This window comes from Cyprinus carpio, chromosome B13 (genome assembly GCF_018340385.1).
Source record: "Cyprinus carpio isolate SPL01 chromosome B13, ASM1834038v1, whole genome shotgun sequence".
In the NCBI taxonomy this organism is placed as follows: Eukaryota; Metazoa; Chordata; class Actinopteri; order Cypriniformes; family Cyprinidae; genus Cyprinus; species Cyprinus carpio.
Window position 1 is genome coordinate 10,288,209 of NC_056609.1, and position 72,089 is coordinate 10,360,297.

The 72,089-nt window shown below is 37.2% G+C and overlaps 4 protein-coding genes and 1 long non-coding RNA gene across 8 annotated transcripts in view; 4 read left to right on the plus strand and 1 right to left on the minus strand.

Annotated features, from left to right (window-relative positions):
* LOC109104285 (protein AHNAK2) overlaps positions 1–4,658 on the plus strand; it is a 20,455-nt gene extending 15,797 nt beyond the window's left edge. For both annotated transcript variants that reach the window (XM_042736437.1, XM_042736438.1), the window contains exon 7: positions 1–4,658. This exon is cut by the window's left edge and continues 6,804 nt beyond it. In XM_042736437.1, coding sequence (XP_042592371.1) covers positions 1–3,948 — 3,948 coding nt within the window. In that variant the 3' untranslated portion in view covers positions 3,949–4,658.
* Positions 4,659–6,203: 1,545 nt separating this feature from the next.
* si:ch73-49p17.1 (protein LBH) lies at positions 6,204–13,598 on the plus strand. Its single transcript, XM_019117194.2, has 4 exons — positions 6,204–6,636; positions 10,619–10,703; positions 11,180–11,351; positions 11,525–13,598. The coding sequence occupies exons 2-4, from the start codon at positions 10,620–10,622 to the stop codon at positions 11,575–11,577; spliced, it is 309 nt and encodes a 102-aa protein (XP_018972739.1). The 5' UTR covers positions 6,204–6,636; position 10,619; the 3' UTR covers positions 11,578–13,598.
* A 14,645-nt stretch (positions 13,599–28,243) lies between these two features.
* si:dkey-45k15.1 (exocyst complex component 3-like protein 4) lies at positions 28,244–34,723 on the minus strand. Its single transcript, XM_019117193.2, has 14 exons — positions 34,425–34,723; positions 33,840–33,892; positions 33,256–33,426; positions 32,533–33,145; positions 32,356–32,437; positions 32,123–32,248; positions 31,825–31,925; positions 31,630–31,743; positions 30,549–30,672; positions 30,082–30,204; positions 29,846–29,998; positions 29,622–29,743; positions 29,374–29,515; positions 28,244–29,215 (listed from the first exon to the last, which is right to left on the minus strand). The coding sequence occupies exons 2-14, from the start codon at positions 33,862–33,864 to the stop codon at positions 29,213–29,215; spliced, it is 1,899 nt and encodes a 632-aa protein (XP_018972738.1). The 5' UTR covers positions 33,865–33,892; positions 34,425–34,723; the 3' UTR covers positions 28,244–29,212.
* Positions 34,724–36,410: 1,687 nt separating this feature from the next.
* exoc3l4 (exocyst complex component 3-like 4) lies at positions 36,411–59,186 on the plus strand. Of its 3 annotated transcripts, none has more exons than XM_042736439.1 (14): positions 36,411–36,594; positions 37,826–38,110; positions 42,551–42,631; positions 43,210–43,422; positions 45,664–46,282; positions 48,518–48,635; positions 48,748–48,873; positions 49,901–50,001; positions 52,683–52,781; positions 55,635–55,758; positions 56,051–56,173; positions 56,284–56,436; positions 56,523–56,641; positions 56,736–59,186. In XM_042736439.1, the coding sequence occupies exons 1-14, from the start codon at positions 36,570–36,572 to the stop codon at positions 56,950–56,952; spliced, it is 2,403 nt and encodes an 800-aa protein (XP_042592373.1). In that variant the 5' UTR covers positions 36,411–36,569; the 3' UTR covers positions 56,953–59,186. The 3 variants fall into 3 exon arrangements, with proteins under 3 accessions (XP_042592373.1, XP_042592375.1, XP_042592374.1); XM_042736441.1 differs by having other exon boundaries at positions 36,412–36,779; positions 56,736–59,185; XM_042736440.1 differs by having other exon boundaries at positions 36,414–36,767; positions 56,736–59,184.
* Positions 59,187–64,759: 5,573 nt separating this feature from the next.
* LOC109104487 lies at positions 64,760–67,598 on the plus strand. The gene is made up of 3 exons (XR_006156210.1): positions 64,760–65,844; positions 65,935–66,012; positions 67,385–67,598. It is a non-coding gene; the product is annotated as an uncharacterized LOC109104487 (long non-coding RNA).
* Positions 67,599–72,089: the final 4,491 nt, after the last annotated feature.

Sequence of the window (72,089 nt, forward strand, 5' to 3'; positions counted from 1 at the left end):
CCAGAAATGAACTTGCCAAAATTTGGAGTCAAAACTTCAAAAGGTACAGTAAGTTTACCATCAGCAGATAAGGACATCAAGGTGTCAGGTCAAATACCAAAAATTGACTTAGATGTAAAAGAAATAGAGACCGATATACATGCCACAATAAGAGAAACTGATGTTCATCTGGCGGAAGGAAAAATAATACTACCCCAACCTAATGTTGACATTCAAGACATATCCATTGAAGGCAAAGCAGATATGCGTGAAGTTGACTTGAAAGGGCTTGATGTGAAACTGAAGAAGCCAAGCTTTTCATTTCCAAAATTTGGTTTTTCAAAGCCAGATATTAAGGGGCAAGATGTTGATGCCAGTCAACCAAAGGTAGATATGTCTATGCAAGAGGGCAACATACCTATTAAAGACCTAGATGCAGAAATCACCATTACAGATGAAGTGAAACAAGGAGATACAACAAAATTTAAGTTGCCCTCAATCAACCTTCCAAAGTTTGGACTCAAACATCCAAAAGCTACAGCTGATATTCCAGCAGTTGAAGTAGATATCAAAGAACCTGAAATCAGTCTCCCAGAAAAAGTAGAGTTACAATCCACTGACACAGAAACAAACATAGACATTAAAGGGCCATCGGTTGATGTGGACATTAAGGTTAAAGAAATTGATGCTGATGGGATGGGAAGTAAGTTCAAGCTGCCAAAATTTGGAATTGGCATGCCAAAAGTAAAGGGGATAGAGATGGAGGGAAAAGAAATAAATGTAGAGACTGACCTGCTATGTGAAGAAAAGGTAAATGTACAACAGCCAAGTGTTGAAATTCAAAATGTGTCCATTGAGGGGATAACAGATAAAGTTGAAGTTGATTCCAAAGGGCTGAAAGTGAAACTTCCCAAATTGGGATTTTCAAAACCAGATCTTAAGGCTCCTGAAATTGATGTGAGTCTATCCAAAGCTGACATGGGCACATCAGTGGGAAATGTTGATGTTTCAGTGCAATCTGCAGACATTAAATTACCAGAACAAGAACCTGATTTAAAGGGGGAAACTTTTGGCTCTCCAACAAGATTTAAACTTCCAACAATCAATTTCCCAAAATTTGGAACCAAAGCATCAAAGGACACAGCATATATACCTATGGCACATGTGGACATCAAAGTTCCTGAAGTAAGCGTTCCTGATAAGAAGTTTGACATGTCAGGAGAAGTGTTAAGTGTTGAAATGAAAGGGCCAACAGTTGAAGGTCCATCCATTGAGATAAACATTAAGGGAGATAATAAAGAGCAACAAGATGGCAAATTTAAGCCTCCAAAATTTGGGATTGCTCTTCCAACAATTAAAGGTCCAGATGGTGACCAAGGGCTTAAGAAAGCTCTGACCGAAACAGAAGTGAAAATGTCAGGGGATATACTATCTATAGACAAGAAAGAGCTAAAATTACCCAAAGGATCAGTGGAAGTGGATGTAGAGACTAAAGGTGCTGAACTTGATGTAGAAGAAAGTAAAATCAAACTACCACAGTTTGGAATTTCTCTACAAGCATTGAAAAGTCCAGAAATTGACATAAATGTTTCAAAAGCAGAGGTTTCTCAAACTGATGTTAAAGAATCTGTTACAGTAAAAGGTGTTGTGGTTGAGGAGCCAGCAGATTTAACTGATATGAGTTCTATGGGACTTAGTGTAAAAATGAAAAAACCAAGCTTTGGATTTCCAAAAATTGGATTTTCAAAATCAGATGGCAAGGCCCAAGATATTCAAGCCAGTGAAATGGCAGCAGATACATCCTTGCCAGAGGGCACTAGAGAAATGGGAGAAAGTGAGACAGAGGGCAATACTGAAATAACAAGTCCACAATTTGGCTCTCCAACAAAATTCAAACTCCCAACAATAAAGTTACCCAAATTTGGAGTTTCCACTCCAAAGGTCCCTAGTGCTGCAGCAAAGGCTGATTCTGAAACTAAGGAAATTAAAGTTAGTTCTGTGGATTATGAGATAGAGACATCAAAGGTGGATCTATCAGGTGACATCAAAGGCAAAACTGCAGAGATTGAAACCCCATCTATTGATATTAATATAAAAGAAAAAGAACTTAATCAAGAGGGACAGGAAATTCAATTTAAACTTCCAAAATTTGGGATATCATTACCCAAAGTAAAAGGTCCTGAGGTGATGTTGACTGCAAAAGAGGTAAAGACAGGAACGCCTGAAATTGGGATCCCTGAACCAGAAATCCCAAAAGTAGACATGGCTTTAGAGGGAAGTTCCAGCCTTGAAAAAAAAGAGGTAGAGACAGAGTTGAAAGATGATACAATTGTTTCAGGTTCTCCAAGTAAATTCAAATTGCCTACTTTTAAAATGCCAAAATTTGGAACTTCGGCTCAAAAAACATCTGATGCAAAAGTAAAAGTTGCAGAAGTAGATGTACCAGACACTGACCTAAATACTGAAGACAAGCCTGTACAAGTGTCTAAAGAAACAAAACGAGAGGGTGAAATGAAAGAAACCACTGAACAGCCTACAGAGGCTGCTACTAAAAAACTGGATGGGGACAAAGGCTCCCCAAGTAAATTCAAGCTTCCTACTATAAAAATGCCAAAGATCAGCATTTCAAGAACAAAATCTCAGGAAGGAGAAGATGACACAACCACAAAATTGAGTGCTCCAGATGCTAAAATAGAACCCAAAGATGATACTCAAGGGGCTGGAAAATCACCCAAATTTACAATGCCTACACTTGAGGATGTTCTCAGGGGCTTTGAAGTTGAATTTAATGTTCCAACAATAGAGGAAACGGAAGCACAAAAGGATAAACCATCTGTTTATCAAGATCAGGAGGCTGGGGCAAAGGTTGAGGAAGCAGCAAAACATAAGGACAAAGGACCTCAGGAGAAATCAAAGTTTAAATTTAAATTTCCAAAATTAGGATTCAGCCAGTCTTCAGATGAAAGTGATAAGTTGGTTGACGCTAAGATTGAAGAAAGTGAAAAGCATCTGGAGGCTTCAGCAGATCAGAAAGCAACTGTTAGCAAAGAACAAGCTAAAACTGAGAAAGGGAGCTGGTTCAAGTTCTCATTTTCTTCTCCAACCAAAACGTCAAAAACAGATGAGAAAGAAATAATCCAACCACCTGAAGAGGCTGAGAAGCTTGATGATGTTGAGAAAGAATCAATCAAGGCACACGAGGAACCTGAGAAGATTTCACTCAGTGAGGCTATGGAGGAAAACCTCAGCCTGACACTGTCACTGAAGTCATCCGAAGCTTTTGCAGATATCAGTTCTACAGTAACCACTGAGCAGATTGGTCTGTCACAGACCTCACCTACAAAAGTTAAAGTGAAATATGCTGAACCCACTGCCACCATTGGGCTCAATGATTTACAAAATGATGTCGTGACTTCCACAGCCAGATGTGAACTGATATCAATGGAGCCTCACCAGCCAGAGAAAGTCAACATCCCTTTCTCATCGGATATGTCCTCAGCCTCAGTGGACACTCTGAAACAAATGTCAGGGGAAATTCACATCATCACATCGAACATACAAGCTATACCAGAAACACAGCAAGCCTCAATCTTTACTAATTTAGACGTGCATGGAATTCACACCTCGCCTTTCCAAGTAACACTAGGCTCAGACTCAGTGTTGACAGTGGAGGAAACCAGAGTGCAAAGTGGGACGTGCACATTGGTGGAAAGGCATGTTATGAAAGAAACTTTACATGATGAAAAAGAGAAAATACTTGTGACACAGAGAACACGTGTATTTGAAGGAGACTCTGCAGAACCCATTACTGATGAGACGGCTTCCTCAATTCGTAGACTAAAAGATACGGTACACATTGAGAAAATGAGGTTTTTTGACAGTGCAGCAACAACTGAAGAAGTCACAATAGTGAGCTCTGAAACATCTCTAAGACATATGGATTCCTCTACTGATGAGAATGGGAAATGAACATGAGAGCTTGCTGATTTAATTTTATGCTTTTGAATGTATGTGTCAGTGTTCTCTTAGATAATCATATAAACCAGCTGAATTGTAATGCTATTAAGCAAAAGAGCGCTGACAATTATGAACATATCACAAAGTATTGTTTGGCTAACAGAGATTTTAAGCTTAAAAGACTTTTAAAAATCTATACCCACTGGAAAAAAAAATATGTATGTACATGGAATAATAGTTGTGTGGGTTGTCAGTGTGCTTCATTGTAAAACAGATATCTTGGGAATATTGTTTATAGTACAAACTTGGTAATCAAGCAAACATCATTAAACGGATATATTCACAAATAAAATTATAAAACTGATGCGGCTATTAAAGACTGTTGACTGTATCACATATTGAGGCAATTGTTTCTTTAAGGTTATTTATTTTGTGAAAACTATATAATCGCATATAAAATCTGTTTCTGCAGCCTTGAGAGAGAGAGAAAAAAAGAAAATATTATGTAAATATGTTTTAATCACCCAAAAGCATTTGCACCTATGGTATGATTGAATCAATGGACTTGCAAAACACACAATGCATATTTTAAAATACAAATAATTTTCTTAATAAGCAATGACTTTTCTTTTAACATATATAGTCAAAGTAATCAAATGAATGTTGTAAGAGAAACACTTTAACTGGTTGCTGCACAATAAATAAAAAGCGGAATAACGCTCCATGTCTCTGATTTATTGTGTGAATGTGTACACAAATAATAAAGCATTTGAGCAGACTGAGAGACAGACCCCACAGTCTTTACAAATTCTGGTAGGAAATGTGATTTCCTGGTATCACTAATAAGGCTACTGTAATAGGCTACTATACATAATAATACTAAAACAGATCAGTATAAGTGTAGAGCCAAGAAATAGTTACATGTTACAAGAGGGTACACTTTTTTGCTTAATGTGGCATGTGCTCTGTAACTTTATTTCTGTTTATGGTAAGCCTGTGCCTGTTTGGTAACCCATTGTGTGCACTTGCCTAGAAATACATAATTTTCACCACAAGCTCATTTACTGAGTCTGTGAACATCTCTATAGTAGTTGTTTTTATAAGTGCTGGGGAAGGGGGACTATTTACAGTTGTGACATTGTTGACATTGTCCCCCCTCCCCCCGTGAGGTGTTTATGGTTTGGCTGCCTTGACCACAGCTTCAACTAGGGGAAACCAGTACTTTAGGGTAAAAAAGGAAACACTGTGTCCATTGCCACTTGAGTGATATACAGTGTGTTCTCCTGGAGAGGCAGTGCCCTTTAATCTGTGTGCATTCTTGTGGTTGCTCAGATACTAGATTTACACCAGGATGTAGTCTGTGCTACAGTAGTTATGTAATAGTCAGCCTCTTAGTAGTACTTAAAAAACGTACTAAGTGTTCTGTTTATTACAATCATTTGTAAGGCATTCACATTTCTGAGTCAGGGGACAAAAGTGCAAAATCACATTTACCTGTATTATGTCTTACAAACCAACATTATTATACTCTTTTTCTTCTTCGTATTCTTTGGTATTTAAGATCAAAATTACCAAATGTGACTTACAACACACTGTTAAAAACAAGTTTAATAATTGTGGGAATATTTTCATAATACACAGATTTTCATTAAAAAAAAGTGTAGACAGCACTAAATAGAGCATAAAAAACTGAATCTTGAATTTTATTTTATAATAATGCAGGAGTAAATTAATTGTAAATTAATAGGAAATTTGATGATATATATTTTTGACAAATAGTAACAGCATGTGGTGGGGATTAAAAAGACTAAGCAGACATTCTAATAATAAAATGCACTGCAGAAAGTTCAGCCAATCAAAAATGTTATTGATAACAATTTGAGTACAATAATCTGTTAAATAACTGAGTAAAACAAAGTCAGGATGGCCTGAGGGTGAGTGCATTTTCAGCTATTTAAAGTGATTTTAACCAAATCTGAACAAAGGCACCATTTACTTGGAATATGAGCAAAAACTCGTTCAAGGTCAAAGAAAGGGTAAAAAAAAAAAAAAAAAACACTGAAAGAAATATTGATGCAAACAAACAAAAGGCCTTTATTGACATCAGTGGGGGGAAAAAAAATTATGATGGTCAATAATTACTTTCAGCAGCAGGGGGCATTAGCGATCTATAACCAACAACGTGAGAGATTTCAGTGTTCACCTTTCTTTAACCAGCTAAGCTCTAATATAGCCTACATTAAAGCACACGATAGCTTTACTATAACAACATCAACCAGTAACGAAGTATAGGCTACGCATCGTTCTGAGGAAGTTTTAAGCCTTTTCTTTGTACTCTGTCGCTTCTGATAATCAGCTTCAGTGGTTCAGGTCTCTGAACTCACCCAAACATTTGCGTAATAATCATCATCCGGAATCAGAGATCCCAAAAATTACATGAACAAGCAAGCTGAGATGACGACGTGGGCGCATGCTTCTCATAACCAATCGTTGGGCGACTGATGTTGCATGTGTGCAGCTCTCAACATGTAAATGAATGACGTTGGCAAGATGAGCACCAGCACTATGACAGCATTCAACAGTAACTTTCCGCTGCAGGTCAGATGCGCGCTCGAACTGGACAGACTGATGTAAACGGGAGGATATACTCAACATAATAACATTTCTCGGGCTTCAAGAACAGAAGGGGGCAGAATAAAGGTATGTCATATATACAAATTGTGGTCCATTACAGTTTAAGTGTGAAGTGTGAAAAAAAAAGCTTATAGTATTATTAAAACTATATTATATGATGTAAATTGCTTCAACACTTAAGGTTCAACAGCATATTTACAACAAAACTGCATTATAGTTAGTGTCTACCATTTTAATTGCTTATATGGCTGTTGTATTGATGAATATATCTGCAAATAATTCAATTTGACACCTTTTTAAAGATTTTGTATATGAATTTGCCTTGATGGAGTTACATATTAGTCACACTTATAATAGGCTATGTGAACCCTTAAAATAATTTTATTATAAGGGAGCTTTGTGTGTCCCTTAGATACATTTAAAATGAATTAACCTACTGTAACAGTGAAAACATGTCTTAACTTTTAAATATGTGTTGTAATAGTCATGTTCACCAACCACATTAGTAAAATCCTCTAACTTTATTTTTTGCCCTGTTGTTTTTCTTCAAGAAAATGTATTTTGGTCTGTCCCAGCCCTGTATTTCTCACTTCTCTTTGTTGTATTATCAAATATACACAATGAATACTAAAATAAAAGCTAATGTTTTCTAATTCTATATTTGATAGATTATAGGTTTGATTAAAATGTGCCCCCAAGTTATGCATCAACACTGTTGCATCCTAACTAACCTCTAATAATTATCACAATGATGTCCAATTTCATCAAAATAAATAAATAAATAACTCTGACATAATGACAGTCATCCAAGGATTTGAAATCTTCAAGGACGAGGATTGTCACTAGGGGACAATTTTAAACATTCAGTCCTGTTACTATGGTTTTGTATAGTAAACAGCTCATTAATAAACTTAATGTCATGACCTTGACCACTTATTTATAGTTATGGATAAATTGACTTTAAAAAAGGCAATTCTCTATTTGTTTGTTTAGAAATATAGCTATATGGAAATATTTAAGAAATAAAAAGAATAACACAAAAAATAAAAAGGCATCCATGTTATGGACTGACCATAAAATCTAAATATGGCATCATATTTCCCATAACATTCTCCACACCTCTTGGCTGTTGTATGTTAGGTTTAGTCTAATTTATCTTGATGCATGAGGTCTAGAGTGTATTTGTGTGTACACACGCGCGTGCACAAGGATAGTAAAACCTGATTTTTTTTTACACGAGGGAAAAAAATTATTAAAAATAGTAAATGTTTAAATGAAAGTTTAACAATGCAAACAGATTTTCTGTAAGGAGTAGGTTTAGAGTTAGGGGATCGAAAACATCGTTTGGTCAGTATAAAAGTAATAGAAGTCTATGGAAAGTCCCCACAATTCACAGAAAACAAATGTGTGTTTGTGCTTGTATCAATGCCCATAAGCAAGGGCGGAATTTACAAGAAATACTTTGAAATAATTTTAATACAGTGCCAAAGGCCTCTGGTTGCCAGATGATTTTTTGCAAAGCACAGACGTCACCATACATGCCAAATCATGTCTAGGCCTTTTGTGAGTTCACTGAGAGTGAGTTTTATTTTTATTATTCATGATAGATTACGGTCATGAAGGAAAAGAGAGGCTTTCAGGATTTTAAAAATTTCTAACTGGTGAACTCATCAAGGAACCTTGTAATATGCTTGATGGCATGTGTGTCTGTTTTGTGCTGACTCAATATTTGCCCTAAGCAAAGCCATAATTAAAGGACAGCGTTAAGTAAGAGGATCTATCAGTGTTGTTCTAATGACACCATAATATAGACATAAAACACACTGAATTCAACAGCCTCGCCATTCTTTGCAAAATACCACTCAAACAATTAGACTCAGCATGCTCCTAATACTGCTTCCCTGGTAACATCTTTTCTAACACTCCACATAAATCTGTTTAATATTCTCTTTCACACTTTCTCCTTACTTTCCTTCTCATCTAAAAACTTAAATATATGGTTATATAGCCTAAAACAAACTTTAGGAAGAACATCTTCATGTTTCACTCAGAGCTTGCCCATCACTGCAAAAGGTTCCCCTTTTTCTCTACAGTTAATGACTTTTCTAATTTATGTCAGGCTTTTTTATAGTGTTATTTTAGCATTGTTTAGTGTTTAATTTGTATTACTATTGTAATATTTTTATTAATATTTATGTAGTCATCTTAATTTTAGTTTGTTTTTAAAAATGTGCTTTTGTAATTTTTTACAATTTCGTTTTGTGAAAAAAATATTTCTATTTAGCTTTAATTTCAGTTGTAATTTCAATTTCATTTTATTACTTCACTTTACTTAACTTAAACTTCAGTTAGTCGCAACATTTCAGGTTTAAGCTCTAAATCTTGAAGTTTTTCATCTAATATTTATGTTTTATTTATTTCAGATTTATTTCAAGTAATTAGTAAAATCTTTAGTTAATGATAACAACACTGGGCACTACAATTTGATCAATTTGGGTCTCATTATCAAAATAACGTGAATAGTTTTAATAGGCTTTTGTACTATCTAGCCTTTAACCGTTGAATAATTGAACAGGATTTGTGAGTGTGCGTGAGCGTGGGAGTACTAGTGTGTCGGCTTATGTGTTCACAGTTTTATTATCCTTCAGCATTCAACTGTTCAACAGACTGCAAACAGGGTCGAGTCCTTCAGACCACCATCAGCTGAATGAGTATGATGGAGGCCTGTTTCATTATTTTACCAAGCTTCATATTTGCATACCCACCTGCACACGCCAGTGTTGTCCCTGTCACACTGCAGCCTGGAGCAAAGTTTAGGTGGCGTGTTTGGTTGTGCGCATGCTGTTAAAACCATGACAGTTTGAATGGGAGTCAGGAAGGGATTTTGTTAGGGATCACGGACTGAACAAACATGCAAATGCAGCAACTGACTTGTTGGAGCATGAATTTAGATCAAAGTGTCTTTTTTGTTAAAGGAATAGATTAGGCACAATGAAAATTATGTCATTATTTACTCACCTGCTTCCATCCTGTGTTTTTCTTTTTCGATGAAACACAAAATTAATGATCATGATAATCAAAAAATCTGAAGACCTCCTTTTGTGTTTCATGGTAGAAAAATAGACTGGATTGAAATGACATCATAATGTTAGTATTGAGGTGACCTATTCCTTCAGTGTTGCTCAAGTTCATTGGTGTGCTAGTGTTATAATCTGAATACCATTCAGTGTTTAGTGAGGTCCATAAGATTTTATGTTTATTCTGCAAGGTTGCATTAAACTGATCAAAAGTATCATATTTCTGAAGGATCTTATGACACTGAATGCTAAAAATCCAGCTTTGCATCACAGGAATAAATTATGTTTTAAGATATATTCAAATAGAAGGAAGCTGTTTTTAAATAGTAATAATATTTTACAATATTAATGTCTTTATTGTATTTTTTATCAAATAAATGCAGTGTTGGTGAGCATAAGAGACTTCAAACACATTATTTTAATGACGCCAACATTTAAACTGTAGTTTAGGCTCTATATAATTTCTGTCTATATAATTTTTGGTTGCCACAAATACTTCAGTCTTCTCATTTGATTCATCTGTAGGTCTTTATTTGTATAATACAGAAGTGAAAATTATATATATATAAAAAAGTGTAGTTTAGATTAATTTTAGGCTGATTTATGTTTTGGGTAATACTTTATTTCTATAGTCCACTTTAGACATTCTACTAACAGTAAGTAACTTTGCAACTACATGTCAACTAGCAGTTAGTAGAGTATTAGTAGACCCTCTGCTAACACTTTCTTTGTCAACTTATTGTCAACTTATACTAACCCTAAACCTACCCATAACACTAACCCTAAACCTACCCTAACACTAACCCTAAACCTACCCTAACAGCTACTGTGAGAGTTAGTAGACATGTAGTTGCAAATTAATGAGAATTAGTTGACATGTAGTTGACATGTAGTTACAAAGTTAGTTGTTAGTAGAATGTCTAAAGTGGGCTATCGAAATAAAGTGTAACCATGTTTTGTTTTCCCATTAGAATGACAGATATAATGAACAACCCAGAACACACTCGAGCAGACTTCACTGTGAGTGACACCGGAGAACAAGGCGTTTCCTTTCAGGTTGGTATCTAATCTTTTCATTGGTCATTTCACCTTCAGCTTCAGAACACACACAATAAAAAATAAAAAAATAAAAAAATACAAATAAGTCAATATGATTTTCTGCTAGTCTTCCAAAGTCATACAATAGCTTTGTGTGACAAATACACTGAAATTTAAGGTGTCATTGGCTGTAAAATGTTGGCCTGTCTATCATTCAAAGCTATTGTATTGACAATTTTTGGTGTTATTTCATCACTTTGTGGCTTGACACCCCTGGTCCACTTTCAGTTTCATAATATGAAAACAGCCTAGTTATTCTTCATCCCCTTTTGTGTTCCATGGAAAAAAGAAAGTCATACAGGTTTAGACCAAAATGTGGGTGAGTGTGATGATATATTTAAAGCATTGGGCTGTACTGTTCCTTTAAGTCAATAAACTTACTGTAAAAGGAACATTCAACATGACAGATAAAATCTACCATCATTTATTTTCAGATTTTCCCAGACACACAGGAGCGCCACCCCAAGGTGTTCAAGCGCCTGCCCTCCATCGTAGTGGAGCCCACAGAGGGAGAGGTGGAGAGCGGAGAGTTACGTTGGCCCCCAGATGACCTGAGAAGCACAGACCCTTCCAGCCAAACCCAGATATCACACAGCCAGAGTACAGGTGTGTAAGAGAATAATTCAGGAAAAATGCCTGTTTTTCTCTCATTGACCCACACTACGATGTGCAATAATCTCAAGAGGACCGTCTGAATATATGCTGCCTGAATTCTGCTTATATGTGTTTCTGTTTAGACAAGTTCATTTATAAATTACTTGCATGCATTTCCCCCTCAGATGAAGTCAAGTGCAGCAGCCTGGAAACATCAGGGGCAGCTGAGCGTGACTGAAATTCAATAAATACGTTGTCACAAGTCTGCCATTATCACAAGTCTTGGTTCTCACAAAATTTTCACACTTAGAAAGACACAGATACTGACAAGCAACACAAAGCTACATCTGAGCACCCTTTATAACACATTCATGGCTTTAAAAAAACTTTTGAAAGTCTTTTGTACTTTTTAAGATCAGACTCATTACACATTTTATCTGTGGAAAGTGGCTTTAACAATCTTACATTGCCTTCAGACTTGAAGGCCTAGTTTGTCTTTCCTGATGCAGAAATATACAGTATCCTCTACATCTATAGATGTCTGAGAATATACTGAAAATGTGTAGAATTTGGATGTCACAATAAAAATGGATTGTATGAGCACAATTCAGCTGAGAATATGAATGTACAGAATATTATTCAGTATAAATGTATAAAAAACACAAATCCAGTTCCTGGATCTCAAGTAAGCAATGTGCAGTCAGTTAGCCAGTAGTGCTCTATTATTTAGCTTTATTGACCAGCTGATTATATTAGTTCAAGTAATACACGGATACGTATCCAATAAATGGATGTAAAATATTAAACTAATTTAATGTGTGAGATGTAAAAACCACAAAGTGATACAGATTTAAACAAGCACAACAATGTGGGAAACTGATTGCCAGGTCCACATAAATATTTGGCCTCAGAAAGTTAAATCACAGCTTTCTGTGGTCAAATATTTATGTATATTTACTGTTTATGTGTACTGGCCAATCAGAATCAAGTATTCTAAAGAACCATGTAATGAGCACAACATACTCAATGGTTTTGGATGCTTTGATGATCCATTTAAAATCTAGAGAGAGATGTATTGATTTGTTATCATGCCCTCCACTTTGATGTAACCCAGAAGCCCATGAATGCATATTCTAAAAAGATTGCAGTGACCACTGTGAATCTCTCATTCATGTGAAAATTATTCATTACACGCTCGGCGGCTGAAAACTCTCTCTCCTCACCATCTGGCTGAGGCTTGTGAGGAATGACTGCTACTGAACTTCAAACACGTCTGCCTGTCAATCAGCCCGAGGACAAGGACTTCCTTAAATCTCCAAGCCCTGTCTGACTTTCTGCAGACTTGAAACACAATACACAATATTTTCAAAGCACAGCTGCTGGAGCTAGAGTCCCGCACTGGACTACAGACAGAGATTGCCTATAATACAGCTTAATTTATGGCTATAATTAGTTGTGTCTGCTAAGACAAGCATTGAGTGCTATTGCTATTTTCTTTCTTAGGGCTAAGAATTTAAACAGACACCTATCCTTGAGTATTATAGAACTTATTCTTAACCGTTTGTACAACAGGCATGAATGATACACCAAATCATGCTGGGAAATACTGGGAAGGCCAACTCCGATATTGTGTCTGCGAGTATTGCACATATAGGCATAAGACACTTACAATTTCATGTACATTTTTGCATAATATCTACTTTAACAGTAATGATAGATTAGATGTTGTAGTAATATTGATGTGACTCTTGAACCACTTCACAACATACATTGCCCTACTGTATTTCTTAATTTCTAAATTCCCATAGTGAAAATGCCCTGATGTGTATCTGTGTTGTTTATAGTCTATATTTTGAAATGGCCAGAAATGTCTACTGTAATATTTTCATAATCCTGCAACTAAAGGCATGTGTTTGCCATAAAAACACTTCCCAACACTATCATACGAGGTGTCTCCATCAGGATTTTTGATCTTTTTGTATTGGCATGCATTGACAGTTGTGACTTTTAGTACTTTTTAAAGAATAACTGGAAATTACCTAATTAACCAGCAGAAACATCTTCTGGAAAACCCTGATCAGAATTTTGTATTTTATTTTAGATTTCTATATAAGATTTGTACTCAATTGCCTTCATTTCATCATCAAACTTGTTGTAAAAATGAATGGATATTTTAAGATTACACTTGCTCTTAATATGTACACATTTTTTGTTTGTTCATTTGTTTGGTAAGTTTAAATAAAGATTAATATTAGATAACTGCTGAGTTTGTGTTCTTCGTCCATTAAATCTCCTTTGTTTTATCTATTCCTATTTACACAATTTAGCTCAGAAAAATGTTTTCTTAGACACTATTATTGCATTGTTTTGTGTAGTTTATAATCCTGCACATTAAGTTATTTTCTCTGCTCTATAACTGCATTGTTCCCAAAATGTCTAGGAATAATGGGGATTTTGTTTGGGACGAGCATTTTCATTTGATCCTGTCAACCACAACACAAGGACACAACACAACACAACACCTTCCACCACTCCAACTTCACCTCCATCATTATTTTAATTATTTTGTAGTCTGGTGGGAACTAAGAACTTAAATCAGGTTATAGTTGTAAATTAAAGATTATTGGAGTATGTTTTGCAAGAAAAATACTATTTTGGACTTTCTACTTTAAATTTTCATGTTTAATTCAATGTGTTGGTATTTCTTTGTAATCATTTGTGAAATTTACTAGCAATTTCTGAGTAAAAAGACAACACACAGACAAGGCACTTTAGAAGGCACTGGTATTTTAAGTGAAATCACAATCATTCCAGAAATAAGATGACTATGAATGAGTGATTTCAGCATGAGACTGACCACAGAGTCCTTGTGTATAAGAGCACTGAGTCCTAAAGATAAAGGGGGCATGAAGAGATTAAGCTCCCATGGAGCTCGATGACCTCTCTGTGATTAACATGACCCTGATGACTTGAGTTCAGTTGGATGCATGTGATGGCCATTGTCTCCTCACTGATCCAGAAATCCCATGACAACATGGAATGCGCTCTACTTTCACTGATCACATCTGGCACTTGAGTAATAAAGGAGCAGTTACACAAAAATGAAAATTTGTCGAAAATCTACTTACCCTCGGGCCATCCAAGATGTAGATGAGTTTGTTTGTTCATCAGAACAGATTTGGAGAAATTTTACATTACATCACTTGCTCACCAGCAGATCCTCTGCAGTGAAGTGCCGACAGAATGAGAGTCCAAAAGCTGATAAACACATCACAGTAATCCACAGGTAATCCACACGAACCGCATCCATCAATTAACATCATATGAGGTGAAAAACTGTGTGATTGTAATAAACAAATCAATTATCAAGGTGTTTATCAACTTTAAACCATCAATTCTGGCCAAAATACAAGTCCATAATCCATAATAATGCTTCCTCCAGTGCAAAAGTCCACCCCTTGTTGTCATCGCACATCACAATCCACCAACATACAGTATTTGTTTAGCTGCTTTGGACTGTTTTTCCTCGTAGACGGTGCTTGATCTGTGTATATTTTTTTCTCTACTGATTCAGGCAAGATGCCTTTTTCACTGAAAGCAATAGAGAAAGCAATATTATGTATTGAGGACTCTGTTTTAGTATTTTAGACAGACACAATGGTTTGTAGTTAAAAACATTTAAATGATGAGTCTGTTAATTGATGGAGTGGAGTGGTGTGGATTACTTGTGGATTATTGTGATCTTTTTGACTCTCATTCTGACGGCACCCATTCACTGCAGAGTATCCATTGGTGAGCAACTGAATTTCTCCAAATCTATGAACAAACAAGCTTAATAAATTCTAAGCAAATTTAAAGTTTTGATTGAACCATTCCTTTAATGTCACTGTCACATCACCATGCTAAGTATCTTAATGTGAAGGTCAACCTGTTTATTTTATGAATTCAAGCCCTGAATAAAAGGACTCTACTGAAACACGAGTACACAATTTCCAGATTTGCATTGCCTGCCCTCAGTTAATGTCATTGTTTTCCTTTTTATCTCTTTTCCACTTCAGTCAAAACCCCTCCGTGCTTGGGCTGGGTAACTATGGAGATGGTTCAACGTAGGGGTTTGGTTACATCAGACACGGATAGTGGCACTTGACCTAGTTCAGCTGGAGCCTGATTAGCAACACAGCTATCAGCTGCATGCTCCTCATCATTGTTATCATCAGAGCTGCAATCCCAATCTTACATTTTTGTTTGTTCATGCCATTTGGTGTCTATTTTACTCTTTCATATTATAGGTAAATGCCTCAAATCTCTGCTCAGAGGTGTGCCACACTGAACGGTGCTCTAGTAAAGTTTATCTCTGTAGTTAAAGGAAGAGATTCGCTTCTATCTTCCCAGGTAAGATGGTAAAAAGGAAACACTTCCATCTACACACATGCACAAACATGCGTGCAAACATAAACATACTGAATATCCTCCTACATCCTGCAGTCAGAAGAAATAAAGGAGCTAGTCACCCAAAAATACAATTTTTGTCATTTTCTCATCCTCGGGTAACAGGTAGTGCCACACTACACTGTAAACTGTTTGGAATTTTTACAGAAGAAACTGTAAAAATTCTGCAGTTAAAGCCTGTTATTTAGTTGATTCTAACTTATCTTATCATATACTGTGAGAAAATAAAACTGTAAGAACATTGGTGTGTTTTGTGTTACATTTTGTTATTTAGTGAATGTTTATTGCATTAATTTAGTGTCATCTGTGTTACTGAAGGTGTTTTGTCATTGTGTATGATTTTTTTTTCTTTACCACCTGTATTTTTTTATGGTAGATTAGCATTAACATTATAGCACTTAAAATATACTGTTAAGTTGCAATATATTATATGCAGTTAACTGTGATTTAAAATATACCGGCACCAATATGGCATCCCATAATCGAAACATTGTCACCCCATGTTTTATAGTGAATTTAAAAGGAACAGTCAAAAATTTTAATTGTTATTTACTAATAATCATTCTTTCATGCGAGATTAAGAAAAGCAGTCTTCAGCTCATGGAGTCAGTGAATTTGAGAATCAGATCAGTCTGATTCATGATTGAATCATATATACTGGTATAGTGTATATCATCTGATTCAGTGAAAAGACTTGACTCATTTGGTGTCAGATCAGACATTGCTCATGAAATTCACAAGAAGAGCTGACCAGACAATATTTTCATTTCTGAACTATGAAAAATTTGTGATGGTGAAAGCGCACAACAAAGGAGATAACATAGTACATTTTAATAATCCACGGGAGAAACAGACACAACCAAACATCACAATAATAGCGGACAAAGGAATATGGGAGAACACAGACTAAATAGAGAACGTAATCAGAGGGAAACAGAAACAGGTGTGGGGCTAATTAATTAACTAAACAAGAAAAGGAACATGACCAAATAAGGAAACTAAGCGATAACAGAAGTCCATAACTGTGACAATATTCTCCCTCTCACTTTTGTTTGTCCATCTCTGTCTTTCTATATACTAAAGTTGTCTTTTTTCTTCTCCATTAACCTCTTGGCAGACATGCTAAATGTCATCTCAATCAAATACCTACTAATGCCATCCATTAATTGTTGACACATGCTTTTAAAGATGGTTGTGTGTGTGTGTGTGTGCATATTTCCTTTCTGTACTTGGGTGAACTGGTTTTCAATCAAGTATGCACATGTGTAGTGTATTTTAAAAACTCTGAATCTACTTTAGTTGACTCATATACAAATAGCACAGAAAAGGTTTATTCAAGATTTGAAAAGGAAAGACTTTTCCTGTTGTTCACCTTTTAAAAGAAGAAATATTTATGAAGCAGTATATTCATTCAGTTGAGAGATGAATGAACATAAAACAAGAGAAACTGATTCTAAAGTAAGAATGCACTTACACAATCCTGTTACGGGAAGCTCTTCATTTGCAGGCATGTATCTGCATGCAAGTGTGTCTGTTTGAGCATCTCAGGGAATCGTGATGATGCATTATGAGAATATTGGCTGAAGTCATTTGGACAGGAAGTGAAGCTAGATATGGTTAAACAACACACTGTCAGGATTATGCTCTGTTTTGGTTTAGTTTGAGTGTTCCTTGTTCCTGTGTTGACCTAGTTTTCTGATTCCAATACACAAGCATTATACAGCGTCCATGTGACCTAAAAGTATAACATCTAGTATCTTAATATTAATGTGCAGTTTCTTAATAATATAATCATTTTAAAAGCTTGTTGATTTATGTAGCTAAGGAAAATCACTTAAATGAACACATATATTTCAAATAATTTCTTTATTTTTAAATGATCACTCCATTTGAGCATGTTTGTGTTGGTGTGTATAGCATTTTAAAATTTGTATTAGTGGCAGGGATTTTTTAAAACATTCTTTCTGCAGGTTACATCATAATGCCATTAGGGGTGAATCCAACATTCAAATTATTTGTTCAAAACCTCTGATTCATGCAGGAACAAAGTGACTGGTTTATGAGTCACTTCCAAAAACAATCACTATTCTCTAAACTACTCAAAAAACCAGTGGCGGCTAGTGAGTTTTAAAATAGAGGAGGCAAACTAAGTGTATTGGTCTGGGATCCCTGCCAATTATTATTATTATTATTACTTGCTTAACTACTTTAAAATGGCTTTTTGGTTGCTTTTAGTCAGAAAACGTGAAGAAAACAACACACATACAGCAAGATAATATAATTTTATTTAACTGGCCTATCACTTGAAGCAAACATCCATCCCTTCTTAAAAGTCTGTGTTAAAAGAGAGCTGCCTGATGCGCCATCAGTTTGGGTTTGTTTCCCTTTATTTTAAATTTGTATATACTGTTTGAATGATAGCTTGGTAAATCTGTTGGCAATCAAATATTCAATATCGCTACTCATCATAAGTACTTGGTACATTATCAGTGAATCTTAAAATTTCAAAAATATCACGACCAAAATAACATCACGCAAATAACATCTCCATAAATAATCTAATATAACATAAGTAGAGCCCGACCGATATATCGGCCGGCCGATATTATCGGCCGATATGAGCTAATTGCATTTAAATCGGCATCGGCGTTTAAATCGGCATCGGCGTTTAAAACGGCCGATGAAACATAAAAAAAACAGAGTCTCATGCTTCACTCATGTTATGAGTGTTGCATAGTTTGCCCACCAGAGGGAGCTCTGCAGCTCCCCAGTTGACAACAGCGCCAGAAATCCACTACAGAAGAAAGCTATCAGCCGAGCCACTGAGATGTACTCTTTTGACGGTGAGTCTGTTGTTCGTCATGTGAAATGATTGTAGATTTAGTTCATATACTATATATAAAAACAGTGTGATAGTTCTAGCTAACGGTCCTATCATTATCACTTCTAAATATTCTGTAACATCACTTACAGCCGCTAATGCATTGCTATATTAGATTAGCCACAAAGCTAATACCATGTTTATCAGTGGAAGAGCGCGAACGTTAATAAGAGGTCAAACTATAACGTTAGCGTTTAACTTATTCTAAATATATCTGCAGTGTTTCCCACATAATGACCGCGTAACTGTGGCAGGGGGGCGCGTGTAGTCAATGACTAGAAGTTATGTACAGCGTGCCTCGAAAAAACAACAACTGTTACGTTATTCTAACGCAAACATAGCTTCCTTTTTAGCAGGCCCCTTAAATGCTTGCTATTAACTTGTTTGAAGGTGGTTCTTCTCAGAATTGACAGCGGTGTGTTTCATGACACTAACGTTAACCATTCAACTTCGAATTGATTCCGTAATCTTCCGGTAACAGTAGGCTAACTTTACGTTCGCCAGCGCATGACGATGTTTTGATTCAGACTGCACAAAGAGAAGAGGAGAAGATATACGGGTCCGTTGTGATTGTGTCTGTGAGAGCAAATATAGTGTAGTTACAGTAACTACAGTAGGTGCGTCAGAAATGATTAAACCAGAGGGGACATGTAAATAAATGTGAGATGAACAAGCGCTTTTTTTTTCTTCTTTTTTACAGATTGTTTCAAAGCAGCTTTACAGACATAACAGGAAAATGTTGTAATAATATAGTTAAATATAAGTAGGTAATAGGTAATACCTATTGCTTGACAAATAAAAAAAATATATATATATATATATATTTCTCTATATTTCTCATTTTTGCCTATGTAGGAGATCCCGGTTTATTATTATTATAATTCTAATGATGACATGAGTAATGATACATGGTGATATTATTAATACACATGCTTATTCTTTCTCTGTCTCTCTTTCTGCCCTACAGATGGCTGAAAAAGGTGAACACTGTAGCAGCAAAGTGTGGGACTACTTCTGCAAAGATTCCTCTAATGCAGTGTTCTTTTGATCATTAAAAAATATATACTTTTGATGTGCAATTGTTTAGTCATTGAGACTGTAATCTAAGGCTTTTTTTTAACATAATCCCTTCTGGAAAATGGTTTATACAGCCAACATACATAGAACAGGCAGATATTTTACTATTGAATGTTGTGTAAGTGTAGTTTATAGGAAATGGGTCTAATATCCAGTTTATTTTCAAAATCAAAATATCGGCTTATAAATCGGCTCTTTTCGAGTTAATATCGGCATCGGCCCCCAAAAATCCATATCGGTCGGGCTCTAATCAGAAGGGACGCTAGCCTCCCTTATGAGGTTTCATTTCTCAAAACTCCTCAGCGCTGAAAGTGAACACTCCATGCTGATTGGCTAATTTTTTTACCAACTGAGGCACGAGAGCTCAACTCTCCCCCGGCCTCCCCCTACCCTAGCGTTTGTAAATACATCAGCAGATTCGGCACATTCACGATAGTAAAGCGCCACTTTCACGTTATTACAAATGTGAAATTACAAACAAAAAATACACATTCTGAGACATGAACTGAAATGAATTGTGAATTTTATTAACATTAAATCGTCCTCCTCCCATTTTCTACTCAAAATTATGGGAAAGCGGTGCCTCCCCTCTCTCCCCCGACGAGCCGCCAATGCATGTAACCATGGTTCCCCGAGAGAATGAGATGCTGTGTCGAAATGCTATGGGAATGCCTTCAGCGTGACCATGCTCTGAATCACATGTGTAATCAGTCCAATGGATGGGCGAGACATCAAGGCTGGGGTGACGTAGAGACCAGGGAGCTTAAAAGCACATGCGGTGGGTACAGCAGCGGCTTCTGGTAGAATGAAGGAAGCACTTGCAGGGATGCTGGAGGTATGACAATGAGACACAGCGTCTCGTTTCCTCAGGAAATCATGGTTACATGCGTAGCCTAGAGACGTTCCCCTTCAGGAACTCAAGCTGTGTCCAAACGCTAGGCCAACTTCTGAAGGAGTGAGCCTTGACCTCCAAAGGGGAGGGGAGATCAGAGGACTCAAGGCTATGTAGTAGCATCCCAATCCACCAATTAGCATAAGCTCCACCTTGCCGGAGGCCTCAGCTTCAATGCACCGCAGAGGAAACATGTAACTAGTGGGCCCACACAAGGATCTGGTGTGCCAGCCTGTAAAGCGGGCGCAAACGCAGACCTCCCTGGTGGTTGATGTAAGAGATCACTGCTGTGTTGTCGGTGTGCACCTACAAATGATGGCCTCTTAGGTCCAGGAGAAAGTGTTTCTCAGTGCCTGAAACATGGCCAGCATCAATCAGGATTGACTCATTCCAAGCAGGAGAAAAACATGCCTGCATCATGGTTGAATCCCACACCATGACCAAATGTGTGGTCCTCTGTAATGGAGAAAGCACACTTTTCTTGGCGTTTCAGTCTTAACCCCAGCTCTTTCATGAGGGCGAGAACCACATCTCAATGCAGAACCGCCATCTACTCCGTTTGAGCTTATATCAACCAATCCTCAATATAATTTAGTATGTGGATGCCCTGGAGTCACAGCGGAGCCACAGCAGCATCCACACACTTGGTGAAAGTGCAGGGTGAGAGTGCAAGGCCAAATGGAAGAACCCCTATATTGGTAAGCTTCGCCCCCAAAAGCAAACCTCAGGAACCTCAGGAAAGCAAACTGAGCCAAGACCATCAGGACTTTTTTGGCCAAAGTCTCCTATTGAAAATTATGGTCTTCAGACCCATCATCTCCTTGGAAGACTTATCCTAGCACAACCAGAGTCTCTCGAGACTGGCCTCTGGTGTACTTAGAGTGGCTAGCTCGGTACCCTGAAGTGGAGAACCAGCAGAGGACGGCCAATCTAGCTGCTCTGGAGACCTCCTTGGAGGTATCGAGCCTCCCGGAATCACACTCGCTGTAGACCACTGTGCCCTGAAGCACCTGGGATGGCAGAGTGGGGGGGGGAGCGGAGAGACTGATCTCCTGAGGGAACTGAGGAGGGACAGGCACCAATGATGAGGTGTACACTGCTCTTCCCCAGAGGGGCCCGCCCTCAGAAATCCTGGGCCATAGGCGTCAGGATGTTTTAATCGAAGACTATCCAGCAAGAATGATGGTCCGCAGATCCCCCTTTTGTTTAGAAGCCTTCGGCCTGGGAGTGCCATGCTGACTCCCGAATGAGGAGCTGAACCATGCCTGGGGCTGCAGGGCGGGAGCTGACTTTATCACCCTCCATGGAGGAAGATAGGTATGCTCTCACTTGAGAATTTTTTTGACTATGCGTGTTCTGCTACAAAACAGATTACACATAAATCGTGTGGATCCCCACCCTTATTTAAGCGAGGGCAGGGAGAACAAGCAATCTAAAAGCAGTCTGCTCATATGCAAACAATATCAATCTCCTCGGAGAAAGATAGCTGCAGCAGCTCTCATTCAAAGGGGGAAGAGACCACAGCATCCAAACCCCAAGAGAGAGCACTAGATCTAGACTAGGGAGTGCAGGCAAAGTAAGGGCGAGCCCATCTCCAACCTGTCAGCTAGAAACACTGGTTCATTTAGACATGATAAAACTACTATGTTGCACAGCTTCTTTAATTTGTTTAGAGCAAAAACATACAATGTAACATAGGCGGAGCGTGTGTAAGGCTGGCCACGGGGTCTTGGGGCAAAAATGCCACTAAATTGCACATAAATGCCCCTGCACATACAAATTAATTCTATTACATCTCTTGCTAACAAAGTGTAAATGAATAGAAAGTGTCGACTCTGGCATTAAATTAAGATTTGCTCAGTTTTACAGTGTTGCGCATTATAACCAATCACACACGATTCTATTGGGCTTAGGAATGCAATGGCCATCAGTTTTGTTGAATGCGCGCATGTTCGATGACTGAATGCCGCGAATTCTCTCATCATAAGCAACAAAGTCAAGTCAAGTCAAGTCTGCTTTATTGTCAATTCTTCCACATGTACAGTACATACTTTCAGAGAATTGAAATTGTGTTACTCTCAGACCCATGGTGCATACAGATAACACTAACAGTAGAGCCTAAAAATCCAGATAGAAACAGATTAAATATAAAATATAAAATACAACTATACAAATAAGGGCATGTAAAAATAAAATAAAATAAAATAATAATAATAATAAAAAGCGCAGATGTAAGTACAATGTTAGTAAGGGATTCACTTCTCAGTGTGTGTACAGTTTTAGTGATTATAACAATACTTTTTTTTCACGATAGATCAAGTGGTAATGTCATTTCTGTAGGCTACATAATTTATTCACTGTTTGAATAACCATGGGAAGGAACTGTTAGGCCTATATAATTATCAATTTCTAATGTTTTAATTAAATTGTAATCACATTTAATGCAAATTCAGTCCCATTAAAAGATATTTTATTAGCCTACATGACATGTCTGGTTCTTGTCTTAATAGACAGGTTTATGATGTTTGTAGTAATAGGTTTGGTTGCTTTTAGCCTTACCCTAGAGTTGGTTCACCCTCCACCTATCCAATGTAACTTGCAATATTCTGTAAATTACTCTAAATTACCTTATTGTTTATTTACTATATAAATCATAATAGTAATATATAATAATTAGAGATGCATGGTATTTAATGCGCATCTCGTCAGTAAAGCCGGTTCTGTAATCAGCGGTAAATCTCTACATGTGCATACTTTCAGGTGGAGCAGCATTTACTACACAGTGCCGCTGTTCACTGACAAGCTGCACAAAACATGCGCAAAATATGATCATGGTTTTGCGCAGCTTGTCAGTGAACAACAGCTCTGTGTAGTAAATGCTGCTCTGTGTAGTAAATGCTGCTCCATGTGAAAGCACGCATGTGTAGAGATTTACTGCTGATGACAGAACCAGCTTAACTGACGAGATCCGCATTAATATTGTGCCGATATTTATCGTGCATCCCTAATAATAAAAAAAAATTATTTCATAAAGACCAGGATGGCACTGGCCCACACTGATGACTGATGACAGTCTACACTATTAAAGCTACCAGAATATAGTGTGAAAATGGTTCGACAATCTATTTCTCATTAGTAAAATTGGAAAATCAGATTCATTTTAGTGAATTGGTTTTATTCAGACATTTCTTGTAATTATTATTTATTTTAATTACTATGTCTCAGTTAGCATATATAAAAGAGTGAGATCTTTTCTGCTGATACACTAATACAGCATACATATATCCCATAGCAAATCTAGACAGGTGGAGGTGGGGGAGGTGGAGGGTTTAGATGAACTCTGATAGCATGATTTAAAACCAGCTTACCATAAATACAGGACTACACTATATAAATATTGAACAGGCAATCTCATTGATTGAAGAATCAACAGATTCAGCAGTTTGTGCCATGTACGTAGTAAATGATGTGATTGCTGGCAGACTGCATGTAAATGACCTATCAGTCTGCACATCTTGAGTTGTAACACTCATGCTCATGTGATATTGCTATATACGTATATTTGACCATCAAAAACTTTAGAATCAGAAAAGAGCACATTTTCTTTTCTGTCTATTGATTTAACCAAACTCTGTTTTGGGTTCTGTATCTTTTGGAAAAATTAGGGTTGATATGTGGATCAGTGACATGACACTGACACTGAATAGACAGTTTCCTAAACGTCATCCTTTTGATGATCTCGTGACCTTGGTGCACACTGATTAGTTTCACACCTCTCTGTTTTCTCTCACTATGTGACTGGTAGTGTATGCCTACGCGTTTGCTTATTTGTGTAGTCTGTTCCACCTACTCAGGCAGGTTTAGCTCAGGTGACAGATGGATCATGAAGAGCTTGTCACTTGTCTGTCAGTGCTTGTTTGTGAAGACAGCATTCATGAGAACTCTATTATAAGCCTTTCCATGAACTGAGGGTGAGGCTTAGGTCAGCTTACACAATGACATAAAGATCAGGAGGGTCAGTCCATTTGGTGCCACATAAAATGTAAAACCTATCCTTGTTAATTTATTTTCATTTAGGGAGCATAGAGGCATATTCAGCCGCCAAACAATATTTATACTTTTACATCAAAGGGATCCAGTCAGACAGCATATAAAAACTCAACTCAGAAGATACTGCCTCTGGGTATCTGAATGTAAACTAAGTCATGAAGTGTGAATCTGCCCGCTTTGGATCAATCTAGGTCAATTCATCTTCTCATGATAATATTGATTTTTTTAAACTACACCATCAAGATAAAACTGAATCAAATGAGACGCATTGGGTCTGGAGGGCTAAACTTCTGCCTTTGTTACCAATTCTGTTTGTTTTTACCCATAATGCAGTTCAGCTTTCAATGGTGACTCTCAATCATAATCTTTCTCTCTGACAGCAAAGGGAGCAACACTAGCTCGTTTTTTATTTCATCCCCAGACGCAAGCGCATTTGAGGAAGAGAGCACATCTCTGATGGAGGGAGAAAGAAGAGAGAAAGGTTGTTTCAGGGTCAGCAAATGCAGGATTACATGCAAGAAAACAATTTCATTCATCCCTGTTCATGTCAGTCGTGGTTGTTTGCAAAGTTGTGCTCATTTCACTTCAGTCCTTTGTTTTGCGTCTGGCTGTAGACCTATTATGTATGCAAAGCTGTACATTTGCATCAACAAAATTAGCTTCTCACAAGCAAAAAGTTCCCCTGTGTGTCTGTGTGCTTGCAACAGATGTTTGTCGGTTAAGTTAGTCATGTCATTCTCATCTGCATGGCAGAGGAAGAAGCAAAATACAGTGTCCAGAGCTACAATGCAGCCAATGTTTAATGCATGACAGGTCTTTACAAGACCAATAATTAACACACTTAACCAGTAGACACAGGCTATAAATACAACACTTCACAGGGAACAATTAATACAGACATACTCAATTAGTGTCTATGTAGTATTGTGCAAAAGATAAACAGGTTAAAACAGGAAGTTATTTGCTTTAATGCAGGAGTGTAATCAGGCAAGGCTTTTCAATAAGAATAAAAAACAAAAAAACAAACAAAAAAAAAAACTACTATTTATAACTCCTCCTAGACTGTTGCTATGATTTTCATGAAAATCAAACCAGATCATCTTTAGACCATACCGACAAAAAAATCGAAACCGTTCTAACAAAAAATTCGCCAATTTTGCCAAAAATCTTGTCGGCCATCTTGAACTTTGTCGTAAAATGCTGTAATTTACAAACACATTGACGTATTCTTATGAAATGTGGTATGTGTATTTGCCACTGGTCTGAAGGTGCTCAAAAAGTTTTTAGGACAGCGCCCCTTGTGGTCAATAACTATTTAAAAAATAAAAAAAATGTTAATAACTTTTGATTGTTTTTTCCTATTGTCATGAGACTGGTCTTGATAGATTCGTTGGATCATGCCGAGAACACCCTCAGCTGGCAGCATGGGTTTTCAGTGTGAATGCTATGAATGAACACACAAAATTAGAGACAGCTTTGCGATCGACTGTACAAATAGATTTGACAATGAATTGCTGCAATTCACAGAAACAAATGGACCCCAGGCAGCGAAACACGGATTTGCAGTTATCGTTTTATGTTAATATGTTGATTTTTGCTGTAAAATCATTTACATTTATGCATTTAGCAGACACTTTTATCCAAAGCGACTTACAGTGCATTCAGGCTATACATTTTTTTTTTTCTATCAGTATGTGTGTTCCCTGGGAATTGAACCCACAACCTTTTGAAACGTTTAATTGAATAACTGAAGTGGCCGAGTGGGCGTGTTCTGGCAGGAAAGTGACATCAATGCATACCCTCTATACCAGTTAATCGGCTGAACTTCTTGTCCACCATTTTGATTTATGCTGAAAACTTACTTTTTCTAACTCCTCCTAGACCAGGACTTCACCAAATTCAAATCAGTTCATCTTCAGACCATACTGGCAAAAAGTTATGGATTTTGTGTCAATAGACAAAACATTGACAAATTTGATGGCATGATGCCAATCTGCTCCTGAGGCTGTATCTCTGCTTTGACTTATTGACACCAAACTTAAGCGTGTCATTGTCACCTCATACTAAACACTACATCAGTTTGGTAATACCTACTGGTTAAAAGAGATAAACAATAAAATCATATTACTAGATATAATTTTTAAAATGTATTTAATGGCTCCTAATTTGCCATTTTGCCATGTTGTGCATGGCCTCTGAATTGCTGCTTGCAGTTATATTTTTGTATCACAGGATACAAAGAGCACCGTAGTTACAGGAGTTTCTGAAACTAAGAACTAACAAACAGATGAATACAGTGTTACAGCTGAATACAGGTTTCTTTTGAAGTGTAATGTTGCTGTTTCTAGAAACGAGAGTAGAAAACTAGGGCAGCCTTCTCTTATTTATAGTGAAGCAATAATCAGAATTTGAACCAGTGCTCAGCCCTCGTTAGCCATTAAACCAGGATTTAAAAAATGAAAGATTTCAAAGCAAAATGAATTTTTATGTGTTTGCAGAGTGTTCTGGATGGTTGTTAGGGTGAATATTATGCATGGTGCAAGTTCTGCAGCTAAGTTTAGGGATGATTGAAAAAACACAGATGCTGTGCAATAGTAATAGTAATCAAAGCTCTTTGTCTGATAAGAAACAGAACCTCCATATGGAGCATAAATATGTTAGAAATGTGTATAAAAAGTGACTGAGAGAAGGAAAGATCTCTGTCCAAATATATTTCTGGCTTTAAGTTTGCATGTATCTTTTTCAGCTTGTGTTTTTTCCATCAGCAATGTCAGTGTTAAAGCCTGCAATTGATGTTAGCCTCATTAGCCCTCCGGTGAAAAAGTGATATAAAGTGGGTCTGGTAACCCCCATGAGGCTTTCAATAAACCTGATAGCATTTGTCACGACTGATGTGTTGATTACATGGATGTGTGTGCTGTATCTCAGCGTGACTCCTGCTCCACATGATAAGGTAAGGCAGGGGGAGAGACAGAGAGAGCGCTGGAACGCGTCTGACATCAGGAATGCTATGATGAGCTAAATATAATACTTACTGAGCACCAGAGACAGCGGCACTGACATGCATTTTCATACACACACAAACACACGCTTGAGTCTCACACATCTTCACAATCACATGACACCCAGGAAGTCATCGGCTGCCTCCTGTCTCTGTATACAAATCAGCTAGAAGATATTTGAATAAGCTGCATCCTCTTGAGAGACAGGAGAGGAGGAAATATTCAGACCTGTGATCACGTTAAGTAGGGCAAGTTGAAGGAAAAATGGGATTATGGATTTGTAGAAAGCAAAAGCGATAGAGATGCTTATGTGGAGGTGAGAGAACGTGAGCAAAGTTTCATTTTTAACTGAAGAGGACTTGTGGGTGAGCCAGAGACCTATGGCATTCAATCTCCGAACTACAAATATCTTTAAAATCCCCTCCTACCCATTTCATGACATCTAATTCTAGAGACTGTGGATAAGATTGTAATCCTCAGGATATCTGGACTCAAGCTAGCCTGTCCTGAAATAACACACCCTCTCACACAAATACACTCTATTTGCATGTGGAAAGGTATTAAAATATGTTTAATTATCATTCACAAATATTTAAGTTCATCCCGTAAGAGATTACAGATAGTAGGTTACAAGACAAAATCAAACATCAATATGTAAACAAATCTGGCACATCCGAATCTCTAGAAATATCCCCAAAACTCGATAGTACAAACGGCACATGAAAGGAAATATCTGGTCAATAACACACTGTAGTTAAAGGTCAAAATGATTTTTATCTCTAAGTTTTTTTTTTTTGTTTGTTTTTTTTTTTCACTGATAAAATCAGAAAGCGTATTAGGTTTAGGCTAAAAAAAAAAAAAAAAAAAGGTTTAAAATTTGCATCAAGCAAGAAGAGGGAAGGACAAGATATACAGTACAGTAAATAACCAATCAGTTTTCTGCAAGAGCTGAGTCCATCTGGAGATAATGTTGCACAGCACACACTCAGTTTTATCTGACATTATGTTTATACATCACATTTACATGATTGATATCACAGTAGATAAACAGACTGAATCCATCAAGTCTCTTTTTGCATGATTAGGCAATTTGGAGGAGATGCAAATATTGCGTCTATAGTTTAATGTCTCCCTCTATTGGCAAGTAAAAGTACAAACAACCAATGGTTAAACTGATAATCACGATTATATTGCTCAAAAATTTTTGTTAAAGATTGTTAAAGGTAAATAGCACAAGTTGCCTCATGAAGGAACACAGACAAGCTGTATCCTCTTTCATTTGAGCAGAATATCACAATGGAGATCACTAAACTACATGTTTGTCTGCCTTTTCAGATCATTTTTACCAGTACATAGACAACACATGTCCTGTAAGTAATCATGCACCAATCACACTAATAATGCCCGTAAATTCTAACAAGAAAATATGTACAGTCCACATTTTAAAAAAAATTATGCAATCATTTTTCCCCCATGATAGTTCCTGATGGTTCCTGAAGCATCAGAATGACCAAAAGAAAACTCACTGTAAAGACAAAGGTGTGATACTCAATGAGGATACATGTCAGCCTATATACTTAAAAATACATACATTCATACATACATTAATTTAATGTATTTAAATTAAACAATATATTTTGACTCACTATGTTAGAATTTAGTGCAATGTATTGTGAAAAGTACCTCTATGTCAGTGAAGAAGGAGTGCTCATGATTTGTGTTCCCAGCTTCCCGTTTAAGCACAGTAAAGTGATTAATAACATTGTGCTTCTCCAAGCTAAGACCATTGTCTCTGAAGGACAGAACAGCTGACAACTGCTTCTTGCTAGAAATGAAAAGTGAAATCCATTATAGCTATACTACATGTGTTAATAAAGTGAACAACACAATGTTTTGTTTTAAGTAATATATTCAAAGCCATTATAACTTACCTGATGTCTGGGTAATTACTAACCAATGGATGTAAAAGATCTTTTATATTTTTCTCAGTTTCCATTCCAATAATGTCACTAAGGTAATTTCCCAATGGATAAAGCCACTTTAAGGATGATCCCTAAGTACACAAAAATATTTTCAGTGCATCTACCTTGTAAAAAATAAAAATAAAAATAACAGTTGTATATTTCACACTATTTGATACTGGACTGTATCTTACCATTTCCACAAATAGTTTCCTGAGTTCATTCCACTGTTCTTTCAATTTTATGGCAGCATCTTCATTTTTGGGTTTTTTGCATGAATATTTTTTCTTCATCAGCTGGGAGACATATTCTTTGGCTACATAATAGTGCACATCATTCACGAAAATCTGTAAACATAGACACTGTGTTTAAAGTGGCTCCCTGCAGCTGTTATTAAAAAGCATCTCTGGGCAGATGAGAGGAGACTCACTTGGACTGATGGAGCTCTCATGGATTTACAGAGCCCAGAATAATTCTCAACTATAGAAATCACTTCTTTAAAATCTTCATCTGTTTTCAGCCATTTTTTTGTCATCATGCCATCCATGTAAGGCTTTAGGGATGAAATGACACTGTAGTTAGTTATAATTTAAAAATGATAATGCTCTTGACTAGTTATGCAGAATTTCAGATTAGGAGGATCTTTAAGGAAAAGTTTATCTAAAAAATAAAATTATCTAAAAATGTAGTCCCTCTCAGGTCATCCAAGATGTAAATGAGTTTCTTCATGGGAACAGATTTGGAGTTAAGGGTGCATTAGGGTGCTATCAGAATTGAAAGTCAGAAAGTCCAAACAGCTGATAAAAACATCACAATAATCCAAAAGTAAACCACATTATTCTAATCTATAAATTAACATCTATAATTCTGACGGCACCCATTCACTGCTAGGCCCACCTTGACCTCAGATTTGAAATGATCCATCAGGGTCTGTCTGAGTCTCTGAGTCAGTCCATCCACTTCTTTTTCCAGCTTCTCCACCTGAGCTGAACAGCTCTCTTTATAGCACTGCAAATTCTCTCTGTAACATCAACAATGACATAACATGACATGACATGACACGACACACACAGGGACTTCGAAGACTGATATTAAACATGTTATAACAGCACATTTCAAAGACAGCTGAAGTGATCGTGAAATTAAATCAAAAGATGTACTTTAAAAAGCCCTTGAGTTCTTCAACTAATGTAGCTGCATTTCATAGGAATTTTAACTACAATACATTTTCATTCAAATGTAAATGACATGCATTTAAGAGTCTGAAAATATTCATTCAGTTCACACTTAAGTACGTATATTCTGGCCCCACTTTATATTTGGTGGCCTTAACTACTATGTACTTACATCAAAAAAATAAGTACAGGGTATTTTTTGTGTTTATATTGTATTGCAAAGCACTTTTGCTGCTATTGAGGTGGGATACAGGTAAAGTTAGGAACAGGTTTGGAGGTATGGGTAGGTTTAAGGGACCCACCCTTAAAGGTGTAAGGGATTGGTCAACAGTGTAATAATAAATGTAATTAAAGAAATTCTTTACGGTACAGTACTTTATTTTACAGTCCTGTTCCTCATGTACACACTATGTACTTATTATAGTAATTACAATAACTAGGTAATAACTAGGTACTAACCCTGAACCTACCCCTAAACCTACCCCTACCCCATGTAGTTACTAGGTATTACCATAACTTTATTAGGTAGGTACACTGTAAGTACACACACTGTAAAATAAAGTGCAACCTTCATTACAGAAGTAATTACGTTTTTAATTAAGTAATTAAGTACAATGTAAAAACATTTATGTACACAATAATGCATGGTATCAAATGATTAAATTAAATTTAAGTACGTAGTTAAGGCCACCTAATATAAAGTGGGACCTATATTTTTTTTTTAAGTATATTATTTCCAAACTAAGTATGCCAAAGTGTACTCCTTTTTCACAAGGGTAGCATTCTTCTCGTAGTGAACTTACTTGAGTGAACTGAAACTGTTGATGTAGGTGATGTGATATTCTACCCAAAGACAGCAGTCCAACAGGTCAGAGGTCAACAGAGAGACAGTGTGCTGTGAAAACTCTTTTTCAAATCTAAAACAGAAGGAAACTGTCAGAGAAGGAAAGGTGCAGAAGTGATCTCATGTTAATCTATAATAATACTGTGATGCAAACCTTGTATAAAACGGATTTAGCTCCTCTAAACAGGAGCTTACAACTGACTTCCCCAGATTCTCATCGATCTTCTCAAGATTCCCAGCATAACTCGCTATCAGCTAACAAGACAAATCAATAGGAGCAATTATAAAGACTATTTCAAGTGTTTTCAGAATTCTGAGATGGGTAGACATCATACATGAGCTCTGCAAGGAATTTATAATGCTTGAAAATTAAATAAATAATGCTAAAATTACATTTTAATTATTATAGAATATAAAAGAATTAATACAACTGATCAAATTTAAGTCCTGACCTGACAAATGTCCTTGTCTATTTTTGACGAACGGAATCCATCTTCTGTTATTTCAGGAGATTTCTTCTTTTTCCACACTTCTGTTTCAAGTATGATGAAATTCTCCAGTTTAAGTTTAAAGTCCTCCTGATATCAAATATGGAATCACAGTAAAAAACAAACTTATGTAAACAAGTTGTATGTTTTGTATTAATATATAATTCGGTAAACTCTCTTTCCTTGCAGTAGCTCACCTTTTGGCAATGACAGTAAGAGGTTTTTATTTTGTTCAGATCCTCTTCCATTATAAGAGCTCTCTGATGGCCTTGCAGATCACTGCGTAACACAAAAGAGATACAAATGAATTGAAACATGCAGTAAGCAATGATGGATCGTTCAGATATTTCTGTGTTTTGTTCTTAAAACCTCACCTGGGGTAGGAATGAATAATGAAATCTAGTAGAGCGTAGTAATCTTTCAGCTCTGTCACCTTTTCCAGAAGACTCTTTAGATGCTCTCCTATAGCCTCACGGTGGCAGGACACATAGGTTTCAAATACATTAAAGTCTGCTGGATATGAGCTCAGAAGCTCAGTCTTCACTTTTCCCAAATGCTCCACCACAGCATTACCCAGAAGCCCCAGATGCACTGGCAGCCAGGAAGCATTCTGCTCGCGGCTGTCCAGAGGAACTTTCTTCAGTGTATCTCGAACACCGTTTAGTACCGCATCCCTCCATGCATCCCTCCATCCCTGCATCGCTCCTCTCTCTCCCTGTCTCTTCTCTTCCTCTAGGATAATGGTGGCCACATACACCAGCAGCTCTTTATTGCACGAGGGAAGAGCACTGGAGTTGCGTACAATGACAGACATTTTGTCCATTAGTGCACCATACAACAGATTGAGGTCTTTCTCTTTATTAACCAAATCTGAGTGAGATTCTCCTTCCACCAGAGCGCTCGGTTTTAACTTGAGCTCCAGGGAAAGCAGGTTCAGATATGCCTCCTTCAGCATGTCTGTTTGTATATAATCTTTGATCTGCGAATCTATTGAGAAAACAAAGCAGGAATGAGAGGGTGTTGTGTGATTATATGAGAGCAGTAGCCTATGCATTAAATGTGCTGTATTTACTAACACAACCTAACTAGAGATTTACCTGAGCATGGCTTTAGAGGAATCTCTGTGGTCTTAAATTCAAATGTCTCTGGGGTAACTTTCTCATCTTTATCCTCTGATTTAAATGTTTTTAATGACCGTATAGATTGTTTCTTTTTAATGTGCCCATCACTTTTTCTAAAAAGAGAAAATCTGCGAAAGACACTCTTCACTGTGAAAACAGAAAATATTATAACAAATTATACATTTTAAACCTCAAAATCATATATTTTTTCCTTCTCAAAATACCTATAGATGAAAAAACAACAGTAACACTTATTCTATGACTGTCCCAAAAGTCTTTTATACAGACTATAACGATGCATCCACATTTCACTCCAGCACATCTATCCAACTTTGAGTATTGTGTTTTGTACAGCTTTGTATTGTATCGTATATTGCATAGTTTACGTTATTTCACATTTTGTATTGTACTGTATAGTGTATATTAGTATTAGTATTGTACACTAGCACAGCTCTTATACACATATTACAATAATGACTTAGCAGGTTGGAAATATATTTTACTCTATTCTGTTTATGCAAATCTAGTTATTTAAATTTCATTGACAATGATATATTTACCATTAGAAGTGGGAGATTTTTCCATTGTTACCTCTAATCCAAACTGAATGATTCTGTACATTACATGAGATAGGAAAACAGAACATATTATGAAATTAAAACATCAGCCAAAATCATATTTTAATATAGTGCTTTATTTAATGACACTTATCACTGACTTTTCCTCACTGATTCTTATCAGGCAAATTTTATATTGGTTAGTCAATTATTTACTAAAAAAAAACAGCAAGACGTAACAAAAACAGTAACCTTTAGCATAGCGATGACACTAAAAACAAACATCGGCTCTTGCTAGTTTCTAACTCACCAGCAAAACACTAAACCTTAAAATAAATCACAGCAATAGTAGGACAGTACAGTAACAAGGTAGAGTTATGATAATAATATACGGGAAATATTAAAAACATAAGTGAAAATAATATAAAGGGTTGTCATTCTTTTTACATTCACTCTCAGACTCACTGTCAAATTAAATGACTTTAGTGTCACCTCTAAAACATGAGCCGCTTTTCTATATTTTCTGCACCCGGAATTAAAAGATTTAAAGAACACATCATGTTTAAGTGAATAATGTGTAGCTCTTACCTGAAACCTTTTCAGGGAATGTTCCGTCTTCTCAAAGCACTGAATATAAGGTAGTAACATTACTTTCACTTTCATCTATACTTGTATAGACACGTATGTGGCTTTTATGAAAACCAGTGGGAGGCTTTTATCAATGGAAGAATATTTTATTTGATTAGTGGACAATAAAAGAAGTCTCCAACAACAAGAACAACTGCATTTGCTCTACTTCAGAGGCCCCTGAACAAACAAAAACATGCAGCCAAAAGAAATCGATTACACTGTCACAAACTGCCCTTCCCAGAATCCACACACACACACACACACACACACACACACACACACACACACACACACACACACACACACACACACACAGAGACACAGAGTTCTCGCCAGGCCCGTCTAGAGCCAAGTGATATCAATTCTAAGTAATCTCTTTGTCTCCATGTCTTCTCCTACTGATTCTCCCTGTGTACAGTATGTGTGTGTGTGTGTGTGTGTGTGATGTGTGTGTGTGTGCACGTGTTTTTGTGACATATCAGGACACAACTTTTTATAATGACATGGGTATGACACAGGTATTACAAGGAGAGGGTGACTTATGAGGACATAACCCATGTCCCCATTTTTCAAGACACTTATAAACCATACAGAATGAGTTTTTTTTTTTTGAGAAAGTAAAAATGCACAAAGTTTCCTGTAAGGGGTAGGATTAGGTGTAGGGTTGGTGTAGGGCGATAGAATTTACAGTTTGTACAGTATAAAAACCATTACGCCTATGGAATGTCCCCACAATTCACAAAAACAAGCGTGTGTGTGTGTGTGTGTGTGTGTGTGTGTGTGTGTGTGTGTGTGTGTGTGCATGTGCTCTACTCTGCACCTGCAATGGATGTTGTGGATTTGTTACATCCACAATTTGTCATCCAAGTCATTACTCATCTGCCTTGTGTTAATCTTGCCATTGGTTCAATAAACCTACCATTGCTGCAGTATTCTTGTTCCCTCTCATTCCTGTCATGCCTGACAAAATCTAACATTAATGTTTATACATCCATTTAGTTACAAATTGACAGAAAGTACCATTAACATAGTCCCCATGCTCTGTTAATTATTTTTATTTGTTTTAACAACATAGATGTCACTTCATTAGTTTGCATAATAAAATAGTATTTCAATAATAATAAAACAAATTCTTTAGATTTTTATACAGGCCTTCTAACCATTTGTAAAACACAATACAGGAAAACCCTTAACGACACTCAAAAAACGCTTAACGTGAAAAACGCTTAACGTGGCTTAATGTACTAAGACAGTGATATTAACAGACCAAACTCACTAAACGTCATACTAATAAAGTATACTATCTACAAAAAATCAAATGAGCCCTGAATATGATCTCAACGCGTTTAATAACACAATAAGCCTTTTCCTACCATAGAAAACCGTGTTATTAAACGAGTTGAGATCATATGGCTCTGATTTTTTTTTATACAATTTTATTTCAAATACATGTAGAAACAGCGCATCCTTGTGGTGCAGATGATACAGAAGAGCATGCGCAGCATACGGTGATATGGAGAGACACAGAGGAGTCTTTTGACAAAGGAATTGTTGAATAAAGTCATTATTTTTGTTTTCTTCGTTTACAGAAAGTGTTCCCGTCACGTCATATAACCCAGATTGCACGTCTGATGGCAGATGGAGTATTTTGACGATGACTTTCATACCTTTTATGGACCTTGACACTGTTATTTATTTAGCAGTCTATGGGACAGTCACAGGCCTCCCGGTTTTCATCCAAAATATCTTAAATTGTGTTCCGAAGTCGAACGAAGCTTTTAAAGGTTTGGAACATGGGGGTAAGTGATTAATGACAATTAAAACATTTTTAATAATGCTACAAATAATAGTTTTTCAAGCGTTGTAGAATGGTGCTGTTTTGTGAATATGCTACTGTGCTCATGAAGGAAACAGATAATGCTTTGCATAACCACTTTTTTTTCAGTGGTAGGCACAATTGAATTTTAGGGAATCTGAAAGTGAAGTGTAATCATATTTCAAAAACACTTACTCTTACAACTACGGTGATTCCTCTGTTTAGAATTGAACTGTATTTAATCTGAAACCAAAATCTGACGCTAGTTCCTGTTGCAGCGCGCCCCAATGCACCTATCCATGACGTTTCAAGGTGAATACCAGACGCTCTGTCGTGAGAAGCATACTGGGAATTGATTAGTTTATTCTTGTGGTTGAACCTGTCGGTGTAGCGCGTTTGCCAGCTGTTTGTCTTGCAAAAGATTTTATGTGACAAGTGAAGGATAACTACCAGCGCCAGACTTTGACAAGGAGCTCGGATCTCAGGTGGTTGAGGAGGTGGGATTTGATCTACCGTGCGATATTTACAAACATGTATAAAATTATTTTAATGTAGCCTATTTTAATGTAAACGTGTTATAACTGACTAACCTTTAAACGTGTTAAAAGTGAGTGACTGACCTTCAAAATACGTCTACTCCGCAACCTTTAATCCCGGATTGACTGTGCTAATAACACAGTAGTGGTTTTTAAGCTTAAAATTAACGTTACATTAATGTTATGTGTCATTTTAACCGAATTTCTTTGAGGTCATGTTTAGTCAGTGCCTTACAAACATTTATCAAGGTGTAATTTCCTCAAAATAACATAACTAGTTAGCCACACTGATGTTGCTTTCGGTGTTATAAAGGTGTTATATATCTTCCAATTTGTCCTCTTTTGGCGTAAGAAACCTGAGGTACAACATTTATTTTATGAATTTTTTTTTTAAAATGTTGCATAATCATTTAAAGTGGGACAGCATGTCAGAGTCTTTTATTTAGCATTATATTATGATTATACGTTTATAATTAACTTACACAGCGATACATGTGTTTAAAAAGCACCGTGCAATACTAATGTGTAGTGCACTGTAATGACTTGTAGGCAGAATGAGAGCGTTATCATTGTTATCCTCACTCTTGTTTGTGATTTAAGAACTTGAGTTTCTTGCACAGTCTGAAGAAGATTTTCACATTATAATTTACATGGTATCATGGTATTTATGGCATGTGAGGCGTGTGTAGCCTAATTGTTTAGAGATCTGCAGTAGAACTAAGTAGTGCATTACTCATTAAGTTTTTTTTTTTTTTTTTTTTTTTGGCTGTTTAGTGTATTAATATGAGTTCACGTCTTTGTTATGACAATGTATGCATTCTACACCCCTGTGAAAAAATGCCACGTTGTCAGTAAACAAAAAAACTCCAGAGATCATGATGTACCTGCTGATAGATTCAACAGTTGCATTCTTACACTCGAGTCAACACAGTAAAACCTTCTGTTGTCGTTTTGTTACAATAATAAAATTTTAAATAAATTAAAAGTTCTTGATGCTTTTTCTTCAGGCTTGATCCGTCTGATGCATGGTCAAATGGCAGAAACTACAAAAGAAGAAGTAGATGGTGGAAATGAGGTTAATGACCCATCAGAATGGGATGAGGATGCAACCAAGGGTTTGAAAAATGGTGGAGAACAGATGGAAAGTCCAGTCAAAGAAAAGAGTCTTGGAGTCTTGAAGTCATTCAAAAGGAGTTTGAAAGGGTTCAGCCCTAAGACACAGAAGGACAAAAGGTCAGAGAACACAGACGACCAAAGCTCAAATTCTCCATTACGACCAACACACTCTCCAAGTAAGTGTATAACCACTAGCCATGAAAAAGTACTGTTGTTTTTTTGATGACAATGGCATCCCACTGTCAGTAGGTTTAGAGGTAAAGCAGACGTTATGTTATTACCCTAATCGTAAATAATCAAGTGAACTGTTAGTCAAGAAACAGATTATTATATATATATATATATATATATATATATATATATATATATATATATATATATATATATATATATATTATATATATATTATTTTAAGCTTTTCACATTTTAGAGAACAATCCCCCAAACCCCTTTGTTCCAAATTGAAGAAAAAGAAAAAAATAAACCCATATATAGTACAATTAAATATACACTTACATAAACATACACCGTTCATATTGTGTACTTATAAAAAAAACAAAAACAAACATACATCTCTACATATGTGACATGCTGGCAAAATGAATCACAATGTACAAATGTTCAAAAATGAGTTATTTTTATTTCCACATTCTCCATTAAAGGACTTTCAAAATGATGTATGATTTCTTGGAATCTGACCAGAAGTGCCTGAGCTACACCCGTTTGAAGTCGATAGAGTCAGCAAAGTCAGTTCTGAGAAAGCTTGAGTTAATGTTTTCTGAAGGTTGCAAAGCAAAATCACCTAGCAAAATTGCATTGTTTCCTCCATTTCCTTTCTTAATATTAATTACTATATGAATAATCACAATATAGCCTTTTTATTTTATCTTTGATGCAAAAAACCACCACCAACAACTACAGTACAATATGAAAGAAACAAATAGTGCATTACTTTTTTCATTTTATATCTAAACAAAAGCATTGATTATTAAAACTACAAAAGCAGTTTAATCAAGAGCAGTGATCTTTTATTGTTAGAACATTAATGAGATAGACTGTCACATGTATGATCTATTTTGGTTTTGCTTTCTGACTTCGTTATCCTGCCTAGTTAGTTTCCATGGTTTTTGATTAATTAGCTCCACACCTGTTTCTGTTCTCCCTAATTGCATTTCACGTGTTTATAAGCCCTGTCTGTTCCTCAGTTCCCTGTCTGCTATTATTTGTATTTTGACATTTTGGTTATGCTGTGTGTTTGTATTTCTCCAGTGGACTTGTTATTAAATACCCTTTCTCCTACTACATTTTTGTATTGTTAAAACATTGCTACTACATTGTACCACATGTGCGCATTCTGATTAATTTTGCCAGCACGGGTCACATATATACAGTACATACAAAATCATTAAAAAATATATATACTAGGGCTGGGCGATATATCTATAAAAAAATATATATCTCGATATTGTCAAATTGTTTACAATATTCTATATATGTCTCAATATGTTTGCATTTGCATTTAAATAATAAAAAAACTCTAGACCAAGTGATCACTTACTGCTTTTTATTAAATGAACACATGCATATGTAACTCAAGTAGTGCAAAACAAGTACAGAAAGTGCATTCTGTCAACTTTTTTAGTGCATGCAATTCACAATTTACACTGTACAACTGGGGGAGAATACTTTCTCCGTTCACTGAAGCCTTTTTTTCAACCATCCACGAGCCCATGGCGATGAATCATGCCAGAGCCTGCCAGAATAGGCGGGCCATCTGGCTATATAAGCGAGCATTTCGCCATAGGATCCTAAGATTAATTCTCCTTCAGCGACGACGATCATCTATTCGCTGATCTACGAGTCTTGAAGCCTCTCGCCTTTGACACACTCTTACTACAGATAGGAGCTGATTCGCGGCCTGCGCCACTCTGCTGTTTCCCACTCTGTTCATCGAGCCGTCTCAGCATTCCGTGCAGATCCCAGCTTGTCCCCTGCCACCATCTGGTGAGCCTAAAAAAGCTAATTTCTCTAAAGAGCAAATTCACGGCATTGTTGCAAATGCCGCGCCGTCATTGCAGCTCATGCAGGAAATTACCTCACTGCACGATGATGACGGCCATTCAGAGTGTGTTTCCTCTCTGGGGAAGTTGGGAGTGAATGAACAGCACTCTCTTCCACCCTCAATACCCATGGCTGAAGTGCCCTTGAGCAAGGCACTGAACCCCCAGTTGCTCCCCGGGCGCTGGATATAGCTGCCCACTGCTCCGGGTGTGTGTTCACGGTGTGGTCACTTCTCACTGCTGTGTGTGTGCACTTGGATGGGTTAAATGCAGAGCACCAATTTCGAGTATGGGTCACCATACTTGACAAATGTCATGACTTTCACTTTCCACGCAGAAGCCACTCTGACCGAGATGTTCTCACTGCTAGAACATGAGTCTTGCCTCTCTGCGTGCTAGGATCGCTTTCTTTTCCGAGAGTGACTCATCCCATTATGCCTCCCGTTTTCTTTCTCCCAGGGACCTGTGAGGACAAAACAGAGGGGCTGAGGGACTTGGCGCCCAGCTTGCCATCTTTGAATGTGCACATCTCAACTTGTGTTCATTGAGGGCAACACATGTGCCAGGTGTATCGAACCAGGGAGCAGACATGCTGTCTCGGAGCAACCTCCCTTCAGAGGAGTAGATGCTCCATCCACAAACCGTTCAAAAAATCTGGGAGATCTCTGGCAAAGCAGAGGTCGACCTCCTCACCTCAAAAGACAACTCTCACTGCCCAGTCTTTTTTTTTTAAATACGAGGATGCGTTGGACCACGACTGTCCCAACTTCCTCCTTTACGTTTTCCCCCGATCACTCTGATCACAGCGCATCAATTCTGTCCGGACTTCAAGCGCTGTGATTGTTCTGCTAGAACCCTTCCCTCCATGTGTATTTGAGTTTTGTGTGTGTTTTTTGCATTAAATATATTTTAATGTTACACCTTCTTATTTAAAATAAAACAAAGCAAAGAAAAAGTGTCTTATCATTTATTATACAACATATCATATACAATACATCACTTTGTTGTCTGTGTTCAGAAATGTAGTTCTGCCATGGTACAAGACCTTGCGGAGATTGAAAGAATGCCATATTTTCCTGTTCCATTGTTGTCTCATTTTTTGTAGTTTTAAATAAATTATCTGTTCATTAATATTTATTTGCCACTGTCACAGCTGATGCTTCTCTGATAAGCTGCTTCTTCTTCAGCTTTTGCCACACATTGTGGGTTACATCAGCAACATGCCCATGGACACTGCAGACTAGTGGTTTACATGTGTAATTACACGTTGACGCAGACAACGAAAATGACAAGCGATGCATAGCCCACGGCTTGGGTCTGACGCTGAAGTATAAATCAGCCTTAAGCCCTGCCTGCCTTAAATTTGGGCCTAACGACTCCAAGGTCATCCTAAAGCCAAGGTGTAGATATGTTCCCAAAGCGCTCTACACCCCATTTAGACCACAGGTTATCACGCTTTCTGCGCTACCTCCTTCGGCGGACGACCAGGAGCTGAACCTTCTCTGCCCATTCAGTGTGCTGAGAATTTACATTGAGCATTCTGCCCCATTCAGGTAGGACAGTAAACAATGCTTTGTATGCTCCAGTGGCTGCACCAAAGGGTCTCTGGTCACGAAGCATAGAATTTCTCGATGGTTGGTTGATGCTATCGCCCTAGCATACTCCTCCCTGGGCTTGCAGTGTCCCATAGGAGTAAGAGCCCACTCTACATGGGGCGTAGCCTTATTGTGGGCTTGGTCTAGCGGTGTGTCCATAGCAGACATTTGTGCGGCGCCAGCTGGGCCTCGCTGTCCACTTTTGCCAGGTTCCATAACTTGGATGTTCAAATCGACCCACGTTCAAATAGATCCTACCATGTCTCAAATTTATGTGTAAACTCTTTGTTCCACATCAACAAAATTGTATTTTTTTTGCAATGCTTTTCCCATATTGATCTATCTGGATTTGATTGAAACTATAGTTATCTAAGAAAGGGGCCCAGCCTAATACTGCAACAAGAGGGTCATGAGGAAAATAAATCTTAAGTACCTTTGAGTAGAAATCAAACACCTCAGTCCAAAATTTACACATTTCCAAATCCAAAATAAGTCAGTGTACCCTCACTGGACTTGCATTTGATACACAGAGGTGACACAGAGGGAAAAGTAGAATGTAATTTGCTACAAGAGTATTGTATTCTATGGACAACTTTATACTGAATCAACTGAAAATTAGAGTTGATGGGTCCTTAGTCCAGTTATCTTCTGAAATATATAACCCCAAATCCTTTTCCCATGACAGTTTTAAGTATTGTGTATATAAATCTCATGTAGCTAGAACTCCTTTTTCTTTCTATGATAAAAAGCTTCTGACTGAGAGGGATGGAATTCATGATTGCAAGCGATAGGGATAAGAGAGCAGGTCTGGGGGAGTTTAAAGATTTTTCTGAGCTGATACCAAATCTTCAGAGAATTTACAACAATAGGTTTACATTTCTTAATTGTAAAACAGATTATTTTTGTTGAATTGTATGAATCTTTTAATTAGCTGAAGCTCCTTGCATGTTTCTCTCTTCAGGTTTGAGCAGAGGATCTCCCTCACAATCTTCATTTCAGACTCCAAAGACCGAAAAAAACTCTCTTACCAGAACTATGTCAGGTGTGTTTGCATGTCACTAGATTCACCTCTAGATAAGTGAAATACTGTATGGGCTATAATGACAGGAAGTGTTGATAGTAAATGTTGCAAACAAAGCCGAAAGGTTTGTTGATGAAATGTTTTAAACTTTTTGGGAGTTTAAGCTTTAGCTCATACAGTAATTCACACCTGCATTTTGATTGAAACTTTTGCATATTTTTATTTTACAGTATGTAAAAACAAAACACAACAACACAGCTTACAATATATTGTTATTTCCAATATTAATAAAACAGTTACATTAACAAAGAATGTGTCCTCTTGACCTTTATATCCTGTTTATTGTATCATTAAGGTATAATATATAAAGTATTAGGAAATGCGTAAGGTTACACACCACTGCAGTACTGTACATTAAGATTTTTTTATTATTATTATAAATATTAATTCATAAAAGGGTTAAATTTAGAGTAAAATTACTGGTAACTAAAAAGAGCTTTCATATTACATGGTCGTGTTGATTTTTTTTTTAAAGACCATTTGCTCTGTTATACAGAATGACTCGAATTGTCTCCAGTAACTGTTTGTGTTATTCTCAGATTCTGCAGTTGAAATAACAGGTTCACTGACAAGGAGAGGGTTATCGATCCGGCAGAGCCTGGGTCTGAGTTCTAAAAAATCCAAACAAGAACCACTTGAACCTGTCACAGAGGCCATGACTTTATCTGAAGGGAAGACCGAGGTTGTAGACACAGTGTTGGAGCTCAGAGACACATATACTCTGCCAGAGATACCACCTATGCCTTTGTCAGGTGAGTGTGAGAGTGTATATCTCATCTCTAGGCAGTTGACAAAGGAGTTGTAATGTAAACACCATCGTTTCAGATGAAAATTTATATGAATGTTTTAGATATTTAGACTGGGCAACATTTTTGTTACACCGTTACATTTTGGGTCATTTGCTTTACTAAATTTATATTTAGTTAGCTGGACATCAACATCAAAAAGTTTGCTCTTAGTCCTCTGATGAGGGTGTTTTTTCACAGTATGGGGCCTGGGGCCCATCCTTATCATTTTGCCTGTGTTCCCATAAGATTCAAGTGATGCATCTCATTTGAACTGTCATAAAAATGCATGCAATTAAAAGAAAAAATGCAGTTTAAAATGGGTTCATGTACTATAACCATATGTCATGCTGCTCAACAATCCACATATACACTACTGTTAAAAAGTTTTTCAGCATTAAATTGCTCAAAAATTGACATTCATAATGTTACATTAGATAAAATAAATGTTGTTCTTTTGAACTTTTTATTCATCCTGGAAAAAATGTATCACAGTTTCCTCAAAAATATTAAAGGGGGTGGGAGGGTGTTTTACAATGTTTTATGCATTCAGAGTTGTTTACACTGTTTAAGAGTTGGATTCTCATGCTAAGCATGGACAAAGTTTGAAAAAACAATTTGGACATATGACTGAGTATTTCTGTGCCAAAAATCTTACTTCCGGGTTCGTACAAGTTTCTGAGAGTTTTTAATTTATTTTTTGTATTTTTTATTCAAGAAATTGGATGAAACACGTTTCTGGGAGAATTTTTTTCGATCGTGGCTCTTCATGACTTAGACGAGGGTGGAACTCCTTATATGGGTATTTCTGAAAAACGCGCCCGCGCACGCATCAACCAGAGCGAGAGCGAGATTGCACCCAACAACATGCTTCATCTGGCGGCAGCGCTGCACGGGACTTGCTCAGGAAGAATGTCTCCAAAGAAAAGTGTTTTTGGTTGTAAGGGAAAGATAACTTTGTTCAGCTTCCTAAAGAACCCATCGTTGTGTAAATAGTGGATACAGTTTATTTTTCCGGGGCAGCAATGGAGTTTCACAAGTGTGTTTGTTGACGAACGTTTTTTAAACAAGGCCCAGTTCGATGCTGGATTTACACATCATTTGATACTGAATGATGGAGCGGTCCCAGCTATAAAAGATCCCGGTCATGATTCAGAACTGCAGACGGTAATGTCTGTTTTGTTGGCATTCCGCACTCAAGTGCTCGTCACTCTTTAGCTCCGCCCACGGCGCACCTCAAGGAGCTCGGCTTTTTCCGGAGAGAATCGTAAAGCTGTATCTTTCTTTTATAAATATGATACAACTAAAGACTTTTTGGAGATATGAAGGATGCAGTACTACTCTATAGGTACTCAAGATTAACATGAGGTTGAGTGAAACTTTCGTGTGTTATGTCCCCTTTAAGCAGCACAACTGTTTTTATCATTGATGTAAATTCAGCTTTGCCATACCAGGGATAATTTACATATTAAAACATGTTTAAAAAGATTACTTGACACTGAAGACTTTGAAGACACTGAAATTCAGCTTTGCATCAGAATTAATTAAAATTAATCAATGAAAATATATTGAAATAGAAATCAGTTATTTTATATTTCACAATAATATTTGATAATATCTATTTATCTATCTATCTATATATATCTATCTATATATATATATATATATATATATATATATATATATATATTTACTGTAGTTTTGATTAAAATAAACGAGTAAGAGACTTCTTTCAAAGACATAAAAATAACTTATTGACTCCAAACGGCAACGTACATTTGCTTCGTCATTTTGCTGATGAAAAAAAAAAAAAACATTATATACTGTCACACTGTGATTTAGATGTTTTATTCCTGCTTTTTTAGCACACCTGTCTTGAAGAGGACTTGCAATCAAAGTTACATTTTGTTCAGTATCTATTTATCTGTAAAGAACATCACGTGCCGACATTACCCAGAGCAAATCAGAAACACTTTAGTGGCTTATCAGGGATAAACATAGCATATTTTATAATGTTTTTGGAAAACATGAGCTGATGAGGCAGAGATCTAGGCAGAGGCATCAGACATTCCTGAATGAAATATGATCGTTGTTGATATGTTGATAGATGCAAGTATGTTATAGTTCCAGTATCAGGACACAACTCATGCAGTCGTCTGTATACTAATATTTTGCTTTTTGTTCTACTTTTTCTGTTATTTTCTGCAGTAATGGAGATTAACAAACTGATAGTGTCAGACCATTTAGAGGAGGCCTACGTGAATCTACTGTCACTACGTCTGGAGCTTCAGCGGGAGCATCAAGCTCTGGATCAAGAAGACTATCCCATCGAACTTGTAAATAAAGAGAAAGACCTCAGTCTGCTCTATGGGACACTAAGGAACAAAATGTCTGCCATTGTACGCAACTTCAGTGCTCTTACCTCATGCAAAAAAGAGCAGCTGGTGTATGTGGCATACATTATCCTGGAGGAAGAGAAGAGACAGGGAGAGACAGGAGCGATGCAGGGATGGAGGGATGCATGGAGGGATGCGGTACTAAACGGTGTTCGAGATACACTGAAGAAAGTTCCTCTGGACAGCCGCGAGCAGAATGCTTCCTGGCTGGCAGTGCATCTGGGGCTTCTGGGTAAAGCTGTGGTGGAGGATTTGGGAAAAGTGAAGACTGAGCTTCTGAGCTCATATCCACCAGACTTTAATGTATTTGAAACCTATGTGTCCTGCCACCATGAGGCTGTAGGAGAGCATCTAAAGAGACTTCTGGAAAAGGTGACAGAGCTGAAAGATTACTACGCTCTACTAGATTTCATTATTCATCGCTATCCCAGGTGAGGTTTTCCTCAGTTTAGATCTAGGTTTTCTAAATACAGCTTGTTAATATAACTTAAAACCCTTTTGATATTGAAGAACGCAAGCATACTGGTTCAAACCTTTATGAAGTATAATTTTATGACACACGATTTTTTGAAGAATATCTAGGCTGTTTGTTCCATATTATAAAACGTGAATGGGAAACTCTTGCTTGAGTTTGGAACCAGTAGAAAACACCATTAAAGTATCATAAAAATACATATTTCATTCACAGTACCTTTAAGAAGTTTGGGGTTGGTAAGACTGGTGAGAACTTTTTATGTCTTTTATGTTAATCAAGGCTCCATTTTTGCAAAAATACAGTAGTATTGTGAAGTATTGTTAAAATTTTAAATAGCTTTTCTATTTTAAAGGGGTCATATGATTCGATTTCAAGTTTTTCTTTCTCTTTGGAGTGTTACAAGCTCTTGGTGCATAAAGAAGATCTGTAAAGTTGCAAAGACTAAAGTCTCAAATCCAAAAAAGATATCCTTTATAAAAGTTAAGAGTCAACCAATCCCCCCTAAAACGGCTCATTGTAACACGCCCTCACATCTCTACATCATGATGTGGGAAGATTTGCATAACGCCGCCCAGATGTTCACACAAAGAAAGAAGGTGTAGCTTTTATTCTTGCTGTTGCCGCCGCTGCCATGTCGTGGAGACGCTGTTTCGTTGTGAAAGCAAAACTACTTTGTTTGGCCTTCCAAAAGAGGACACAACTAGAAATCAGTGGTTAAGTTGTATTTACAACACTGTTCCAGAACAGTTCAACCCAAATATTCAGATGTGTGCAGCACATTTTATGGAGGATGAGGACTGTTTCCTGAACCAATAGCCTACAATTCGTCTGTGGCACAAAGGCTGTTTCTATAAAGTTGGGCAGTTCAAACTTTGCAGGGACAGTCTGACGCTTCTTACAGCCTGTAAGTAACGTTATGTTTTTTATATTTAAATAATTTGCCAATGATGATTCAAACATGAGTTTTGAGCAGTGTAGAGTAGTCTTGTTGATTCTCAGATCACAAATTTAGACATGGTTTTATTTTTACGCAGCGCAATACACAACGCAACACGTAAAAAGACAGTATAAGTCGTACGCTTGAGGCATTCGACCAATCACAACGCACTGGATAGCTGGCCAATCAGAGCACACCTCACTTTTCCTAAGATGAGCTTTTTAAAAAACTACATGTTTCAGAAAGGCAGGGCACAGAGGAGAAACAATAATGTACATTAAATGGAAAATAATGTGTTTTTTGAACCACATAAACACATTGCATAACACCAAATACACAAAATAATGTTATTTTTAGCAATGTCATATGACCCCTTTAATATATTTAAAAAATGTAAATTATTCCTGTCTTCAGTGGGACGATTCATCAGAAATTTTTAATGTGCTGATTTGCTGCTCTTGAAGCATTGCTTAGTATTATCAGTGTTGAAAACAATTGTGCTGATTTTTTCAGAATTATTTGATGAATAAAGAGTTCAAAACAAAAGGATAGAAATGACAGTATTATTTCCTTTCTGGGAAAAACGAATCCTATCCCAAACCTTTGAATGGATGTATATATTTAAGATCTCCTGAAGCCATATTATAGCTTTGTCTGACAATTTTTCCATCATGGTTCACTTAAATGGTTTACTTCACTTCGGAACATTCATTCACGGATTTGCGCTGCACAACATCTTCACAAGTGTGACCTCATATACGTCTCACACACTTCAATGCACTTTGAATGGAACATATACATTTGCTTCAAACTGGAATCATGGCAGAATATCCTGTGATGTCCACTTCGCAGGGCACTTATGTTCGAATAGAACAAACGTCTGAAGCATAAGAGAAACATACAAAATGTGCAGAGGGGCGCGAGGACTGGAATTGAGAACCGCTGACATAAGCCAATCAATAGAGTGACCTACTGCAACAGTCTGAGGCTCCAAACATCCACATCTCATTTCGTGAAAGGTCTAGTGGTCTCACGAATGTGTTTTTAAAAGACCCATATACAGCTGTGCCTCAGTGTGATAAATAGCTCATCATGATTTATTCCAGCCTTCTTCAGACCTGATATGGATACTCATTTGTGATCCAGTTGATGAGATTCATTGTGACTGTACTACTACTTTAAAACGTTATGATGATGGTTTTATCTTAAAAATGTACTTACTTATGTACCTAAATTTAATTTATCTTTTCATAGTGAGAAGATAATGGGAAGCAGCTCTCTTCTGCCTGAGTTGAAGGAAGATCAAAGAACACTGCCAGTGGACAAAGATTTCCTTAATCAGATAAAAGACAAATACTGTGCACGCTTACAGGTAATTAACAAACATATTTGTCATTGTCAACGCAAGAAGCAAGATCGTACTGATAGTGTGGTGTCAGATAACTGAGAGTTTCTGAATTCAGTGTAATCTGTGCTTTTGATAGGCTGACATGAAAACATCACTCAACAGAATTATTGACTTGGAGAATGAGGAAAGTTGGAAAGAAAAAAGAAAACCAGTGATTGATGAGGGAATCTACAGTTCACACATTGACATGGACATCTGGACGGTAAGACTGCATACTTTTATAATTAGCTCACCTTCCCTTGGTTTTAAATGGAAGTGAAATGAGCGTTAAATGAAAGTCCTTTGATTTCCTATTTATATGGCCACAAACTCATGAAGGCATTGGTTTACCAATAGAGGGCAGTATGACATTTATATGAACTTATAGGGGTCCGAAAACCTACTAGGAAAGTTATGATGCCTTCATATGCTATCTGAAATGTCCTGCTTCCCATTTATGAAGTCGTAATTACAAGTTGATCATGTTTAGGTGCTTTGTTGTCAGAATGAAAGTTATCCAGTGCGTTGTGATTGGCCGAATACCTCAAGCGTGTGACAGAAATGTTACACCCCTTAACATACTGTGATGCTGTGTCCCGGTGTTCAGAAATTTTCATATTGTTCAGCACTGCAATACTGCCCTATAAAAGCAAAGTGCAATAACTACGCAAACTGAGAAAAATGTTTACATCAGCCAGTCAAACATGTTGTGGCTCATTAATTTAAAGCCTTCTTAGGATTACATTTTTTATAGATAAAAACCATGACCTCTGATGTGACCTTTGACCACCAAAATGCAGATACTGCACTCTGCCCTTGGATGACCTTACGCAACTGAAACACTATTGCAAAAGCAAAGGGCACTATCTACAAACTAAATCAGATACAAAACTAGTTCATCCAGCTCTCTTGTTTCTTACTACATGTTGATTGGTTTTTAATAACTTTAATAGTTTTATTGGTGTTTGCATGTTGTGAATGTTAAAATTACTCCGTAGTATGCCTCAAGAAAGTCTTATCGCAATACTCCTTTCACCACAAAGAGTGTTTTGCTCATTTTATTTAAAAAGTAATAAATTACAGACCAAGTAGTTAAAACAGTAGTTTAAAATTCACACAATTTAAACTGTATAATTCAATGACATTTAGGCATTTCTAAGTGGTTTAAGTGCCCAAATCTTTTTGAGGACACTAATTAATAAAAACAGCACAAGGTTACAAAAACACATTTATGATGTTTTTTTCCCCAGAATATTAAAGGGCATGTACAAGGATCCAGAAGAATCGATGTGAACCTTGAGCAGAAGGTTGTGCGTTCCTGTTTAGAGGAACTGAAGATCTTTCCAAAACGGTTTGTGATAAAGAACTAAAATGCTAATTGGAAGTCAGTTTTGTAATTCTATAACTCTAAAATCTTCTGTAGTCTACATTTTTGTACTGAGGACAGCTATTCAAGTTTATTTCACTGAACGGCTATTATATCTTTATTTGCTAATTTGACAGTTATTATAAGAAAAAAATTAATTTCTTTGTTATGGGAACTCCTTCCCTTCCAACCTTTCTGAAGTCCTATTGGCTCAAGCCAGTCCAAATGACTGGCCTATTTTTGCGATGTATACAAATCTACTAATACTGATGAGCTTAAGAGGCAGTATAAAATGCGGTGCACACAACAAATACGTCTGAATCTTTTACTTCACCTGATGAATTCATTATGGCTACAGTCTGCAAGATCTACCTGGGACCAATAGATCCGCCATATCAACATGACCACTGTGTCGCCTGCCTGGGCTTGGGTCAAGCCAAGATGGCGTTGGACGAGTGCGACTGCGGGTGTTGCGCGGACCTACCGGCCTGTGTGCTTCGGACCTGCCACGATGTGGCTCGCAGTCTATTCGGGGTGAGGCCACTCTGTCAACCCCAACGGTAGCCCCGCTCCCTGGTTTCCTTCCCTGAGGACTGCTTCCGCCCTCCTTCCAACATCGTGGAGTTTGTGTCCTTTGGCCAGGAGGAGGGGGATGACTCGATGTCTATCTCGGCCTCAGAGAGAGAGGATTGGGTGGGATCGGAGACTGATCAACCGGAGAGCATAGAGCCCCAGACCTCCAGGAGGAGCTCATGAGGGTTCTGTCGAAGGCTGTCCAGGAGTTGGAGCTTACCTGGTGTCCTCCAGAGGAGCCTGCCAGGAGTAAGTTCGACTTCTGGTATTTCAGGTCCATCCGGAAAGCAGACTCGAGGGCGTCAGTCCCCTTCTTCTCTGACACAGCTGGTGAAAACATGGTCTGCGCCCCAATCCGCGTGTGTCCACTCTCTTTTCCCATTTGGATGGGCGGAGGCCCACAGGTCAAGCGCTCTCCCCCCGTCAAGCAGACCGTTGCTACAGTACGCACCTGTGTCCTGCAGCAGCCAAGACCCTCGGCTCAGACATCAGCCTCCCCTTGAAGTTGTGTAGGACCACCGCCCACCTCGCTAATAAAGCATATGCATCTGATGGCGAGGCTGCTTCTGCGCTGCATGCCATGGCGGTGAGGCAGGTTTTCCAGGTGAAGCTCCTGCAGACAGTGGAGGGCAGAGCTCTCACAGCGGATGCCATTAAGACTTCGTGCTGATGGCGACAAAGCGAGCGGCCCAGGCCGTGGGTAAGGCCATGGGTTTTATTGTCGTCCTTCAGAGGCACCTATGGTTAAACCTGGCTGACCTCAAGGATGCTGACTGTAAAGTGCTGATAAACGCTCCTGTGACTCGGTTCCCCTGGGGTTGGTGATGTTGCACGTCGTGGTCATGACGGATGCCACTTGGAGCTGGAAGCAATTTTCTTAGCTTTGAAGGATTTTTGGCCGCGGCTGGAACAGCAGCATCGGAATCATAATTAGCTCCCCACTGAAAGGGAACGCTCTGATATTGCACTGGCCAGCGACCAGGCTGTATGCATTTCCTCCGATCAAGATATTGCCAATGGTGTTATGCAAGATCAGGGAGAAGGATGCTTCGGTGATACTCAAACCCAGCTTGGATCTGCTGTCTCAAGTATCTGTATTACTCTGCATGGCACTCTATGCTATTGTTGTCTGCCCTGTATTCAGTGGAGATTCTTGTTATTCATGTCTGATTCACTTCGTGCTACCATTATCATGTTATGTGTTATGCTGCTTAAACACAGTTATCTCTGTGGAGCCCTTCCAGTACTGTTGTTGTCTCATTGGCTTATTTCCAACTATCAGCTGTGAGCTTGCCTACAAGCGTCGCTGTTGGTTATGGGAATTGTGTGTGTGTGTGTGTTTGTGTGTGTGTGTGTGTGTGTGTGTGTGTGTGTGTGTGTGTGTGTGTGTGTGTGTGTGTGTGTGTGTGCGTTTGCTATCTTTGCTGAGTATGTGACTTGTACAGGCTGCTCATAGCTTCTCTTACGGCGGGATTGAATATAGTTCCTATAACGGAGAAATGTCTCTGTGATGTCTTGTGAAAGCTCGAGAGGGAACGTCTCTGGTTGCTATTGTAACCTTGGTTCCCTGAGAGCGGGGAAAAGACATCACGGAGGTAGCCATGTTCCCTGCTAGACCAGCTAAGTGGCGTTCAGTATCAGATTCTGACGTAATTGTCGCATCTACTGAATTTTATACTGACTCTTGAGCTCGTCAGTATTTGCATGTGATTTGCATATGTTGTGACAGTTGGCCATTCATTTGGACTGGCATGAGCCAGTAGGACTTCAGAAAGGTTGGAAGGGAAGGAGTTCCATTAACGGTGAAATTTCTCCATGATGTCTCATTCCCGCTCTCAGGGAACCGAGGTTACGATAGTAACCGGAGACGTTTCTTTTTGCCAATCTATTCATATGACACATCTTTCCCGTAGACTTTATCAAAACTACATCCCATGAAACACATTTCCATGTTTATTTCCCCTCAATAATATCTGACAAATTGGGTCATTTATGCGTTTTTAGATTTATTGCATAGTAATATTGGCAGTAATTGTTTTTGTTTGCTGATTTTGATTCTCTGTATGACTAACTGTGGTTATTTGTCTCTGTAGGTTTGAGTCAGCGTTTGTTGAGTGGAGCAGTCCTCTCTCTAACTCCTCTCTCTGGGCAGAGTATCACATCAGCTACATCAACAGCTTTAGTGCCCTGAAGTAAGTCATTTACACAACACAATTCATTTTCATTGAAACTTTTTTGGCAGAAGAAGAAATAATATATAGCCAGCTGCATTAGTTCTAGTTCCATTATATCACGAGGACCCATTTAGAAAGATTTTGTGTTTCCAAAGCCAGGAGGTCTTTAATAGGAGAAAAGCGATTTGGTAACATTCACATTTATATTGATGGAAGAATTTTCATTTGATATTCTAATCTTTTCATAATCACTCGGTTTAGGTGCTAGATGTTTTTGAGCGAGTCGTTTCAAATATCATGGATAAACAAAGATAAAAATCAGTCACGTGATTTCTAGGAATATGTGCTACACACAGTAGAGGCTGTCATGCAGTTGGCAGGGGAAGTCCCTGACAGCGGGGAATCCCTGAAGCATGAAAACCATTGGATGTGTGTCTCCAAAACTTAAACGAAAGACCTTGGGCAATTCTAACTAAACATGAGGTGTATACGAACAAAAAAATCATAAAATTAAGATATTTTAGCTGTGAGTGCATTATTGATTATTTCTTAAATGTTACAAAGCAAAAAATGCTGCTTTACAGTACAGTTTTAGTATGACAGATTCATGCTATTGTCTGCTTTGTTGTTAGGCAACCTGAAACCCTTAAGCTTATTAGCTGTAATCCAGTCCATTTGCCAAATGTGAATCACTACCAAAGGTTTGGGGCAACTAAGATCATTTGTTAAGATATTTTAATGAAATTAATACTTGTATTCCGGATCATAGTTTACACAGAAAACCTACACAGTAACACTTTTTAATAACATTCTGTTATAAGTCATTAATAAATTATTAGTTAATGATGAACTAATCATTTACAAAACATCACTATACTTTCATAAATGATTAATAAGTAATAAGTTAACATTTTAGTAATGTTTTATTAATTCAGTTATAAGTCACTTCATAAATGATTAATGAGTGGTATGCTAACGATTAACAAATGTGTTGTAAGTTATCTTAAAAAAAGTTTAAATCATGAAATTAATCAAACAGATCCTTAGTAGATGGTTTATAAGTTGTTAGTTAATATTAACTTATTAGTTGATACATTATTTATCACTTATAAATCACTGAAGTATTTATGTCAAAATTGTTTTGTATAACATTAAATGGTGGCAGAGTGTTCATTTATTTATTTAAAAAAAAATAAAGTTCAAGCTTGGGTAAAGTGATGTAATGAGATGGATCATGTAACAGGAAGATCTGCAAATTATATGTAACACATTTACAAGTGATGAATATTTTTCACTTCAAAATAGGGGATGCAGAAAGTTATAAATGACTTGTATACATATACAAATAATTTGTAACAGGTAAGAAAGGTCTACAAATGATATGTTACACATTTACAAGTGATGAATAGTTTTCACTTTAGATTATGGGATGCAGAAAGTTATAAATAACTTGTGTACATATACAAATCATTTGTAACAGGTAAGAAAGGTCTACAAATGATATGTTACACATTTACAAGTGATGAATAGTTTTCACTTTAGATTAGGGGATGCAGAAAGCTTTGTAAATAATTTATTCATGCATTTACACATCATCTATAACAGGTGTTGAACACTTTGTAGTGTGTACTAAGTACTGACTGGTGAGGGTATAGACAGCTGTCTTCTCTGACACACATGGGGTCTTTAACTCTGTGCACCTGATGTAAGCTTCAGTGGAAGGTAAAAGCGGTTGAGAGGTTCACTTTATCACTAGATCCCACAAACTCCACACAGAACACAAGTCTGTGCTGATGAGTGAAAGGATTTAACACAACACACTGGAATCACCTGACTAAGGCATTTATAAATGTTTATCCACTTCAAAACAAATAAATTACTCTTCTTAAAAATAATGCTTTAGCATACCTGCATGTTTGTGATTTTGAACACGGACCAGCATACAACTTCATCAATAAATCATATTCTGATCATTTCTAATGGTTTTTTTCATCATTTGTTCATGATTAACAATTGTTTATTGAGATAATTATACAAAACAATTTTGACATAAATACTTCAGTGATTTATAAGTGATAAATAAAGTATCAACTAATAACTTAATATTAACTAATAACTTATAAACCATCTACTAATGATCTGTTTGATTAATTTCATGCTTTAAACTTTTTTTAAGATAACTTACAACACATTTGTTAATCGTTTGCATACCACTCATTAATCATTTATGAACATATAGTCATGTTTTGTAAATGATTCATTCTTAATTAATTAATAATTTATAAGTGACTTATAACTGAATTAATAAAACATTACTAAAATGTTAACTTATTACTTATTAATCATTTAAGAAAGTATAATCATGTTTTGTTATTGATTAGTTCATCATTAACTAATAATTTATAAGTGACTTATAACAGAACGTTATTATAAAGTGTTACTATTTGATCAAGTAAATGCAGCTTTGGTGAGCATAGGAGACTTTTTTCAAAAAACATTTAAAAAAATCTCACAATCCCCAAAGTGTATAATGGTAGTGTTACACAATAGTGCATTCACTAACAAATAATTATATCCAGGTGAATGTATTTGTATGTGTTTCATGTTAGTGAACTAAATGATTTTACTAGACTATTACAATACTGTTGTGATTTCTGGGAGCACATCTTTGTATAAATTTTTTTAGCAAAAATATACGCAAACAAATATTGTTATTCTAAATTTTATTTTACAACCGTACTGTACATAAAGTTGACATAAAGAGCAACCCCCCCCCCCCCAAAAAAAAACACATTTTATAAACTATTTAGTTAAATAAAGCTGACACTACAGTACTACAAAACAGTATAATTTCAATGTTTTTTCCTCCAGAGAGCACATGGAGAGCTATAAAGACACCTGCCCGATTCAGCTGGAGCTGGTTCAAAAAGAAATAGATAGACTGACCACCAGTTTGAGTCAAGCTGTGATGGAGAACTTCAAAACAGATGTCAAGGTGTGAGCTTCTGAAATGCACTCCTTGCTCATTGTTAAACAATGGCAGTATAGTTGAGAGTCACACCAGACTCTGTGTCATGCAGATTATGACAGGCAGACAACCTTTATGAAGTATTTATTTTAACACAAAGCAATACCACATATCTGCAGGATTCTAGAAGTAAATAAATCACTGAATCACTGATAAATAATGTCTGTGAATATGTGACTGGAATTTAATAATTAACTGAATGTATACGTTTGATAGTGGATTGAGTGAATATAAAATATTAAAGAGCTTCTGTTTGTAGCCCTTCCTCAGGAGACAGATGACAGGGAAATGGTTTTCATTTGATGACGACTTTTTACAGCTGATCCGCAGAACTAAGACTCTTTCTGAGCAGAGCAAGTACATGACCCCAAAACATAAACAGGTAAGAGTGCAAACAGTTTGTTGCTTTAATATACTCTAATGTAACCACTCTACTACAGCTTGAGAGTGCCAGCATTTTTTTCTCTATTTCCACTGTTTATGTCTCTTTAGGCTTTTGTGAATGAAGCTCACTTTTTTGTGGTGAAAGATTATGTATCTCAGCTGATGAAGAATAACTACTCATGCAAAAACAGGAAGAATGAGACAGCTGCCACAAAGATCACAAATCAGTGGGAGGAACTGAAGGAGATCTTTCAAGATATGGTACAGTCTCCATAATGCCACTCTGTACAGCTGTGCTTTTCATTGAAACATCCTAACGTATGTTCCTTACGTTTCATTTTTCGTAGAATTCCTCCTTAGATTGGCTCAATCCAGTCGGGAACCAGCTGAGCGATATCATTGGGTGCAAGAAAAGTGATGTAATACGTAACCTAGAGCCATTAGTTGATAACTATCCAGATATCATGTGAGAGTCATATTACTTGCTGTAGATTTACCATGTCTGTTAATGTAACATAGCTCATTTAACTTTAATTCAACCAATGTTTTACTCATTTCAGGAAGAGTCATCTCTCAGCTGTGCTGTACTTCCGAGGAATTATAAGAGGCAGGGAAAAGCATACTATACTACAGCGGCTAGCAGAGCTGAAACAGAGAACAGAGAATACTGGGAATAGAGAGCAGGCTCTCTTTAGTGAGATTCAAGCGGCGGTTAACACAGACTGCCTGGCTGGTACACCCTTCTCCTGTCTGTCCTTCATTGTACCGGACAGCTAATGCACTTCATTTTATCTGAAGTGGAAATAATCTTTGCACTGTTTGAAAGTGACCATATGTCTAATGTATGAGCAATAATGTTTTTATTACTCTATAGATCCTTCATAGTTTTGAAACATTGTTGCCTTTTTGGGAAAAAAAAAAGATGAGGTAAAGAGGGGGCTAAAAATGTTTTTAGTGTGTTGTGATCATATGTTTGTCATTTGTTAATGTTAACTAATTAGTAAATAATGATAAAATACCACTAGGCCCTGAAATGTGATATTTCTAGATGACACATCCTAGTCTAGAAGCTCTCTTAAAAATGCATGCCAGTTTCAGGAATACAACATTGCAAAAGCCTAATACAGACATGTTATTAGCCTACTAAACTGATATTTAACACGTCTGTAATATTTCTGCAGAAATAATTGATCTTTGGGGTTATTCATGGTATGTTTCAGTAATTTGTTATAATTGTACACTTTGAAAATGTAATTTTAATGTTGGTTAAAGGGTGAGTAGAATAATGTCCCCTGGTTGTATCCAGTTTTTGAAAATGCTTATTATTGCATACATCAAGCAAACAATTAGACACAGTTTACAGTTTAACATATCTCCTAATTTCCCCAAAGCTTAATGGTTTGTAGGAAGGAGGACAGCTGTATCACTGTTCCAAAATCTTTGTCGTGGTTCCACAGAAGTTAATCAGTCCACCTAAATTCTGATGCCAGAAACTTCCCATCATGTTTAGTCAAGTGTTATCTACTTCCTCCTCCCTTCCTCTTTTTGCTAGTTAAGCATAAATTCATTTTTAGCATGATGTCCGCTCAGGGCTGGCAAGCTGAAGGTTGTTTATCAGATCCTCACAAGTAGTAGGCCATGAGCTAAAGCCATCTTGCTTTTAAATCACCATCAAACCTTTAAATAATTAAGACTTGCGAACTTACCCAAATGGAGGATTTTTGATAATAAAGCATCATATAGCTTTTAGTTTATATGTTTGTTTAGTAATAAAACAAACCCACACCCCATCTGTGGTAGATTGAAATCTAGCAGGGCATGATAATAAAAACATTAATAATGTTTTCTCAATAAGAGAGAAAAAAATGGTATGATGCCACTTTGGTGAACCCATAAACAACTTAAAGAAGAAAAAAAAAAAAGACGCTAATATTTTGATCTGAATCACCAAAAATTACATGAGCAACTTTTTAACTCCATAGAGTCGTTAAGTGACCCAAGAACATAACCCAGTGTACAATACATGACAGCATTCTGCTATGTTGAAACAACAGAAATAACCAAATGATGAAATACATAAAAACACCAAGCGGTCATTGTGTGGCTGGTTAGCATGGTTTTCTGCCTTACAAAAGCAGCCATGTATTCTGATGATTTTTCTTCCCCCAGAAGTAAATGGAACTGTAATATTTCATTGTATTATGGTAGATTTTTACTTGTGCCTAATTGTTCCCAACTGTTGCCTTGATTTCACAGCTCAGGATAGACCAGTGAAGGGATTTTCCTGTGGCTTAGTCTCATTGCATTTAGGAGACTGGCTCACATAAACCTAATTCAACAAAAGCACTGAAGGAATCTTTGGCAGGGCATTTGACCTCCAGCACCCTGAATGCACTCCAATCTCTTCTGTGCTGGTTAAATTGTAACCTCTATGGTGCTTCAAGTGGTGTTGGGTTAAGCTTTTTCTTCTTTTAATGTGCAGCAGGGCTATTGTCTTTATCCATTTACAGTCTACACCAGATTACTGCCATGGTACTTGTCAAAAGTAAAAAGAAACTGACTAGGGTCAGTGAAGGACAGGTGCATGTGATATCTTAGCAGGATTTTATTTATTTTTTTATCTAAAGAGACTAGTATTTTCCAGCATCTCCCTGAAGAGGAACAAAGTAAAGTAAAGTAGAAATAAAAATGTATAACCTTCAATTTTATCCCTAACTGTGAGGGATGATTCAGTGAATTTTATTAAATGATGGGTATTTTTTTAGGTAAGGTAAATAACAGTAATTGGAAATATCAGTCTGTAAAAACCATGCGTCTACATTGTGGGTATTTTCCCGTATTGTAGGAACCATGCATTCCTTGGAGAAAAAGACAGTTTTTGTGGTTAAATCATTAACTATTTTTCGTTATTTCCTTATTTCACTTTCTCTGACATTTCCTTGAATGTATTACATTTTAAAAATACAACACTATATGTATATGTGTATATAACAACTATATAATAAAAGTAATAAGCTTATACTTTAATTAATTACAATTTTATCTGGGCCTAAACAATGTTTTCATATTTTTTCATATTTAGCGTTTTTCTTGAATCGTTTTATTTTATGTTTTTTTTTTTTTTTTTACTTACTGTATATTTGCTTAAAGTATTTTATTAAAATTTTGCTGAAGTTCTGTTTAATGGCAGATTTCTATTGTGACGACATGCCCCCAGTCTTTCCATGGCTTACATAAAAGAAAAAAAAAGGGCAAATGAAAGTGAAAGTATTTTACCTGGCTCAGGTGAAATGAGCAAGATGGTTGATAAAGGCTTCACAGTGTTTGAAGACACACACTGAATATATTCAGGTAAGAGCTTCACTACCCTACTTTCTACTTTATTTCTTTAATTAAATTCAGTGCATAATAATGGAGACATCTGAGTAGAAACCCTAAATTAGGCCATTAGTGGATCATGATATTCATTTAAGCCATTACAGGTGAGATGTTTTTGTGATACTCTTTTAAGGACTTTTATGGTCTTTTTTAAGCCGATGAAAAGCTGAAAAAGACAGTTGTAAAATATGTGTATGATTTATTTTAACATAAAATTAACAAACATGTTGTATACACTCTTAGAAGAGATTGAACCTTTTAACCTTTAAGGAACCTTTAAGGCAAAAATGAACTTCTAGCTATCAAAAAGGTTTGAAGTTGAACTTAAAGGATCTATAATGATCCACTGGTTATTTGGCAGATATTTTAAGAACCTTTGTTGTGGTAAAAGGTTCATATTAGAACCTAGCATATTTAAGGTTCTTTCATAAACCTTATAAGATGTACTGTAAAGACTAGACTGAGTAAAGTTAGAACACGATTTGCTTAATTGTTAAATTAGTAAATTATTAATTTACACACTCAGTATTAATGGATTTACTTTTATTCAGTTACTAATTGTGATGTCAGATGCAGTTGTGGCAACATTGTTGATACAATGTGTTTCGTCTGTACTCATGACCACTTCAAATATCTCTAAGTTGCACAATAATCTTTAGTGCACCATGTTGTTGTAAATTTCTAGAACACAAATTAAAAATCACAAAAAACAAAGTTCAGTTTTATGTTCATAAATGAACAAGAAGCTATTTTGTGTTAAATGGAGAGGGTGGAGTGAAATTCTTACCCTTAAAAATAAACTTTTTTTTTGTTCAATAGGCTTCATATTTTACAGCCGTACATCCTTTAAATTTTCCCCATACCACATTCAACCTTCAAATCTCAGACAGCCTACTAATTCAGCTCAGAATATAACAAGTGACAAAAGTGAATTATTTTAAATGAATCTGGTTGGCAAAACACATTTTAGACATGATCAGGTTGGGCACATGTTTATATTATTGAGGAACACCATTATGTCATTCTGTAACACTCCTTCAAATGTGAAGCATATCTATATTTGTTGTGTAAGGTTTCATCAGCAAGATTCTTTTTCTTTCTTTCTTATTAGTAATTGTTTTATTATTACATCATCATCATCATCATTATTATCAATACTATTATATTTGTCAATACTATTAAATTTTATTACTATTATTATTATTATTATTATTATTATTATTATTATTATATTGTTTCGATTTTGAGAATAAAAACAATAAAAACAAACTCATCAGAAACACAAAGAACTTATCCTGTTAAACAAACAACATACGCCAAACCAAAAAAAAGCAACAAACATTCAACCCCAAACAACAGAAGTCGCGCCATTGAGTGGAGCAGCACGAATATCTGAGGTAAGACAACAAAACCTTTCAAAAAAACTATGACCTTTTTGAAAAACTATGAAAATAACACCTACGTAATGTCATAACTGTGTGTTACATAATGAATAAATGACGAAGTGCCACAGAATTGTTGAAAAATTAAACACACACGATGTTACTGAGGCAACAATATTAAGTCAGTTAACTGGTCCTGAGTTAATTATTCCACGTATACCGTGGTTACTAAAACACCTCAAGACCTTTTCTCAGATGTTTTATTTCAAGAAATATATATATATATATATATATATATATATATATATATATATATATATATATATATATATATATATATATATTTTATATATTTTAGCCTGCTGGTTACAAGAGCACTCGTGTATTGATTATTTTCACCAACAGAGGGCGCTGCGAGCTACACTGATTGCTTGGACATGTGCCGCTCCTTCAATCGTGAAGCACTGAACCTGGACGACAGCAGGGCGCTATTATCACCAATTCTCAAAAGAGACACCGTTGTCCCTATAAAGGTAGTATGTTGAATTAAAATAATACAGTTTGTACGTTCTTTATAACTGCCTTTATAACTCTAACTTTATAAATATAATTTTATGACTCCTGATGTTTTAACAGAGACTGAAATTAATGGAGACACTTTAATGAAACTAAGACTACGAAAGCTTAAATATTCCCCAAAATGAAGGATGAAGTTAAATTTATATGATTACAAGAAAACCTAAAGACTGAGATGCCAGCAAGACCACAGACACCACAAGTAAGTTACTATTCTACACGTGTTTAAAAATATGTGGACACCTTTACTAATTATTATTAACTATTTGTCACAATCTCGGTGGGGTCTGAGGCTTTTGTTGTCCTGGAGCACATGGCTTTATGTTTTGGTGACTCGCCAGGTGTGCCGCGGTCATCGTTATGTTTTCTCCGCCCCTCTTGTTATCCCTGTTAACGTGTTCTCCCTCACCTGCACCCTGTTTTGTGCATATTATCTTCCCTTTATCATGCCCTTGTGTTTGCTGTCTTGTATCAGTCTGTCAGCTGTGTTTGATGCTCAAATATTCTCCTTGCCAGTTGAGTTTGACTCAGCCTTGTTTATTTTATTTTTCCTGTTTAGTCAGTCTGGTGTTCCTGCATTTTGTCCTCTTTGCCCGTCTGCCCCTCTAGGACTCTGGGGAATTTTCTGCCTTTCCGCTCACTGTTGAGAAGCCTGTATCTACTAAGCAGCCGACTCCACTCACCTCTCACTCTGCGCTGCCTTTGGATTCCAGCGGGAGCTTTCCACTGTTGGTCAGCGACTTTCCCTCACCGCTGTTGCCGGTGTAGTCTCCACGCTGGTCTTTCCGATGGAGTGCTGGTGGTTTCATCATCCGGCCGGCTGAGTCTTCTGTGTTTTTGTTAATAAACTTTAATATTAATTCACCTGCTGTTGGATACTGGTCTTACTTCCGACAGTACGGACTGACCTTGATGGATCCAGCGGGTGAGGAGTTTGTTCAGTCGGCTATCGCTCATCAAGGCGCTCTCCTCGGCCACCAAGCCAGCCAGCTCTCGTCCACCGCTCAGGAGGTGGAGACCCTCACTGCCCAAATGGCTGAGTTAAGTGGCCGCTTCCGCGAACTGCAAAATGTTCTGTCGTATGCCGCTTCGGCGGTTCCCCAGCCTCTCACTCAGCACGATCCCGAGCCGCACGCCAACAATCTGCCCTTGTATGATGGAGATCCCAATTCATGTTGGGCGTTTCTATCTCAATGTGTGCTGGTATTCGCACTGCAACCACGCCGTTACGCTACAGAGCGCTTGAAGGTTGCTTATGTCATCACACTGCTGACAGGAAAAGCTTGTGAGTGGGGGACGGCCATTTGGGATGCTAGAGCCCGCTTCTGCTTGGATTTTGAGGAATTTTGCTGTGAAATGACTAAGCTTTTTGATCACTCAGTTAACTGGGATGAAGCTGCATCCAACCTCCGTCAAGGTGGCCTTTCTGTGACTGAATATGCCATCCAGTTTAAGACACTATCAGCCTCTTGTGATCGGGAGAGGAGGCCCCTGCTGAGACTATACTCCCTGAGGGAGTGGTGGTAGGGGTCCTCTCCTGGGAAGTCGAGCGGTGGGTGGAAGAGGCCGGGCGAGGGGAGGAAGTACCAGTCGAGTGTCCGGCGGGTCGGTTGTTCGTGTCGGCGGCGCTGTGCCCTGAGGTCCTTCAGTGGGGTCATGAGTCTAGGATCGCCTGCCATCCGGGAGTCAGGAGATCTCTGGCTGCCATCCGCCAGCGTTTTTGGTGGCCCTCTATGGGCCAGGATGTCAGGCAGTTTGTATTGGCTTGCTCCGTTTGTGCTCAAAACAAGGTCTCTAACCGTCCCTCCATTGGTCTACTCCAACCCCTGCCCATTCCTTTTCGTCCCTGGTCACACATTGCCTTAGATTTTGTCTCTGGCTTACCCCTTTCGAGAAGTTACACTGTTATTCTCACGGTTGTGGATCGCTTCTCTAAGGTGGTTAATTTTGTGCCCCTACCCAAACTCCCCTCTGCCAAGGAGACAGCCCAACTGGTAATTGACCACGTCTTCCCAATCCATGGTCTTCCGGTGGACGTGGTCTCTGATAGGGGCCCCCAGTTTGTCTCCCGTTTTAGGCAAGAGTTTTGTCAACAGATTGGGGCCTCTATGAGTCTGTCGTCAGGTTTTCATCCCCAGACCAATGGCCAGTGTGAGCGAGCCAATCAGGATCTCGAGCGAGTTACCGGCTGCCTGGTATCCCGCAATCCTGCCTCTTGGAGCCAACAGCTCATTTGGATTGAGTATTCCCATAATACTCTTCCGGTAGCATCCACAGGTATGTTACCCTTTGAATGCTCTGGTTACCTACCTCCTTTATTTCCCTCTCGGGAACCGGATGCTGCAGTGGCGTCTGCTCTAGCCTTTGTCTAGAGATGTCGTAGTGTCTGGAAGAAGGCTAGGAAGGCCCTGGTCCAGGCCCCCAGACGGACAAAGGCCAGTGGCTGATCGCTACCAGATTCCGGCACCCCGTTATGTCTGTGGTCAGAAGGTATGGCTGTCTACCAAGGACCTGCCTCTCGCAAGTTGGCACCCAGGTTCATTGGTCCATACCAGATCACTCTGGTCCTTAATCCGGTTGTGATACGGCTCAAGTTGCCCCCCTCTCTTGGTCGGGTGCACCCTGTTTTTCAGGTATCCAGGGTTAAACCAGTTTTCAGGTCCTCCTTACTTAATTTCATTCCCTGCGCCCCCCCCCCCTCCCACCTCGTCTAGTGGATGGTTCTCCTGTCTATTCTGTTAGGAGATTACTAGATGTTTGTCGTCGTGGCAGGGGTTTCCAATACCTGGTGGACTGGGAGGGCTACGGTCCGGAGGAGAGGAGTTGGGTTCCGGCTCGGGATATTCTGGATTGGTCGCTGATCGATGACTTCAGCGGGAGACATGGTAAGCCCCTCCCTTAAGTCACCTGGTGGTGCTCCTTGGGGGAGGGGGTACTGTCACGATCTCGGTGGGGTCTGAGGCTTTTGTTGTCCTAGAGCACATGGCTTTTTGTTTTGGTGACTCGCCAGGTGTGCCGCGGTCATCGTTATGTTTTCTCCACCCCTCTTGTTATCCCTGTTAACGTGCTCTCCCTCACCTGCACCCTGTTTTGCGCTGATTATCTTCCCTTTATCATGCCCTTATGTTTGCTGTCTTGTGTCAGTCTGTAAACTTTGTTTGCTCAAATATTTTCCTTGCCAGTCGAGTTTCTGACCCAGCCTTGTTGTTGTTGTGTTTTTTTTTTTTTTTTTTTTTTTTTTTTTTTTTTTTTTTTCTGTTTAGTCCGTCTGGTGTTCCTACTTTTTGTCCTCTTTGCCCGTCTGCCCCTCTAGGACTCTGGGGATTTTTCTACCTTTCCGCTCGCTGTTGAGAAGCCTGTATCTACTAGGCAGCCGACTCCACTCACCTCTCACTTGGCGCTGCCTCTAGATTCCAGCGGTGGCTTTCCACTGTTGGTCTTCGACTTTCCCTCACCGATGTCCGGCTGTTGCTGGTGTAGTCTCCATGCTGGTCTTTCCGACAGAGTGCTGGCGGTTTCGTCATCCGGCCAACTGAGTCTTCAGTGTTTGTTAATAAACTTTAATATTCATTCACCTGCTGTTGGATCCTGGTCTTACTTCTGACACTGTTCTAATTATTTAATGTGGTGTACAGAAGAACTTGGTGACTTTAACATTTTCTCATATTTATGCATTTGGTTGTTATTGCAAAGAAACTTTATTGCATTCCCATTTTTAATGAGATGCTCAATTAGGAGTGATGGACAGGTGTCCACACATGTTTAGCCGAACTATATTGTTATCTCTGCAAATCACTGAGCTGTTTTTACCATACCAACATGCACCTTTCTGCAAACTTTTGTGTAGGACTTCCTGTTGATATTTCACCTGGATCAATCTCAACACAACATATTGCTTGTTTGTAGAAACATATTACAACAAGTGGAAGTTGTGGCCTTATAGTTAGAGACTCCTAACCCTAAGGTTGTGGTTTCGAGTTTTAGGCCGGCAATACCATGTTTGTTGCAGGTTCAGCAAAGTAAGAAAACATAATTTTACCAGGAGTCCATAAAAAAATTTGGCAACCATTGTAGAGGTAGGTTTACTAAAAAATAAAGTGACCCTTCAATACTTGCATTTCTGTTATCCTGTAAGAATGTTTCATGTGTGTTTATTTTTTATTATTATTTTTTTTATTTATTTTGCAGATGGAGGATCTATCGTGGCCAAAATTTGTATCAAAAAAGGCCAAGGTCAGCTGGGTTAAGAGTCACAGACAGAGTCTGGTGGCACAAACAGTGGATGAAGAGTTGGATGAAGAAAGACAAATCTGTGTTGATTTGGCACACAAAGGTAATAAATCACTGATTTACATGAACAGTAAAGCATAAATGATCAGAAACATAGTATGCCATATTCAATTTAACAAATTTTCAATTAAAGGTCTCAATGGTTGCTGCTGTCCTGCTGTTTCCACTTCTGTTAAAGGAGAGTCTGAGATCTCTTTATGTCATCAGTGAGGTGAGTCTATTTGTATCCATAATATCTAAATCTATCATTTTTTTTTTTCTTTTTCAACCCCTTCTCTTGGTTATGATTTCTTCTAAGTCAAGTCAAGTCTGCTTTATTGTCAATTCTTCCACATGTACAGTACATACATACAGAGAATCGAAATTGTGTTACTCTCAGACCCCCGGTGCATACAGATAACACTAACAGTAGAGCCTAAAATCTACATCAAATATAACATATAAGATACATATAAGATTTTCCGTGAACACAAAAACACAACAGTCTCTTACAGTCCTCTGAGTTGAACATAGTAATCGGATGAAGTCCAGTTTATTTTCCAAAGAGTGTAACCTCCACGCTTGCCCCTCTTCTGCTTCCTCTCACGCAACTTGTGGCACCTCTGCTGTAGGCGAGATGCATCAATGGGGGTCGGTGATGTAGGCCTCCAGAGCAGACCGAGGGCCTGCAGCTGTTCCACGTGCGTGGAGTTTAAGTCTTAAAATACGGTTCTGCTGACATCCAGCAGAAACTCACGACTGTATGCGCGCTTAAAGACAGGTAGACGCGATGATGACGTACAAGAACACTGCGACTCACAAGACAAAAAACAAGAGAGAAGCCGCTGCGTGTGGACGCGCCGCCATCTTTTAATGATGTTTAATCTATAAACATTTGTTTATAGAATGGGGTTATTCTGTGGAACTGTTTGTGTCCATGCAGGTTCCACAGTAACAGCAGCAAGAATGAATAAAGGGAAAATTCAAACAAAAATTTAAATTCTGTTATCATTTCCTCACTTTCATGTTGTTTCAAACTTGTATTACTTTCTAGAAATTATTTTCAAGAATGTCACTGAAAATCACTGACATGTTGTTCTGGACCCCAGTGATTTTCATCTTATGGTCATTCTGTAACATTCTTATTCTTAACAATATCTTATTTTGTGTTCTGCAGAAGAAAAACATTATACAGGTTTGGAACAACATCAGGGAGAGTAAATGACTACAAAATATCCCTTTAATGGAGCCATACACGTTTGATTACAATTTGCTATATATATAATTATATTTTTCTCACTATTGTCAACTTATAATATAAGGGATTCTTGCATAATTTAGTTTTTCATGACCACTTGCCACCCTCTCTATTATCTTTTGTATATTATTAATATAGTTTACACTGCCTCATCTTTCTTTTTAAAGCCTCTATTACATTGTGACAGGTTAAAAAAAGTCAAAGATTTATTACCATCTTATTTTTGGAATCTTAATTAAATAATAATAATAATAATAATAATTATATATATATAATATATATATATATAATTTCACGTTAACTACTAAATATTGTTATAGTATAACATTATTTTCTCCTTGTTTAGGAACCAGATACACCCAACCCTGTGCTGTTTATGAAGGGACATGCCTTGGATGCAGAGTCTCTTTTAGAAATAATGATGGAAGGGGAGGAGGAGGTCTGTGAAGTAGATGATGTGAACACAGCTCTACACTTCATCTTCAACACTGAATATGCTTCAAAGTTGAGAGACACCCTGACATTTACTGAAAACTGTTTAATGTATCATAATGCCAAAACCAATAATAATATATTTTTTAATTAAATTAATGTATATGTATATAAATACATGAAATTTATTGTTGTTTATTTATGTGTTTGTTTGTAATACATATTTATTGATGATTGTTTATTTATTTGTGTTTGTTGCTTTGTTTGTAATACATATTTATGTATTAAACAGTTTAAGGACAATCATGGAGTTCTGTCTTTATAGTGAAATTGCATTAGTAATGTATAATAATAACAACAATAATATTATTGCTGTCTAGAAAAAGGTTCAAAAAGGGACTGATGAGGGTCATTAATGCACCTTTAAGTGAAGGTTCCAATTAGAACCTTTTCAAAAATGTTAAAAAATTAACCTTTAAGGTTCCCACACAGTTGCAATCACCAGGAACCTCAAAAGGTTCATTTTTGAACCTTTTCTTCTAAGAGTGTAGATATATAAAATAGCTTGCATGTCTTGCATCATCCCTATAAATTTCTAAACATTTGTGGAAAGAACTTCTGCTTTCAATATTACTTTGTTGGGTTATTGATTTCACAATATTTTCTTATGGTTTTAAGTTTCAAAATGAGCACTGAACAAAATCAGGCATTATAAAGTACGCCTACATAAAAAAAAAAAAAAAAAAAAAGTCCTCCACAAGTCTTATGTGATGGGTGCTGCAATTTTGTTTACTAAGAAAATGTAAACATTATTATTGTTAAACAAATGAAAGCATTTAAAAAAATAAATAAATAAATAATGTATATATTGTAATGCATAATATAATGAATCATTTTTTATTGTGTTAACATAGATGATGATGTAACAGCATTTGATTTGGCAACAGCTGAAGATGACAAAGCACAACAATTATTTTATGGCTGTAGTTATAATAACAGAAATCCAGGTTATGGTTATTCCAAAGTTATTTTTGTAGTAAGAAGTTAACAGGAAATCTCTCCAGAGATGAAGATAGGAGATCAAAGAGCTTTTCCTCTGGAGGAAGATATCCTAGATCCTGTAGTCACTTACAGGCAGAAGAACAGAGATCAGAGTTTACCCAGAAGCAGGTGACAAATACAATCCATACAGACGCAAAACATTCACCCAAACACCACAGGTACATGACCTTCCTTCCTGTCTTTGCAACCCACTGCCTTTTTCAGGATGGCTGATTCGTGACTCTGAAGCAGGGATTTCCCGTAATCCACTAATGTTTCCCTGGAATGCTTCTGATGCTGAAAGACTGGATCTGTGCTATCTCACAAGAATCACAAGTGTTTTGAAACTGACTGTCTAATCTTTCTAGGGATTTTTATTTATTTATTTATTTATTTTTTGTAAATTGCTTGGAAATTTCCCAAAGTCACTGGCCTCATTAATCGTCCTTCTTATCTAAGGGGTTAAAATGACAGAAGTGGCAAGGTTTCATCACGTTCGCTGAAGTGCTGTATCGTGGCACTAAAAGGTTAATGCTTTATTGCGTTTGAAATGAACATACCACCTACATTAAACCCTACCCTAAACCTAACGGATAGTGTGAGCAAATGCAAACATGAGTTAAAAACCCATTTGCTAAAGCAACCATGCCATTTCAGCTTGCTTCTACGAGGCTTTGAGCTCTTTTAATGAGTGCTATGACTTGTTACCAGGTGAGCTGCCAAGCAAGTTTACAAGGCTGCATCAGAAAAGCCATACATATGTAGCTGGTTATATGATGCAAATTTCAAAATGTATTCATTTACAAATAATAAGAAAGAATGTGAAATAAGTATTTGTTCATTGCTAATTTGCTCTTATCATAATGTTTGGGAAAAGGACTTTGTTTCAGTTGGAAACTGCATTGAAATGTGTATGATTTTGCAAATGAAAGAATTGCTTTTGATAATTAGATGCCATAGAAACAGTAGAGAAATGACAAGAAATCTTTGTGTCTGAAGCAGAATGTCGGAGGGGAGAGGGATTGACAAAGGCCACGAGCCAGATTAAAACTTGCATTGTTCTGGATGAGCATCATTGCTCAATGAGTTGGAGCATGTATACTTACAACATGACATTTCTGGTTAGGATTTCTAAAGCACTGTAGAAAGCAGATTTTTTTTTTTTTTTTTTTTTTTTTTTGGAGTTGAAAAATGAGGATATGTGGAAAGAAAGGAGAAAACCAGAGAATGAGGGACTCTACAGCTCTCACATTATTATAGACTGCTGGACAGGGAGATCAATAAACCCCTCGTTTAGAAGTTCCTTTAATTTAATGGCTTTGGCCTCTAATGGCTTGTGTCTACTAAATAAGTCCATAAATGTAGTACAGTTCATTGTGGTTCTATTTTCATCAAACACTTAAATCAGTTTCTCTTTCTGTTCCTAACATTCTGTCAAGATGTTTCGTAGACATTTAAAAGCAAACCAACTGATTAGAAACCTCATTCAAACTTCAGTTGCCCATGCAAAAATCTGACAGCATAAATTAAAAGACAAACCAAGACTCCAAACCACAACCTACCCAGCAGAAGTTATTGAGGAATCTTTAATTTTTAACTTCCTCTTCTTCAGAGTTTTCGACTATATGCTCTGTAGCTTTTCACACAAATGAACATAAAACACCAGCCATGGAGTCACACCATATTTATATTTGTGCTATTTTTATTACACATGAGTTTGGAGTAAGTACAATAATTCAGTCATTTCACATGCATACAGAAAAAATAAGCAGCTCACAGATTACAGTATTTACAGTGATAAGATCTGATAATAGCATGTTAGTTACAGGGCAAAACATTACACATTATTTACATTGACTAAATGCTGTGATGCATTTTAAGGTTATTTAACTTAAAGTTTAATTGGGGAATGTCTATATAGACACTAAAACATAAAAATCACGTGATTTAAAGGAATAACATACTGTAAGGACTACAGGGAAGGCCTCCAGCTGACAGGGAAAGCCCATCAATCCAGGTCACAAGAGAGGAATCTAAATGTCAACTCATCACTAAAACCTAAACACAGCCAGCAGCGCAGCGCAACAGTTGTTCATATGATTTAAATGTGTTGGTCTTCAAAGAAAACTACTTTATCTCAGGACACTTTAATGACATGTGCCTGAATTAAAATGGTTTAAAATAGAACTAACAAATACAAATGTAAAAAGATCAACAAAATGTTTTTTACAAACATGGACAAAAATACTGCAATACTGCATACTTTTCTTTCCACAGTGTTACAAAGTCAGTTTTAAGGAATCCTGCCAACATACTAGTTATCGCCCTCCATCTGTTTTTCTTTCAATAAGAAGTGTGAGGTGATGTAGTTCAGGCCTTCTTTAACAACACAGACCCAGAGAGCACATGCACTTCTTCTTGTGGGAGTATACAAATAATAATAATAATAATAATAATAAAAGAAAAAGAAGAAGAAGAAGAGGAATAGTGATGATATGATTATTTACTAACTAGTATTGGCAAAAAGCATTTGCATGTATCATAAATAAATAAAAAAGCTGAAAAGTGTGCAGCTTCTACAACACCGACATAACTAAACCAAAGTTTCAAAAGTTCAAACAGATTTCCTGAACAATCTCTCTGTCTGCCATGGTCAGTGACATTTTCCTCCTGAGAGGTCAGTAATTTGTGTAAAAGTAAGGATTTACTGGACAAAATCTCATTTCAGTTAATGGTAAATGACAGAACTGGTTTCATCTGAATCAACAGGTTTTATTAGTTTTATATACAAAATCCACAGTTTTTTAGCTAGTTTATTTATGCATTAACCACTGTATGCCTAGCAAAAATAAATAAATATGTGTGACGTGACATACAGCCAAGTATGGTGACCCATACTCAGAATTTGTGCTCTGCATTTAACCCATCCAAAGTGCACACACACAGCAGTGAACACACAGACCGTGGACACACACCCGGAGCAGTGGGCAGCCATTTATGCTGCGGCGTCCGGTGAGCAGTTCGGGGTTCGGTGCCTCACTCAAGGGCACCTCAGTCGTGGTATAGTCAAACTCTCTAACCACTAGGCCACGACTTCCCCTAAATAAACACTTTTCATGTATATGTTTCCAATCTCTTTTGAATGAAAATGTGTCTTATATGTTTACAATTTTTTATTAAAATGTTTCAGATGAAATGGGGGTGGATTGCATTGGTGGTGTTGGGGGATGGCCTAACAATTTTGAACAGCTAAATTTGATTGATTCCAATTTATGCAAAAATGTAAAATGATCATAAATATCCAAAAGAAAATTTGTTAGTGTTACATTCATGAGTCTGTCACCAGCATTCTGTGTATTGGCATCAATTTACACAGTTTCGGAATAAGTTGTAGATGTCTACTTCAAGACTACTCTGATAAAATTATAATTTATAAGCACTGGAATGTTATATCACAAAAAAAACAGTCCAAAAAAAAAAAAGCAGACATGCATAAGATGTCTTGTGAAAGTAATTTTTTCCAGGCAGTTGCAAAACCATCAGGCTTTAAATCATGATATAGTATTTTTTTCCACCCC

Excerpts from the sequence above, each read along its gene's own strand:
- si:ch73-49p17.1 (XM_019117194.2), top strand. The coding sequence starts at position 10,620 with ATGACAGATATAATGAACAACCCAGAACACACTCGAGCAGACTTCACT. Across the intron at positions 10,704-11,179 it reads AACAAGGCGTTTCCTTTCAG|ATTTTCCCAGACACACAGGA; the intron begins GTTGGTATCTAA and ends ATTTATTTTCAG. Across the intron at positions 11,352-11,524 it reads ATCACACAGCCAGAGTACAG|ATGAAGTCAAGTGCAGCAGC; the intron begins GTGTGTAAGAGA and ends TTTCCCCCTCAG.
- si:dkey-45k15.1 (XM_019117193.2), bottom strand. The coding sequence starts at position 33,864 with ATGGAAAAATCTCCCACTTCTAATG. Across the intron at positions 33,427-33,839 it reads AAAATCTCCCACTTCTAATG|TGAAGAGTGTCTTTCGCAGA; the intron begins GTAAATATATCA and ends CTGTTTTCACAG. Across the intron at positions 31,926-32,122 it reads TAGACAAGGACATTTGTCAG|CTGATAGCGAGTTATGCTGG; the intron begins GTCAGGACTTAA and ends TTGTCTTGTTAG.
- exoc3l4 (XM_042736439.1), top strand. The coding sequence starts at position 36,570 with ATGCACCTATCCATGACGTTTCAAG. Across the intron at positions 48,874-49,900 it reads TTGACATGGACATCTGGACG|AATATTAAAGGGCATGTACA; the intron begins GTAAGACTGCAT and ends TTTTTTCCCCAG. Across the intron at positions 52,782-55,634 it reads AACAGCTTTAGTGCCCTGAA|AGAGCACATGGAGAGCTATA; the intron begins GTAAGTCATTTA and ends TTTTTCCTCCAG.